Here is a 72089-nt window from a genome sequence, read left to right on the forward strand (position 1 = left end):
ATATAAAAAATATATATTTAAAATATATTTACGCTGTAAATTGTCATTAATTGAGTGTACTTCAAAAACATGAGGAACACGATTTCCTTACATTTCTTAAGGGTGTTTTAATCAAAGTTGTATGTTGCTAGTACAAAGACATAAGAGTGTTGGGACAATGACAGACTTTGCATTTATTTCTATTTATTAAACTGTAAATAGTTTGTGCATGTCTGAAACTTAACTGAATAAAAACATGCAAATCATAAAGCACTGGTTCTTTAAAAGTAAAACAATATCAGAAGTCTTCATAATCCTCCTGTTTAATTTAAATCTTATTACCTTTGGATGGTTGTTGATTGTGTTGTTCAACTTCATTAGTGGACTTCATTGATTTGTCTGGACACATAATAGCTCTCTTTTAGTAAAAGAATATTCAACAAGCACTCCTAAATATCAGTAAGCACACTCAAATTGTTCTTCCAGTAATATTCAAGCCTTTTCTAGCTTTCCCATCATTGCCTTTCAGTAGCTGACTACATCCCTGCTGAATCTGAAGGTGAAGCACCATTTCCAGTCTCATTTTCAGAGTCTGATCCATCACTGTCCATCAGTACTCTCTCTATAAAACACAGTAAACAGACAGATAAAATTAATAAGTAGCGAACAAAATATTTTTTAAACAGCTACATTCAACCAATGTCTATAACCAACAATGGAGTTCCAGCTGATCATAACATGGCATTTGAGAATTTTTAATCTGCTAGTTTATTTATTTAAATCAATCAATTGAAAATTTCATTGGCATTTGACAAAAAAAAAAAAAAATCTTTGGAGGAATACGTGTAAATTAATTTACTTAGTTATTAACTCAGGCCTGTTTTACCTTGTGGATCAATCTGGATCTCTTCAAGATTTCTTCCTTTGAATTCAGATAGCTGTCCTCGTTCCATGGCCATAAGAACCTTACTTATTTCTGCAAGCTGTAATGTGCCTTCGGGTAACCTATAATACTGCCGATGGACTCGGATGTCATGTCCGAGGAAGTCAGCAAGGTCATCCATTTCATTGCCCTTTAAGTTGAGGACCTTGGACACAGTGGCCATGTGCTTTCTCAGTCTCGTGGAGGATAATGCCTCTGGGTGTTTTGCTCCACAGCTTCGAGCAATCTTACGAATAACATCTGATCCTCTGAAGTGACTGAGTGCTTGTGGTCTTCCAAACATGAACACATTCTCATCAGGCACTTCACAGTTACGGCGAGTCTTGACAAGCAGCTCCATCGATGTCAGCATATCCGGTGTGAGAAGAATGGGGACCTTTCGTCCTCGTTTGCCTCTTATCTCAATTCTTTGGAAGTGCTTACAAAGTTTCTTCTCAGGGTCTGACAAAGCAAGCTCTACATCTGGATGAGTCAACAAGGTACCCTCAGTGTAAAAGCAATAAGGGACATCTTGGATACTTCTTCTCTTCTACGATTAAAAAGTATTACCTGACAAAGTGTCATTTTTGCAAGTTCTGCCCAGTTCTTGTTACTTGGTTCTTCCTCAAGTTTTGTTTGGTACTCCTTACTCGGTCTGTCAAGATACTGGTGCATTTTTCCACATCTTCAGCAAAGGGAAGGAGTTGCGGAGAGTTACATTTCGCCTCACTCAAATGTCGGAGGGCTTGGGATGACACACACTCCCTCCATTTAGTGAACTAGTCGCCCTGTCTCACACATGTTTTGTCTGATATATTCATGTTTTGTGACATCATGGCCATGCTTATTAAAGAGATGTTGCCCTAATTTTAATATGATTTTCTCTTTGCGGACAACATGTGTTATCTTATCCTCATGCATTTCAAGCACCATTTTCCAAAATGGTGCATTCACACTCTCTGGAACTGGTTCAGTATACGAGCAAAGGGCCTGGACTGGAGTTTTTCCTGGCTTCATTCCTTTGACTTTTTTGCTTAGATGGCATCTCTGCATGTGCCTCCATAATGATCTCCTCTTTAGGTAGGCCTCACAGTTTACACAGTGCAAGTAATCACTTGCTGTTACTGGTGCAATGGATTGCTGTCGGGGTATCACCAGTCCTTCTCCTTCTTTAAGCACCCGAGTATTATGACAACGGTTCCCTTTATTTCTCAATAAACTCAGCTGTAATCTCCTCTTTAGACCCTTTCGGAAATGCAACTGCTCTTGCCACCTCTGGCTTATCTTTGTGCTTTAATTCCAAATGGTGAGACATTTTACTGAATGGTTTAGAGCAGAACAAGCAGAAGTACTTTTTGTTGTATAGTCTGCTGCCATCTGTTTTCTTCTTCAGCATCATGACCTTCACTTCAGAACTATCAGGTGAAGAGGATTGGCCGCTGATATGTTCATCCGATGAAGAGGATTCTTTGGTTCCACTGGTAGCCGAGGAACTAGAACGTGTCACACGCTTTCTTTTACGTGGTTTAGATCTTGATGTTTTTGACTGAACCTTTCTTCTCTTTTACTGTTTGACATTTTTTGCTAAACTCTCTTCCTTTGCTGACCTGTCACTCTCTGATTGATCCTCTGTTTCCGGTATATACTCGCCGAACTCTGAACTTGATTCTTCTGTTTCATATCCAAGCATTTTCCTGTTAGGCTGTGAATAAAGCGTATGAGTTAGAAGTCTTGATCAGGAATGCCAAAACAAACAACATACTGCAATTATGAATGCCTGTCCAAAGTGAAACAATCAGTGTGCAGATTTTATAAATAACAATGCAACTATTAATTTCCAGGCTGCAATGGCAATAGTAGTAGTGGTGGCAATATAGCAAAAAATCATAACCATTGAGTCGATTCATTGCTGATAGAGATATATGTCAAGAAATCTGATCAGTCATGAAGATGTGCGCTTAAAGAAAAACAAGATTATAATATGAACATTAGAAAAAAGATAGCAACACAGGTTTCTCATTTGTTCTGCATTCAGATATTATTGGCGCTTTTTTTTTTTTTCGCAGACACTCATAGTACGCATTAATACAGAGGCAGGAAGAAGTACTTTAGAAACCAGCCTTCATTCATTTTTAAGAGATGGGGTTTGGGGCTGGGTCCGTGGGACTGTTTCTGGGGGACGAGTCTGAGGGAAGAACAGGAGACAATGGTAAGGAGAATGCAGAAGACAAAAGGTAGGCAAAATAAAAAGTGAATCCCCAGAAACAGTCCCACGGACCCAGCAATAATACCCATAAGACCCATCTCTGCAATAATAATTAATAAAGGCTGGTTTCTAAAGTACTTCTTCCTGCCTCTATGTATTAATCCTCATGGCCTAAATGGGTTTCATTCAGACCTTATCATTAAGTATTTTACTGTTCTGTGTCAACAAGATTCAACAAGACATTTTCACCTGGCTATACCCAATGTTTAGCTCTGTTGTGGTATTTATGCAAATTAGCACATACGTAATTAGATTATGCACCGTTTGTCCATGTTAACAAACCATTTCAGAAAACTTGTAATACATTTTTTGTTTGTCTTGATGTAAGTAATCAACTCAGTAATTTTCATGGTGATATCTAAAGGTTAAAATGTTTACTCTATTCACGTAAGAAAAATAATGAATAGGCGTATGAATAGGCTATATTTGGGTCTTTTTCTAAACTTTCCCCTAATGGGATTCTTCTGGACTTTTTTTCCCTTACTCAGGACATATTGAGGATACAAAGTCAGTTGAGTTTGCTTCTGTTGCAATTTGTTCATCCTTTTTTCATAAAATGACTGGACTAAAAAGGCAATGTCTTCGGGGAGATTCAGACCAAGCAGGTCATTTTTTGTGCACATACATTCATTAAGAACTAATAATTTTATAATTGTTACAGCTACAAAGTTGTTCAGATATGAAATTTAATAGATTATGTACAAGTACTATATTGGTCACCCAATAGCCATGTTTCTACTGTCACTGTGGAAGTTTGGCTTGATCGTGCCTCTGGGGCTTCCTCGGGGCCGACGGCCAGGGGTTTCTGGTCCACTGAATACCTTGGTACAAAGCGGGGCCAACTAGGGCTTGAGTGGTCATGAGGTTTGTCTGTACAGAGTCTGGACAGAGTGTCCGCGCCATAGATCATTTCATATATAGCTATCAGTTAACATCAGGATTAAAGACATTTAAAAACATTTCAGCTCAACTCACTTTCAGACAGCAGTGAGCCCTTTATACACACTTTTGCTGAGCCCACACTGATACGAGCTCCGCCGCAGACCTTTTCTCCACAGTCAAAGCAGCATTGCGTCGCGAAAGTGCGGAGGAAGGAAGACGTAGGAAGACCGCTACTGCTTAGGGTACCATTTGGGACAAGGCCATTATCAGCGCAGACATCTACATTCGCTGACTAAAAATAAAAAGATGTTTCTGAATGTCACTAATGCAATCCTGGCACAAAATAATTATGATCAATGCATCTCTTATTGTAAAACAACAATGCTTGGGTTTAAAAAAAAACGGTAACACTTTAAAATACGGATCCTTCGTTAATGAATAACTACACAGTAAGAAATGAGTAACACAATGTTAACAATCTAGTAACTACAGTTAACTAACAAGTAACTCTGATTAACGAATTAGTAAGTAATAGCACACAGATTTAAGTGGTAGTTCACTATTAACTAATCAATAACTACTATTTTTTAATACTTCCCAGAGAACTACTGAATTTTTTACAGATTTAAGTGGTAGTTCACTAATAACTAATCAATAACTAAAAAATTTTAATACTTCCCAGAGAAATAATGAAAAAAATTCACAATTCATGCAAAACTTAATAACTAATGCAGGAAAAATTACTAGCACTAGATTAACATTACTGCTAGATACTGTACACTAATTATCAATATGTAGTAGCGTAGCAGACTTATGATTTGGGAAAGCTGTCAATAATTAGCCTATGCACTGCTGTCTTTTAGAGAACTATTCATAAACTAAATCATTTTTAAGAATTGTTTTTATAAATGCACTTGTCTGGAACACTTACCCTGTGGCCGATTTTCCGGCATTCCTCTGGACTGGCTTTGAATAACTAGACTCATCATGGTGAGTACTGGAACATACTGAGTCATCAGCCATCCAAATACCAGTTATTTTATTATTTAACCTACCTCTCAAAATTGTTTTTATGTATGTCTCTTTGTTCATATGTATATATATATATATATATATATATATATATATATAAATATGTGTGTGTATATATATCCTGTGAATGATTAGATGATTCTACCCTTTCGGGTTGGCTCTTCATAACTACAGCATGGAATCATGATAAATAGTAATGACTCAATTGTTAATGCATACTTTTATAGGACTTACAAATTATTTGGATCCGTATTCTAAAGTGAAGATCATGTTAACTAACTAGTAATGACTCAAGTGTCTCAAATGACTCAAGCTATAATAAAATAACTGGTATTTGGATGGCTGATGACTCAGTATGTTCCAGTACTCACCATGATGAGTCTAGTTATTCAAAGCCAGTCCAGAGGAATGCCGGAAAATCGGCCACAGGGTAAGTGTTCCAGACAAGTGCATTTATAAAAACAATTCTTAAAAATTATTTAGTTTATGAATAGTTCTCTAAAAGACAGCAGTGCATAGGCTAATTATTGACAGCTTTCCCAAATCATAAGTCTGCTACGCTATTACATATTTATAATTAGTGTACAGTATCTAGCAGTAATGTTAATCTAGTGCTAGTAATTTGTCCTGCATTAGTTATTAATTAGTTTTGCATGAATTGTGAATTTTTTTCATTATTTCTCTGGGAAGTATTGAAAAATAGTAGTTATTGATTAGTTATTAGTGAACTACCACTTAAATCTGTAAAAAAATTCAGTAGTTCTCTGTGAAGTATTAAAAAATAGTAGTTATTGATTAGTTAATAGTGAACTACCACTTAAATCTGTGTGCTATTACTTACTAATTCGTTAATCAGAGTTACTTGTTAGTTAATTGTAGTTACTAGATTGTTAATATTGTGTTACTCATTTGTTCCTGTGTAGTTATTCATTAACGAAGGATCCGTATTTTAAAGTGTTACCAAAAAAACTGAAATTGCAAACAATCGGCCGCATGTTTGTTTTGCTATCTGACTAGTTTCCAGCAATTTCTTTGATTAGTTTTCTGATAAAACTTCCATGTTGGTGAAAGGATGGAGTTGTGTCGTTGTTCAAGACTGGCGTGTTAAAGGAGGGCTTTAGTAAAGTGCTGCAGAGCTTCTGGAAATGCAGTGGGATCTTGTGCTTGGTGCTCCAGGTCCAAGGCTATTAACTCCGTCCGGCCCATTGAAAGCCCTGGCTCACACTGGCCCCACAGTGCAAAAGCGGCTAATGTGTGTTGGAGCTATATATTGATATTTGTTTTAATATTATCGTTATGAGAGAATATTAATCTATTTATTATTTTATTCAGAGCATGCAGTTATGACAACAGTATATCTGTCACACCACTGTATGAACGAGGACACAGAGATAAGGATAACAAAGGTTTATTTAGACACTGTATGCAGCTCCGGATAGCTTGGAGGCACAAATGGTCAAACTCAGGGAATAGAATGTAGAACTTAGAGTTTCTAGAATGCAGGAACCAGATAGAGTCACTCAGGGCATGGAACTGGGATACATGAAGCTTGGCAGGTTGAGACAAACAGGACTGGTCTTGATCTTGAGGGATTCCAGGAAATCACCGGTTAATGAAGCTGGCAGGGAACACACAGAGAGAGTAATGAGAGACTTGAACTTGAGGTATACTTGCAGAATAACAGAGTCGTGGAGAATAGCGCTGGGGAGTCACGGGTGTCTGAAGACGAGACCGGACAGTGAGCTGTGGTGTGACTGGGGTTTATATCCAGAGTGAAGTGATGAGTTGCAGGTGCAGACAATCAGAATTCGGGTGAGTGAGATCGCGACCAGGTGTGTTGAGTTGACGCTGGCTGAGGTGTGCTGAGTGGATCCGTGACAGTACCCCCTCCTCCACGGCCAGCTCCTGAGGGCCGTATGCCCCGACGACGAGGGCGACCCCTAGGACGAGGGGCTGGACGATCCGGGTGTTCACGGTGAAAGTCCTGGAGGAGCGTGGGGTCTAAGATGTCGTCCCGGTGTACCCAACAGCGCTCCTCTGGTCCGAACCCCTCCCAGTCCACGAGATACTGCAGTTGGCCCCCCCGTCGTCGGGAATCTAGAATGGCGTGGACCTGATACACGGCTTCGTCAATGGGGTCCACTGGAGGAGGAGGGGGTACCTCACCAGCGTCAGCTTCTGTGGAAGGGGAAGAGAGAGGTGCAATGTAAGGTTTCAGCAGTGATACGTGGAAAGTGGGTGCAATCCTGTAGTGACGGGGTAGTGCGAGACGATACGTGACTTCATTGACCTGCCTCAGTATCGCAAACGGACCTATGAACCTGGGACTCAGCTTACGAGAGGGCAGCCGGAGGCGAATGTCCCGGGTGGAGAGCCACACCAGCTGGCCAGACCCTCTCACTCTCGGTGAACCAGTGTTGGACCGCTGGAACGTCCGAGGGTTCACCTGTCCAAGGGAAAAGAGGTGGTTGATACCCTAGAACGCACTGGAACGGTGTCAATCCGGTGGATGTCTGGCGTAGGGAGTTCTGGGCATACTCTGCCCATGGGAGGTACTGGTTCCAGCGGTCCTGAGCTTCATGGCAGTAGGTCCTCAGGTACCTCCCGATCTCCTGGATCTTACGTTCTGCTTGGCCGTTAGACTGTGGATGGTACCCCGACGTCAAGCTGACCGATACCCCCAGAAGTTTGAAGAAGGATTTCCAGACTCTTGATATGAACTGTGGTCCCCGATCCGAGACAATATCCTCTGGTATACCGAAATGACGGAAGATTTCGGAAAACAACATTTCTGCTGTCTTGAAGGCTGTGGGAAGACCAGATAGGGGAATCAATTTGCAGGACTTGGAAAATCTGTCCACAACCACTAGAATGCAGGTCTTGGAGTCGGATGATGGTAGATCGGTGACGAAATCCACGGCCAGATGGGACCAGGGTCGATTTGGAAGAGGCAGTGGCAGGAGTTTTCCTTCGGGTAGACGTCGGGGTACTTTGGCCATAGCACAAGCGGTGCATCCCTGCACGTATCGGGAGGTATCCTGAGCCATGCTGGGCCACCAGTACCGTTGTTGAAGGAGTGAGAGGGTCTGCTGGCTGCCTGGGTGTCCAGAGCCCGGAGAGGTGTGGACAGAGTCCATGAGAGGAAGACGGAGATTGGTGGGTACGAAAACCTTCCCCTCAGGACCTCCCGGCGGAGCAGGTTCGGCAAGGGTGGCGTTGGCTATGAGTTCGTCGATGTTCCACTGGATGGGGCTGACAAGCATAGTTGGAGGGAGGATGGTTTCGTTGCTCTCTGTGGAGGATTCAGGCTGATATAAACGTGACAGGGCGTCTGCTTTGAGATTCTTGGAACCAGGGCGGTAAGTAACCGTGAAGTTAAAGCGTGTGAAGAAGAGAGCCCACCTAGCCTGGCGAGGATTTAATCTCTTGGCCTCCCGGAGATACTCAAGGTTGCGGTGATCTGTGATCACTTGGAACGGATGATTGGCTCCCTCCAACCAGTGTCTCCATTCCTCTAGCACCAACTTAATTGCCAGGAGTTCTCGGTTACCGACATCGTAATTCTGCTCCGCCGGGGACATTTTACGTGAAAAGAAGGCGCATGGATGAAGCCGTGGAGGGGTCCCCTGCCGCTGGGATAGAACTGCTCCAACTCCGTTGGTGGAGGCGTCCACTTCCACTAGAAATGGTAGTTCTGGATCTGGATGACATAGCATAGGAGCAGAACAGAAGGCTTCTTTGAGGTTTACAAAGGCTTGACTCGCCTCTGTAGACCAGGTTAGCTGCTTGGTGCCCTTCTTTACCATGGATGTCACTGGAGCGCAGATTTTACTGTAGTCGCGGATGAACCGGCGATAGAAATTGGCAAAGCCGAGAAAGCGTTGCAGCTCTTTCAGGGTTTGAGGCTTAGGCCAGTTGATTACCGCCTCCACTTTACTTTGATCCATTGAGATGCCGTCTGGACGGATTACATACCCGAGGAAGTGCATGGATTCTCGATGGAATTCGCATTTTTCTAACTTCAGGTATAACTGGTACTCACGGAGGCGTCTTAGCACTTTTTTCACCTGAAGGATGTGTTCGTCGTGGTTGGAGGAGTAGATTAGGATGTCATCAATGTAGATGATCACAAACCGGTGGAGCATATCTCGGAAGATCTCATTCATGAAGCCTTGGAAGATCGCTGGACTGTTGGACAGGCCAAAGGGCATAACCCGATATTCGTAGTGCCCCGCGGGAGTGATGAAGGCCGTTTTCCACTCGTCTCCTTCACGGATACGAACCAGGTTATAAGCACTTCTCAAGTCGAGTTTGGTGAAGATTTTCGCTGAACGGAGTTGCTCCAGGGCAGAGGGCACCAAAGGTAACGGATATCTGTACTTGACTGTGGCTGCGTTAAGAATGCGATAATCAATACATGGACGGAGTCCTCCGTCTTTTTTCCCAACGAAGAAGAAGCTTGAAGCGGCAGGGGACGTGGATGATCGGATGTATCCTTGGCGTAGAGCTTCCTCCACGTACTCCTCCATGGCCTTCTGCTCCGGGATGGACAATGGATAAATTTTCCCATGCGGTAGTGTGGCCCCAGGCAGCAGGTCGATTGCGCAGTCCCATGGCCGGTGAGGTGGAAGAATGGTGGCGAGTTGCTTACTAAACACGTCCTGGAACGCCTGGTATTCTGGAGGAATCTGAGGAGTTGTATCTGTGGCTGGACTCTCGATGGAGGTTGAACCCAGGATCGCAGGAGAAGTGACCAAGGACGGGGCGGTTGAGTTCTTCTTGATGGGACGTAAACAATGCGATTTGCAGTAATCACTCCATTGGCGTACCTCTCCAGATGTCCAGCAGATGTCAGGCGAGTGCTGGTTAAGCCAAGGGCGTCCCAGGACGATATCAGATGTGGAGCCCTCCAGTACCAGTAATGAACATCTTTCCTGATGTAAGCATCCGATGGTAAGTTGTAACTCGGGGCTGCAGTGAAGAATATTTCTGTTACTGAGGGGTTTTCCCAGAATGGAGTGAATACTCAGTGGGCGACTCAGGCGACGACGGCGGGCTTGTAACCGGCTGAGCAGAGAGGCTGATATGAAATTCCCCGCAGCACCAGAGTCGATCAGAGCTTTCGCTGAAACAGAATGGTTTCGGTAGGTAAGTGATACTGGAGTTTGCTTCAGGTTTGATACAGGAAATGGTAGTTCAACTGTACTCACCGCCGAACGACTGGGACGAACGGGACATTCAGCTCGGTAATGTTCAGAATCCCCACAGTAGAAACACAGATTATTGGCACGACGTCGATTACGTTCTGTTGTGGTTAGACGTCCTGAGTCGATCTCCATTGGCTCTGGTACTGGAGGGTTTACGGGCTCGGAGAGGCGAGGAGTTCGTGCAGAGAAATTTTGAAAGCAAGCATTGCGGTGTTGAGCGATGAGTATGGAGCGTTGAATAAGTTTTTCTATCCCGATGGTGTCGTCATAAATGGCCAGTTGTAAACAGATGTCAGAGTTGAGACCTTGTCGATAGGCTGTCATCAAAGCGATTTCATTCCATCCACTGCTTGCAGCGATAGTTCGGAACTTCAGGGCGTAATCTGAAACAGAGGATTTGCCTTGCCGTAGGCGATACAACTGATCATGAATTGATGTGGTATTGGATGCTTGAGAAAATACTATATTGAAATGATCAAGGAACTCGTTGAAAGACTGTAATGCCGGTGCATTGGAATCCCAGAGAGCTTGAGCCCAATTCAACGCTCGACCTGTGAGCAGGGAAATCATGAAAGCAATTTTGGCTTTTTCTGAAATGAACTGAACAGCATTTACCTCCATATAAAGCTTGCACTGTAGCAGAAACCCTTTGCACTCTCCGTCGCCCGAATAAATAGCAGGTTTGGCCATGGGACTTACTGAGGCAGGTCGATAGTTCTGAAGAGTATGACTAAATTCCCTTAGCGATTCTTGTAGTGTTGGTTGCGGGGTGACGGCTGCATGCGCAGGGGTCCTCTGAGAGGGTTCGGGGGGTGAAGCGGAGATTCCGGAAGCCGTGGGAGCCTGCATTGTGTGTGGTCCGGTCTTCTGTCACACCACTGTATGAACGAGGACACAGAGATAAGGATAACAAAGGTTTATTTAGACACTGTATGCAGCTCCGGATAGCTTGGAGGCACAAATGGTCAAACTCAGGGAATAGAATGTAGAACTTAGAGTTTCTAGAATGCAGGAACCAGATAGAGTCACTCAGGGCATGGAACTGGGATACATGAAGCTTGGCAGGTTGAGACAAACAGGACTGGTCTTGATCTTGAGGGATTCCAGGAAATCACCGGTTAATGAAGCTGGCAGGGAACACACAGAGAGAGTAATGAGAGACTTGAACTTGAGGTATACTTGCAGAATAACAGAGTCGTGGAGAATAGCGCTGGGGAGTCACGGGTGTCTGAAGACGAGACCGGACAGTGAGCTGTGGTGTGACTGGGGTTTATATCCAGAGTGAAGTGATGAGTTGCAGGTGCAGACAATCAGAATTCGGGTGAGTGAGATCGCGACCAGGTGTGTTGAGTTGACGCTGGCTGAGGTGTGCTGAGTGGATCCGTGACAATATCAGGTTTGTCTGAACCAAGGTTTATATATTTTTTCAACAACATTTATATACTAGTATAAATAAAAATGTTTTTTGTTTCAACAGCTTCCCCATGAAATAATGTACGAGATCCTCAAGGAAGTTGTTGTAGCAACTGGTGATTCTGCACAGTTGACCCTTTCACTGGTATGCAGGTGGTTTAGGGATGTGGTCACGAATGACATTTTTCGGAAAGCAGCACACTTTGCCTGGCGGGATAGTAAGATTTTTTTCCCTGTTCAATGCACATTTCTTGGATTGAAATTTGTGGTATGAGACCTTTAAACTTGAATCTCAACACTTCTATCTTTTCTGTATTTTGTCTTTACATTTTAAGCTGTGGTCAACTGGAAGATTTTCTCTCAGGAGTACTGTGAAGAGTTCAGATAGATGTCCAGCATCAGGGAATGCTGGGAATGCTGGGAGCTTTTCAAGTCCTATAGGGTACAGGGGAAGAGGAAGACGAGGGGAACTACTGGGCTTTTACTCAGAAGATCTTTGCACAGGGTTTTGCTCCCAGGACTGTTTTTTTGCTGCAGGAAATGAATTTGTGTTAAACTCATAAAACTTGTACAGAAGGGGAAGCGAGAGATTAACTGTTTTTGTAGTAATTAATGTAACTTAAAGTTAAACTTAGCAATGTATAGTTTTCTAATGAAAAGCTATGGCAAACGTGTATGACAAAAACATAGGTTTCACTCATTTACATCTGTTGATAAGGTACCTTTATATCTGTTCTTTATGGTTTGCATAAATATCATCCTGCTGTTCTCATATTAGATGTCAATGTCATTTGCTATAACAGGCATGAACTAATTAGTGAATTTAGTTTGTGAAAATGTGCAATATGTCAATAACCACTTGGACAGAAAATGTTTAAAGGGGCGATGATTAAATGTATTATTTTATATAGAAGGGGTAACTATAAATGCAGTATATAAATGCATAAGTGCAGTTTGGAGTCCATATAATAAAGAAAAAGTGTCAAAAGGTCTGTTTTGGGTTTTTTAATTCTTTAGAGCACGTATAGATGCTCCCTTATAACCTTATTATAGTAAAACCATGGTTATTGATTACCATAATGTGTAACCACACAAATACCATAGTTAAACTGTTTTTATTTATTTTATAGCAAACCCATGGTTAATTTGTGGGTACTATGACTATTTATGTGGAACAATAATCCGTATGACCAGTGAAGTTTAACAGCTGTATATGTAGTTAAAAATAAATACATTTTCGTAGGGGTTAACGGAAAATCATGGCTACTATCAGGTGGCGTAGAGACTGGTGACATGTCCGCTATAGTTATATCGTTTTAAGCTACAGTGTGTACCATACATATACTATCGTGTCATTAACTTACACAAACCAATGAGTAATGCAGAGGTAACGTACTGTCTAATACAGCTGTTGTAATACAACAATGAACGCAAAACTTATAAACAAGTTTATTCGTCTGCTGTGTTCTTAACACATCCTAACTCAATTCCACGCACCAACACATCAGAACCAGAGTAAGTTTCAGCAGAGAACGGCAAAGCATCTGCTAAGATAAATGACTGTGTTGCACCAGTGTCTCTCAGAATGGAGATAGGCTTACCCAGAGATTCAGTACAAAGGGAAATAGAACCATTGAAGAGAAAGGGTTCAAACCCTGTACCATTAGCCGGTACCGAACAGTTTTTAGGGACTGAGACAGCTTGAGCAAAAGCTACACTTTTAGATTTCCCAGCAGCACTTTTCTGTTTCCACACTTTACAATCCATAATCAAGTGGCCTGGATCCAAACAGTAGAAACAAACACGTTTGTTACCAGAGCGTTTTGCATCAGCTTTACGACTTTTCTCTGCCATCTCCCTCAAAACACTGGAAGTTTCCTTCTCTGCCTGCTCAGTATTAAAAACTTGACGTTTGGACTGACGTGAAGATGGAAATACTGTCTTATGGGTGAGCACAAACTCATCTGCTATCACAGCAGCTTCGGAGAGCGTGTTTACCTTTTGTTCATTCAAATGAACAACTACAGGTTCTGGTACACAATTTTTAAATTCCTCCAGTAAGATAAGTTCTTGCAACTGCTCAAAATTGGTGACTTTATTAGAGAGGCACCACTTCTCAAAGAGTGTTTTTTTCTCTCTCGCAAACTCTACATATGTTTGTTTGGCTGTTTTCATTAAGTGTCGGAAGCGCTGACGGTAAGCTTCAGGAACCAATTCATACGCTCTTAATACTGCAGCTTTGACAATCTCATAATCAAGAGATTGCTCAATCGGAAGTGAAGAACAGACCTCTTGTGCTTTACCTACAAAATTGCACTGTAGAAGGAGGCCCCACATGTCTTTTGGCCACCCCAACTTAGCAGCGATGCGTTCAAAAGTGGTGAAGTAACAATCTACTTCAGCTTCTCTAAAAGGTGGTACCAGCTTTACGTACCTCACAACATCAAAGTTTGGCTGGGTATTGCCTACTGGGTCGTAGCCAACCGTGTTGGATCGTGAAGGTGAACTCTCAAACGTTGGTGAGGAGGGAGCTCTCAAGCGTGGAAGGGGAACAGGCTTCCTGCGCAAAGCCTCAGCTTCTAATTCAAGAGTTTTTAGCTTAATGTCACGCTGTGCTTCAACCTCAATAGTACGAAGTTGCACTACTTTAATATCATGTTCTTGTCTTTTTAGCTCTAAGTCAAGCTCTTTTAACTTAACTGCCGTCATCGGATCTAATCGAGATTCAGTGGGAAGGGATAAACCTAAAGCAGAAGCTTCTTCCACTGCTACATTCTCCTCTGACACATCCAGTGGTGATTCAGCAGGTAAAATGCCTGTATTTACCAGCGCACTATACAGCTCCCTTTTAATCACTTGCTTTGCAGCATCTCTGGACACAGTAACATTAAAGAAATCAGCAATTACCAAAAAATCTTTTTTTCTACACTGATTAAAAACTTCTGTAGTTGGTGCAAGTGTAAACGCCAAAAGATCAAATTCCATTTTGACGCATGCAGTCTGCCCTCACCCCAAAAAATGAAAGCAGCCAAAACTTACTACCTATAATACAAAAGTCTCACTGAAAAAAAAAACAATATGATACAATGAGGTCTACCTTAAAAATGGGTATTTTACAAGAGAAAGTCACCAATTATAAAAGTGCCTTAATGGGCAAGTTCAAAAACAAATAACTTGGTAGAGGACAAAGGACAAAGTTCTCTCCGATTCAGAGTTCTGCCGGATTTTATGCTGCTTCCCTCCTGGATGGTAAGCAGGTGCAGCTGGAGACGCAATCAGCTACCTGCCAGAGGAAAGAGTGGGAGGAGCCAAAGGAGAGCAAGAGACACAACAAAAACAACAGAAAGAAAAACATACCACAGTACAATAATAGCTCACAAAAATATACGTCTTTAGACGTAACACTTCCGCATTCCAAGCCTGCCCAAAGCGTCACACTTCTCTGCACCAATAATCTGTAATGGCGTCACACCTCTCTACACCAATAAGCTCATCTTTATTATAAACCAATAAACGTTAAGGTGGGCGGGGCGACACGTGTCGTTAAATATGAGAGTTGCGACACACTTTGATCTCGCCGCCGCGCGGTCACGTGGTTCATGTATCTCTACATAGATCCAAACAAATCCGCGTTGCCAATGATTTTAAGCGGGGCAGACAGCAGCAGCTATTTGCAGCAATTATCGGTAAATACTGACGCATAATGTACATTGATTATTACATTGACACTTAAATGACTTACATACAATATCATTTCTTTTCTGGGGAGTAGCAGAAACACAGCATTAATACGTTTTTGTGTTTAATTTTGGAAGGAAATTGGGTGCTCCCATAACGTAGAATACATTTACACCAACAACCATTTGCAGCAGATTTCTGTAATGATGGAGAGACGGCATTAACGTTAGCAGAGTGGTCAGTTGAAATTAAACTGGAGATATGGTTAATGAGTGGAATAACTAGCCTATGTTCATAACATTAACTTTACTGTTAACGGGATTCATTTCAGTATTCATTTACATGTAAACATACTGTACACAGTACATCGTATGCATGTATTTGTGTGTGTTCTGATGAATGGTTTGAAAGGATGTAGAGGTACATTAGCCATACTAAAATGAATCCTTTAACAGTAACGTTAATGTTATGGATCGTATTTAGGAACATAGTTATTTCATTCAGTAACCATCCCTCCAGTTACATACACACACGTGTATATGTTTGTATATAATAATAATAATAAAATATATATATATATACACACACATACATGCATACATACTCTACCAGCCAAAAGTTTTGTATCAGTAAGATTTGTAATTGTTTTAAAATAAGTCATCTCTTCTGCTCACCAAAGCTGCATTTATTTGATTTAATATATATATATATATATATATATATATATATATTATGACAGTTTAAAATAACTATTTTCTAAATTTATTAAATAATATAATATAGTGTAATTTATTCCTGTGATCAAAGCTGTATTTTCAGCATCATTACTCCAGTCTTCAGTGTCACATGATCCTTCAGAAATCATTATAATATGATGATTCAATGTTGAAAACAGTTGTGTGTTTTTGTTATTTTTTTCAGGATTCTTTGATGACTAGAAAGTTCAAAAGAAAAGTGTTTATTTGAAATATGATCTTTTGTAACATTATAAATGTCTTTACTGTAACTTTTGATCAATTTAATTCATCCTTGATGAATAAAAGTATTGATTTATTTTATTTCTCCCCCCTAAAATAAAATAGAAATTCCTACTGACCCCAAACTCCTGAACGCTAGTGTTTAATGTTACAAAAGCTTTACATTTCAGATAAATGCTGTTCTTTTGAACTTTCTATTCATCAAAGAATCCTGAAATAAATAAAAAAAATTAATAACTTTTCTCAACATTAATAATAATGAGAAATGTTTCTTGATCCTCAAATCATCATATTAGAGTGATTTCTGAAGGATCATGTGACACTGAAGACTGGAGTAATGATGCTGTAATTCAGCTTTGATCACAGGAATAAATTACACTTTACTATATATTCACATAGACATAATATATTTCACAATAGTACTGTTTTTGTTTTTAAAAATACAAAAATAGTAATATTCTGAAATCAAATAAATGCAACTTTGGTGAGCAGAAGAGACTTCTTTCAAAAACATTAAAAATCTTACCGATCCAAAACTTTTGACTGGTAGAGTATATGAAACTTTTATGTCAATAAAGCCCTTTGAATTTACAATTGTATGTTTAATTTTGGAGGGAAGGGGGACTGCTCCAAATAAGGTATTATACATTTACAGTATTTACTGTATATATTTTTCTCGTGCTTCTATGGTCATAATTACTAACATCCTAATGTTATGTTCTGTTCAAATACATTCACATAAACCTGCACAACAAGTGAATATCAATTAAAAACCCCTTACCAGTCACCTCCAATTTTGGCAAGTGCTGCATACATGAAATGCCCAAAATAAAAAGGTTACTGCTCATAAGTAATTCTGAATAGAAACATAACACACATACATTTAGAAAGCCAACACTTGAGAGTTTATAGTTCAAGACTCAAAATTAACCAGACTGTTATTAATATTGAGATATATAAGCTCAAACATATTTTGAACTAAAATAATCTGGGATCACCAGTGATCCCTGACTGGTAAGGGGTTTTAAAGCTGCTCAGTTTAAGTCAAGAAAGAAGTTTGGTCAACAGTAAAAAAAATATACAAGACAACCAACTGCATTCAACAAAACATTTAATTATATATTATATCTAGGGAGAGGGCAAGTTTTCCTTGAATGGTCTGTCCTCAAAGAAACTCGTTCGACTTCCTACGGGGAGAGAAAGATGGCAGAAAGCAGGCCAGAAGAGGAATATCTTACATCTTGATCTTACATTCTGCCACCGACGCTGTAGGATGATCTGGAGACCTGGTGGTGAATCGAGAATCAGTCAAATGCTTAGCCATACATTGATAACATTCAAACTCCACATTATGAGTAATTCTATAGTTACTGAGATGTTTGGATGAGTGCATTCCCCTGCCAGAAGCAGAGCGTTTCATAGGCCCATACACATTGAAAGCCTGTGTTTCCTAAACATTTTCATGAGGTTGAGATTACAGAAGTGAGAGTACACACCTACAGTTAGGTTCATATCTATTTGGACATTTGTCATGGTTTCTATAATTATGACTCTGTACTCTTGTACATCATTTGAAATTAAATGAGAACAAAAATGATATATATACAAACCACTATTGTTATTCATATGGTTATTCTTACACAACAACAACACTATGGAAGAAGCTGGATGATTATTTTGCTCATCCAACAAATTATATTTTTATTTCATTATGATACCATATACAAAGCTCAGCCATAAATTCTGCTTTTCTATAATGTTCAGGAGTTTTTTATACTGTCATAGAGGTGTACATTAATTTACACGTTTTAGCATTGAGGTCTTAATTGTGAGTTTTAAGATGTTACTGGTCCATTCTATTATAACTGCGTCATCTTCAGAAGTATGGAGCTATTCTTGTGCCAATAAAAATGAACGTAGCTTTTCAAGAAACTAATGAAAATATAAATTGAAACTAAATAAATTATCTCTAAAACTGAAAAAGAATAAATCGCGGGCAAATTTTTTGAATTCGTTTTTAATACACTGCATGTTTTGCTAACTATTTCTCATATTTCAATCGCTGATCTGAACTTACAAATGCGCTTCCAGAGTTTTCATTTGCGCTTCTGAAGTTTTCGTTTACACTCCCAGAGTTTTCGTTCGCCGTTCTGACACATTTCTCTCGTGGGGGCGGGGCTAGTAGCAGTGTGTTCTCATTGGTTACTGAGCTTTTGATTGATAGCTTCGTGGAGAATGAGGTCTCTGCAGAGCAACAAAGGGCGTTCCTCAATTTTGGGGCGTTTTCCAACTGGGTAGGCGTTTTACAACCTCTGTGCGTGGTTTGCTAAAACTTGAGTGGGCGATTCTACTTGAATATGCTTTTCCCATCAGATATGAGTGATAAAGCGAGAAAGCGGTGAAATGAGGAGAGAGATCACCTGTCCTGTATATGGATGTAAGTGGATTTTTATAAATTCTCATTTTGTCTAAGTTAACGTTTTAATTAGTTTGTGTAAATTTGCTTGCAACATGATTAGACAGAAAAAGCTCCAAGAGGTCTGCCACTTACAATCTATCGCTAACCTTTAGCAAACATTCGCTAACTTTTTGGTGCATAAGTTTGTTACTTTAGTGTTGATAGTGGTAGTTTGCTTAATTTTTTTTCCTGTCGGCGTATTCTAATATATATAAAAAAAATAGTTAGCTTGTCAGACTAGAAAACAATAGTTGTAAACTAATGTTAATGGGCTATTCCACCGAATAGGTGCCATTTATGTCCCCAGGACATTATGGCCCGGTTTCACAGACAGGGTTTAGCCTAAACCAGGATTAGTCCATAGTTCAATTAGGACATTTAAATAATTTTCATAAACATGCTTAGAAAAAAAAGAGACAAAACAAAGGCACTGATATATTTTAAGATCAGTCAGTGCAAGTTTATTTCAGTTGGAACAGCTCAGACTTACATTTTAGTCTAGGACTAGGCTTTAAAATTGTTTGTGAAACCGGGGGGTATAGGTACTAATATGTACAAAAAATAACTATAAATACATTTTAAGGAAAGTGTTGTGCACATTAATCTAACTGCAAATTTGATCTAATTAAAAAAATATTAAAAACTATAATAATTTTGGATAAATTACGTTTTCATTCAGTCCAGAACACACTCCCTTTATATATGAAATGGTGTTTGAGTGTGAGGTGCACTGTAAGAAAACAAGAAAAGCTCCACAGAAAAGCTGAAAAAGCATGGCTTGTTAAGTTTATTATTTTTAATATCAATTTTAATGTAATATTTATAATTTTTCTGTTATTTATATTATATCTCATAACCCATTATGTACACCTAAACATAACCCTAACAAAAACCTCTGCAGACCACTAGATTTAAATAGAAACATGATTTGACCTTTTTTAGCAGTGAGATCAGCTCACTAGTCAATGTTCAACACTCTTCATTATATCAGTGCAGGCATTAATACCTCACATGTGTAGTCAAACCTATAGACTAACATAATGGATGAATGTTAAAATGTAAAATGATTTACAGAGAAGGAAACTTTTTTTAAATTAAAATGGATGAATTTGTTGTCTATTCAGCACATCACAATTCAGCGGAGAGGACAAGAGCCTCAACCACAGCACTGTCTTGCAGCGGTGGAGTCTTCATTCTAATGGTAGGATCAATGGCTATTGGTTCTGCAGGTGCCATGTCAGAATTAAACCCATGTGCAGTTATTAATACATAATTCATGTTGCAGTATGCTCTCTATGTCATCTTGGGGGGAACATTTGACTTTTCACAGGTGGGTTTTCCAAGCTCATTAAAAAACATTCTGTAAGTTTAAGAATTGTTTTGATAAACTATAGTCAGACATACCAAGCATAAGAAGATGGTGGTCTGCCCTTTTGCTGGAGAAATTCCCACCAAGGTGTTTGACTCTTTCTTTCTTTCTTTCATTTTTATTGTTATTAGTCCTTTTCTAACAAATAATGACAAGGATTGCAAAATGCCTTTACAGTTAGTGTGACTTTTAGTTGTCATATCTTCATGCAATGAAACTTGATATACTGTATTAATGTGTTTTTATGTCATAAATTTATCAAGATCGGTCATGGAAATCCAGCAAAGAAAGAGAAGGCGGATTGACAAGCCACACAAAACTGGTATGATTTATTTTGTTTGAGGTGCTCTATTATTTATAGTAAATGTTGACTGTCATTTACTGATGTTCTTCATTTGTCCCTTCATAGTGGCAACCGTTGACCAACCCCTGCACATACAGGAGGCATGTATTTGTTATTACTCAATTTATAAAATGCAAGGGAATCATTATAACCACAAGAAGTTCAGATTGTTATGTTTTGTTCATGTATAGCTTCCTCCGCTGGTCCTTCGTGAAATCTTACTGGAGGTTGTGCTTCAAGATGGTGATGTTGCAGTTGGCTCCCTTGCCCTCACCTGCAGGTGCTTCAACAGCATTGTGAGCATGGATAGTTTCTGCCGAGAGGCTCACTTTCAGTGGTTGGACTGTAAGTTTTATTAGTGTCACTGTTTGGTTAATCACAGCTCTCTCTCTGTTTTTTTTTTTCAGTTATGTATGGTTGAATATTAAGACAATGATGATGTCAGCTGACAACTTTTTTTTTTTTTTTTCAAGTGCCGTGAACTGGAAGGCATTCAGTCAAAATTTCAGAAACCTGTACAGGGTTCCACACAGTCTATCCAGATGTCTCCATTGTGAAACTACATACAAAGACTGGTGAAGGCTACAGAGGAAGAGGGCAAAGAGGTGTGATGCAGGGGTTCTTTGGCTCTGATGACTTCCAAGGATACTGTGGAGACGACTGTTTCTATGAGGCTGGAGGAAGCATCTAATGTTTCATCCAGTGGTTCAATGTGTTCCTCATGTTTGAACTTGTCACATTTATTGCTTATTTTATTTTATTGGATTCTCTCTTTTTTACTATTACATTAAGTAGAGAATGCTGCATTTATCAATACAGTTTTTCATCATATTGGTTACAGTATCTGTACGCTCAATAAAGTGATGCTAATGTTTAAAGTTTTCAGAGTCATTATTCTAAGTTAACATATTTTACCTTAATTTAAAGGTCAATACGTTTTACATTATATATCATTTAATGTAAGCTACAAATATCACTTAAATATCAGTCATTACATATAAATATCATATTTAAAAAAAAAAAAAAAAAAACAGGTGAGAAAGACCAATACAATCCTTTTCACCATTACTTTACAGTAGGATTTGGTAACTTTGGTAACAAAATTGCTATTAATTTTCCTTGTTAATCACCATTACAACTTGATTTATGTTGTGTTGTTAACACACACACAAAACGAAAATAAAACTAATGTAATTATAAATAGTTGAGTAATAAAGTAATTTTTAATACTTTTAGCTGTATAGCTACAGCTATAGCTTAGCTGTAGGTTTACATTTAGAGAAAAATTGCATGTAGGTAGGAGAGAATATTATAAAATATAATACACACTCACAGGCTATTATATACAAGATCTGTATCTTATAACATAAGAACGGGAAATTTGGTTTATGAAAGAATTCCATATTAAAGATCTCTCAGTAGTTTAATGTAACACTTTTTTTTTAATTTTATTTTTAAGATAATAGGTACTGTAGCCTGTATTTTATACACATATTTTATTTTGACATAAATGTTGTCGCGATATCGACATAATGGTACAAATCAGGGGGGGGGGGGGGGGGGGGGGGACATGGAAAAAACGAGAAATTATAATAACGCATTTCCGCTTCTGAAAGGGCTTCCGTACGAGAAATAATAATAACGCATTTCCGCTTCTGATAGGGCTTCCGTACGGTTTTGATTGGATGGTTGGAAAATGCCTAGACCGGTTTGAAAACATAGACAGTAAAAGTTTGAAAACGCCCAATAATTGGGAAACACCTTCTTGTTGTTCCGCAGAGACCTATACTTGGCTTCGTGACCTGGAAGTGAAGACGTCAGTGGTGTGTTTATGTGTGGATGTGAGCGTCTGCAATCGCAGCTTTCTATTTCATTTTAGTGATAAGTTATGTTTGTTTTTTAATTTTATCTGTATTTACCTGCTGCTACTACTTAGTTGGCAGAAGCTTTTTAGGAGCACAAGAGATCTATTCAGTCTATTCAGGTGTAATTGCACATTAAAGTACTGTCTGTAGGCTATATAATACTTAAAATATTGTGGTGTCCAATGTTTTCGGAGAACATTTGTTTCTTCCTGATGATTATTTTGCATGTTAGGCTCTGATTAGGTTCAGCTGTTACAATTTAAAGAGAATATTAGCAAACGTGTGTGATATATTCAGCCGTCAAGAAAGTCAAACTTCAACCAGGTAATCAAGGTTGGCAGCCATGGCCATCACACTACTCATTGTTAGCATGATATACATTTACACCATCAAAATTAATGATCACTTAAATAAGAGGAATTTAAACAAAATGAAAATTACAGCCGTGGCCTGCTGTCAGATACAGACCTCAAAGGGCATTTCATTACATATGTCACACAAAGAATGTTCTTACTGCCATTTTTTTTTAATTGATAATTATATTTAGTTATTTCATTTAATTAACATTTTCATTTAATTTAAATATATTTGAACAATCATCAACCGTTTCAATCATGACTTCATTCAACAACCAGTTAAATTAATGTAATTGAAAATATGAATTCAAATAAATGTACATTCTTTATTGTCACTAAAGCATATAGGTCTTGGATGCAATTATGTTGTGACAGGAAAGACCAGAATCCACAAAACATTAACTGCATAATATACATGTAATGCACAGTATTCTCATGATATACATTACTATACAAAATGCACAATTACAAATACAGAATACATTTTAAAAATTCATATACATTTTAAATGTTGCAATGATTCTTTGAGCAGTTCCTGTTGCAGTACAATAGCAAAGCAGTGACTGGACACAAGCAGTGCAAGGATAGCCCACCCAAACAATGAGGATTCTCTCATCATTTACTCTCCTTCATGCCATCCCAGATGTATATGACTTTCTTCTTCATATAAACATAGACAAAGAGTTTTAAGGAAATAATCCATCTCTGTGAGTCCATAATACGAGTGGATTGTAACCCATGTACGTAAGATTTTTAATAGTTAAAACAGTTTAGATTATTATTATTTTATCTAGCCTATTGTTTGACTTCAGAAGGCATTGATTCATCCACTAAGGTCGCATGGATTACCGTCACGCTCACTGTGTGTGGTTTTTAAAGCGTCTTTAGGACTCGCAGAGATGGATTACAACAAATGTCCTTACAATCTTAATTCGTGTTTATCTGTAGAAAGAAAGTAAAATGCATCTGGGACAGCATGAGGGTGAGTAAAATAAGAGAGAATTGTATTTTTGGGTGAACTATCCCCTCAACATTCATATGCTATTGGTATGCTAATCCAAGATCATCATAGATTAATAAGAATAAAGTGAAACCTCTTGTGTACTTGCAAACTATGTTTGTTTTAATCTAGACTAGAGGAAATTGAAATATTTGCTAGTTTATATTAAAATAAATCAGGTGTCTGAAGATCAAGATCCCAGTCATTCAAAGGTGATGTGTCTGAACAAAGTAAGATTATTGTCTGACAGGGACAGTGGATCTCTGGTACTATCACTCCATCAGCATCACTCTGTGTCAGCATCAGAATTTTGTTTATGGAAAAGTTGCTTCACTCCCTGGAAAATGAGAGAAGAAATGTATTATATAATCTAACAATACAAACTGCTTTGAACTCCCCTAGTAACAAGTTGCAGACTTAAAATATTTATTATATATATATTTAAGGGATTTTACAGTACTAAATATTTACCTCGGAGTCAAACAGCATTTATCATCTGTAATACTGTTGTGTAACCAGTAGATGGCTGTATAGCCCTATATATAAACATATATCCATGGCTGTGCATTCCCTAGTTGCTGGATGTTTTCAGTCATAATTACTTGCATGTATTAAGTGGACATATATTTATTATTAAAGACTATTAAAGATTTAACATTTGTCAAAGAAATGTTCATTTGAAGTGCACTTTTTTTCATTATTATTAGTCAAATGTGGACACAGAAAAAGCAATTTCTTACTCATACTAGATATAATAGCTTTATCAGTAATCTTTATCACACAAAAGTAAACAGAATAAATATTGCAATCAGGGCGATACTTCAAAATAATTGAGTGTTTACATATTACGAACAGAGACGTGTTCTGTGGTAAAGTCGTGTCTCTCCTCTTGCAAAAACTTTGCATCGCAAATTAATCAGCAATTGAGAAATTCAGGTTTAAATAGCTTTATTGGCATGGTAGAAAAGGCTTTACATTGCCAAAGTTGAATCAGGCAGTGATTGACAGCACTCTGGTCCTATGGCATCAGTCATTGACTGATACAGTACAGATAGGCTACTGTACAGTACTCTCAATGTTGTTTGGGGTGGCTGGGGGGGAAATATGATCTAATCGAAGCAAATATGATCTAATCGAAGACTGTAACCGAATGTAGATAAACAAGTCATGTAATGATTGGGCTAACACAGTTAAATCAAGACAACACAGCTCAGCTGTATAAAGTTATGGGCTCTTACTGAGCTCTAAAATGCCTCTCCACCTGAAAAAAGCCAGTACTGTATTATAAATAGTATTAGTATAGTATTAAAAAAAAACAAAAATCAGACTTACCACGAGTAGGCTAACGTTATCCAGTATCCTCCTGATATAGCGACGATGACTAACGTTAATGATAAATATCATTCGTCTGTACTATTCCTTCTATAAGAGATCATCTCAACAATATAGTGTGGCAGCAACTAAATACAGATATAAACTTAATATCACTAAAATGAAATAGAAAGCTGCGATTACAGACGCTCACATCCACACATAAACACACCACTGACGTCTTCACTTCCAGGTCACGAAGCTATCAATCAAAAGCTCAGTAACCAATGAGAACACACTGCTACTAGCCCCGCCCCCACGAGAGAAATGTGTCAGAACGGCGAACGAAAACTCTGGGAGTGTAAACGAAAACTTCAGAAGCGCAAATGAAAACTCTGGAAGTGCATTTGTAAGTTCAGATCAGCGATTGAAATATGAGAAATAGTTAGCAAAACATGCAGTGTATTAAAAACGAAGTCAAAAAATTTGCCTGCGATTTATTCTTTTTCAGTTTTAGAGATAATTTATTTAGTTCCAATTTATATTTTCATTAGTTTCTTGAAAAGCTAAGTTCATTTTTATTGGCTCAAGAATAGCTCCATACAGAAGTGCGTCTGGAGCGAAAACGAAAGTAACAACACATCAACAGAATTACCAACCTCTGACACCTAAACCTGTTTCTCAGTGGATTTGATCTGATCTATGATCCAGAAAACATTTCCACAGATGTCAATTTAGCACAATGCCTCCAAATCTAATAACACTCGCGGCCATTTCTGTGTTTAATCCACAATCCATCGAGACCAGCAAGAGATTCTGAGAGCGACGCGCGCGGACTGACAACAAGCGTTACTGAGTTTAAAATACTGATAAACTCTCTTCTTAGTGGACAAGACTGCAAGTAAGTTTAATACATTCTCCATTACAGTCATTTGTAATTATTAGGAACTTTATATTGTATATTAAGCGAGATTTAAATGTGAAGTTACAGAAGGCTGTTCTTCTGCTACCCCGAGAACAGGCCTTCTGTAACTTCACATTTAAATCTCACTTAATATACAATATGAAGTTCCTAATAATTACAAATGATTACAGACGAAGAATCTGCCAGAAATTACAATCTTTTGAAGTTAAAACATGAAGTTTTATTGAGAAAGGGTTATTTAAAACAAACATGTTTTTCAAAGTTTTCTCCCATTTCCTCTTCAGTTTTAGGCTGTTGTTTTTGTGAAATCGAAAGTATTTTTGAAGCAGACATTTACAGTAGACAGACAGATGAAGCCTGACGGCAATGAACAACAATCTGCTGTTATTAAACTGAACATTTCAGTTCATATATAGCAATTATGATTAGTAGTTATACAGTATGACTATTATAATTCTGGTTACTTTTACTCAGTCAGTTATTTTAGGATCATTTGAAAGTAATGAAATCAATCATCACTGTGAACTTGAAGTAATGATTAAATGACAAACGATTCAACAATTAATAAAGATTGGGTAAATATGATTGTAAAATTATATAAACTGTAATAGAGAATATTACAAATCAGCTTCAGTTTTCCCACTCAAAGTTTTAAACACAATTGCTTTTCCCCAATGAATTAATATTTAGAGTCAGTTAAACTCATTAAACAATCAGAAATGATTAAGACCATTCGGTTATTTTACATGGCAATATATTTGTCTGTAACTCACTTTATTTTATAGATAGTTTTTGCTGTTGCTGTTGTTGATGATAACTCAGCATTCTTCATTATTGTCTTAAATAAGATGTTCTTCATCTGTGTAAAATGGTGTCATTTCCAGGTGATGCTGAAGGATTGAGTGTTTTCAGAAAGCAGTGCTGATCAGTTTTCAGTGTCAGTTTAGCTGCAGTATGTCAGAGGAAAGAGGAAAGGACTCTCTCTCTCAGATGAGTCTCTCAGAGAAACACAGGTAAGACTGCGTCTGTTTTCATCAGTTTAAACTCCACTGGACTTTGTGTTTCCCTGTCAATAACACAACTTTAAGCATTGTTTTATATTTGCAAATGCTTTAATCCAAATAGTTAGTTTTTAGATCATAAAATTATTGACAGACATTAGGAAACAACTATACACTTAATTTAATTAAAGTATGCTAACACAACTGTGTCACACAGGCATTTCTGCTCTCTATTTCTGTTAATAATCAAAAACTTGACATGTTCTCATAAATTAGAGTGAAGTATTTTTTAACATGTTTAATCCCTCTCATGTATATTAAAGAAATTGTTAAACCAATATATGAATGAAATAAAACAATCATTAACTATAAAACTGTAAATTGTGTGTGTATTTCTGTGGAGGGTTAGATAAAGACACAGATGTGTTTCACACACAGTTGATCCTCCTTTACTAAAGTGTTTTCTCTCTCTCTCTGTTCTTTGTGTCATCAGTGTAAGATCAGGAAGATGTCTCTGAAGAGTGATCGGTCTAAAGATAGAGAATTACCAGACTTCAGTGAGAAAACACCATCATCTAATAAAAGGTATTTTGTGTGTTTACATTACATTATATTGTTGTATTATTTGTCCACAGTGGTGTATATGATTGATCTTGACTGAATAAAACAATAAGTCACAATAAAACTCAATTCCAGGGAACCTTATGAAACTCATTCAGTAACACAATTACACAGGCAGCCACAAGGAGACACAAATTCACTATGGAAAATAGATCATGAAACTAAACATGTATATATTTATCCATCAAACTGTAGTCATAAATGGACAAATGCACAGCTATACTGCATTTAATTAAGTTGGCTTGAGAAAGCCAACTTACTGAAATCCTATTTAAACTTATTCTTCTTCTTCTTCTTCTTCTTATTCTTCTGACCCAAAATTTATCAACTCTAACTCCTCCTAGAGCTTTAACTCTACAAACTCCAAACTCGGGTCAGACTTTCAGACTGTTCTGACTTGGTGTGCTATATCTTTTCAGACTGATTTGACTTTCAGTTTTCTTAAAAATTAATATTAAAAACCATAAAAATCCCATAGACTTACATGGCAGACTGCTCAAATTGAGCCAAGACTACGGTGGCCCATTAGTGTACAAGCCAAAAACTCAAATCTAAACTCCCTGAAGCCCTAGACTCAATTAAACTACCATTCAATGACCTAATAAACTTCTATCTATCTATCTATCTATCTATCTATCTATCTATCTATCTATCTATCTATCTATCTATCGATCGATCGATCGATCGATCGATCTATCTATATTTCTAACTAACTTATCTTTCTATCTATCTTTCTAACTAACTTATCTATCTTTCTTTCTTACTAATCTATCTATCTTTCTAACTAACTTATCTATCTATCTTTCTTTCTAACTAATCTATCTTTCTTTCTAACTAACTAATCTATCTTTCTTTCTTTCTTACTAATCTATCTATCTTTTTAACTAACTTATCTATCTTTCTTTATAACTTATCTATCTATCTTTCTAACTAACTTATCTATCTATCTATCTATCTATCTATCTATCTATCTATCTATCTAACTAACTTATCTATCTTTCTTTCTTTTTAACTAATCTATCTTTCTAACTTATCTATCTTTCTTTCTTTTTAACTAATCTATCTTTCTAACTTATCTAACTTTCTTTCTTTTTAACTAATCTATCTATCTTTCTAACTAACTTATCTATCTTTCTTTCTTTCTTACTAATCTATCTATCTTTCTAACTAACTTATCTATCTTTCTTTCTTTTTAACTAATCTATCTTTTTCTAACTAACTTATCTATCTTTCTTTCTTTCTTTCTTACTAATCTATCTATCTTTCTAACTAACTAATCGATCTTTCTTTCTTACTAATCTATCTTTTTAACTAACTTATCTATATTTCTTTCTAACTTATCTATCTTTTTTTCTAACTAACTTATCTTTCTATCTATCGATCTTTCTATCTTTCTTTCTAACTAATCTATCTTTCTTTCTAACTAACTAATCTATCTTTCTTTCTTTCTTACTAATCTATCTATCTTTTTAACTAACTTATCTATCTTTCTTTCTTACTAATCTATCTATCTTTCTAACTAACTTATCTATCTATCTATCTATCTATCTATCTATCTATCTATCTATCTATCTATCTATCTATCTATCTATCTATCTATCTATCTATCTATCTTTCTAACTAACGTATCTATCTATCTATCTATCTATCTATCTATCTATCTATCTATCTATCTATCTATCTAACTTATCTATCTTTCTTTCTTTTTAACTAATCTATCTTTCTAACTTATCTATCTTTCTTTCTTTTTAACTAATCTATCTTTCTAACTTATCTATCTTTCTTTCTTTTTAACTAATCTATCTATCTTTCTAACTAACTTATCTTTCTTTCTTTTTAACTTATCTATCTTTCTTTCTTTTTAACTAATCATCTATCTTTCTAACTAACTTATCTTTCTTTCTTTCTTTTTAACTAATCTATCTATCTTTCTAACTAACTTATCTATCTTTCTTTCTTTCTTACTAATATATCTATCTTTCTAACTACCTTATCTATCTTTCTTTCTTTCTTTCTTTCTTTTTAACTAATCTATCTATCTTTCTAACTAACTTATTTATCTTTCTAACTAACTTATTTATCTTTCTTTCGTTCGTTTTAACTAGTCTATCTTTCTAACTAACTTATCTATCTTTCTTTCTTTCTTTCTTACTAATCTATCCATCTTTCTAACTAACATATCTATCTTTCTTTCTTTCTTACTTACTAATCTATCCATATTTCTAACTAACATATCTATCTTTCTTTCTTACTAATTTATCCATCTTTCTAACTAACATATCTATCTTTCTTTCTTTCTTACTAATCTATCCATCTTTCTAACTAACATATCTATCTTTCTTTCTTTCTTACTTACTAATCTATCTATCTTTCTAACTAACTTATCTATCTTTCTTTCTTTCTTACTAATCTATCCATCCAACTAATTAATCTTTTTTCTTTCTAACTAATCTTTTTACTTTCTTTCTTTCTTTCTTTCTTTCTTTCTTTCTTTCTTACTAATCTTTCTTTTTTTCTTACTTTCTTTCTTTCTAACTAATCTTTCTTTTTTCTTTTTCTTACTTTTCTTTCTTTCTTTCTAACTAATCTTTTTTCTTTCTTTCTTTCTTTCTTTCTTTCTTTCTAACTAATCTTTTTTCTTTCTTTCTTTCTTTCTTTCTTTCTTTCTTTCTTTCTTTCTTTCTTTCTAACTAATCTTTCGTTCTTTCTTTTTCTTACTTTTCTTTCTTTCTTTCTAACTAATCTTTTTTCTTTCTTTCTTTCTTTCTTACTAATCTTTCTTTTTCTTTTTCTTACTTTTCTTTCTTTCTTTCTTTCTAACTAATCTTTTTTCTTTCTTTCTTTCTTTCTTTCTTTCTTTCTAACTAATCTTTCTTTCTTTCTTTTTCTTACTTTTCTTTCTTTCTTTCTAACTAATCTTTTTTCTTTCTTTCTTTCTTTCTTTCTTTCTTTCTTTCTTTCTTTCTTTCTAACAAATCTTTTTCTTTCTAACTAATCTTTTTTCTTTCTTTCTTTCTTTCTTTCTTTCTTTCTTTCTAACTAATCTTTCTTTTTTCTTTCTTTCTTTCTTTCTTTCTTTCTTTCTAACTAATTAATCTTTTTTCTTTCTTTCTTTCTAACTAATCTTTTTACTTTCTTTCTTTCTTTCTTTCTTTCTAACTAATCTTTCTTTCTCTTACTTTTCTTTCTTTCTTTCTAACTAATCTTTTTTCTTTCTTTCTTTTTTTCTTTCTTTCTTTCTAACTAATCTTTCGTTCTTTCTTTTTCTTACTTTTCTTTCTTTCTTTCTAACTAATCTTTTTTCTTTCTTTCTTTCTTTCTTTCTTTCTTTCTTTCTTTCTAACTAATCTTTCTTTCTTTCTTTTTCTTACTTTTCTTTCTTTCTTTCTAACTAATCTTTTTTCTTTCTTTCTTTCTTTCTTTCAAACTAATTAATCTTCTTTCTTTCTTTCTTTCTTTCTTTTTAACTAATTAATCTTTTTTCTTTCTTTCTTTCTAACTAATCATTTTTCTTTCTTTCTTTCTAACTAATCTTTCTTTTTTCTTTTTCTTGCTTTTCTTTCTTTCTTTCTTTCTTTCTTTCTTTCTTTCTTTCTTTCTTTCTAACTAATCTTACTTTCTTTCTTTCTTTCTTTCTTTCTTTCTAACTAATCTTTTTACTTTCTTTCTTTCTAACTAATCTTTCTTTCTCTTACTTTTCTTTCTTTCTTTCTAACTAATCTTTTTTCTTTCTTTCTTTCTTTCTTTCTTTCTTTCTTTCTTTCTTTCTTTCTTTCTTTCTTTCTAACTAATCTTTCTTTCTTTCTTTCTCTTTCTTTCTTTCTCTTACTTTTCTTTCTTTCTAACTAATCTTTCTTTCTCTTACTTTCTTTCTTTCTTTCTTTCTTTCTAACTAATCTTTTTTCTTTCTTTCTTTCTTTCTTTCTTTCTTTCTTTCTTTCTTTCTTTCTAACTAATCTTTCTTTCTTTCTTTCTTTTTCTTACTTTTCTTTCTTTCTTTCTTTTTCTTACTTTTCTTTCTTTCTTTCTAACTAATCTTTTTTCTTTCTTTCTTTCTTTCTTACTAATCTTTCTTTTTCTTTTTCTTACTTTTCTTTCTTTCTTTCTAACTAATCTTTTTTCTTTCTTTCTTTATTTCTTTCTTTCTTTCTTTCTAACTAATCTTTCTTTCTTTCTTTTTCTTACTTTTCTTTCTTTCTTTCTAACTAATCTTTTTTCTTTCTTTCTTTCTTTCTTTCTTTCTTTCTTTCTTTCTAACAAATCTTTTTCTTTCTAACTAATCTTTTTTCTTTCTTTCTTTCTTTCTTTCTTTCTTTCTTTCTTTCTTTCTTTCTTTCTAACTAATCTTTCTTTCTTTCTTTCTTTCTTTCTTTCTTTCTTTCTTTCTAACTAATTAATCTTTTTTCTTTCTTTCTTTCTAACTAATCTTTTTACTTTCTTTCTTTCTTTCTTTCTAACTAATCTTTCTTTCTCTTACTTTTCTTTCTTTCTTTCTAACTAATCTTTTTTCTTTCTTTCTTTCTTTCTTTCTTTCTTTCTTTCTTTCTTTCTTTCTAACTAATCTTTCGTTCTTTCTTTTTCTTACTTTTCTTTCTTTCTTTCTAACTAATCTTTTTTCTTTCTTTCTTTCTTTCTTTCTTTCTTTCTTTCTTTCTTTCTTTCTTTCTTTCTTTCTTTCTAACTAATCTTTCTTTCTTTCTTTTTCTTACTTTTCTTTCTTTCTTTCTAACTAATCTTTTTTCTTTCTTTCTTTCTTTCTTTCTTTCAAACTAATTAATCTTCTTTCTTTCTTTCTTTCTTTCTTTTTAACTAATTAATCTTTTTTCTTTCTTTCTTTCTAACTAATCATTTTTCTTTCTTTCTTTCTAACTAATCTTTCTTTTTTCTTTTTCTTGCTTTTCTTTCTTTCTTTCTTTCTTTCTAACTAATCTTTTTACTTTCTTTCTTTCTTTCTTTCTAACTAATCTTTTTACTTTCTTTCTTTCTTTCTTTCTAACTAATCTTTCTTTCTCTTACTTTTCTTTCTTTCTAACTAATCTTTTTTCTTTCTTTCTTTCTTTCTTTCTTTCTTTCTTTCTTTCTAACTAATCTTTCTTTCTTTCTCTTTCTTTCTTTCTCTTACTTTTCTTTCTTTCTTTCTAACTAATCTTTCTTTCTCTTACTTTCTTTCTTTCTTTCTTTCTAACTAATCTTTTTTCTTTCTTTCTTTCTTTCTTTCTTTCTTTCTTTCTTTCTTTCTTTCTTTCTTTCTTTCTAACTAATCTTTCTTTCTTTCTCTTACTTTTCTTTCTTTCTTTCTAACTAATCTTTTTTCTTTCTAACTAATCTTTTTTCTTTCTTTCTTTCTTTCTTTCTTTCTAACTAATCTTTTTACTTTCTTTCTTTCTAACTAATCTTTCTTTTTTCTTTTTCTTACTTTTCTTTCTTTCTTTCTTTCTAACTAATCTTTTCTTTCTCTTTCTAACTAATCTTTTTCTTTCTTTCTTTCTTTCTTTCTTTCTTTCTTTCTTTCTTTCTTTCTTTCTTTCTTTCTAACTAATCTTTCTTTCTTTCTTTCTAACTAATCTTTTTACTTTCTTTCTTTCTTTCTTTCTTTCTTTCTTTCTTTCTTTCTTTCTTTCTTTCTAACTAATCTTTTTACTTTCTTTCTTTCTTTCTTTCTTTCTTTCTAACTAATCTTTTTTCTTTCTTTCTTTCTTTCTTTCTTTCTAACTAATCTTTTTACTTTCTTTCTTTCTTTCTTTCTTTCTTTCTTTCTTTCTTTCTTTCTAACTAATCTTTTTTCTTTCTTTCTTTCTTTCTTTCTTTCTTTCTTTCTTTCTTTCTTCCCAACTATTATTTCTTTCTAACTAATCTATCAATCTAACTTTAACCTACTTTAAACTTCTAACTTCTTTAAACTTCTTCAAACTCTCTGGTCAGGCTTTCTCAAGCCAACTTAAAGTTTGTCTCAACAAACTTTTTTTTCTAGTTACTATTTGCAATATTAAACCTTTTCAAATGAGCCTAAAGTATCTCCTGTAGTAAAGTGTTTTCTCTCTCTCTCTGTTCTTTGTGTCTTCAGTGTAAGATCAGGCTCACATGTGTCCAGCTCTGTGTCTCTGAAAAGTGATCAGTCTAAAGATGGAGATTTACCAGACTTCAGTGAGAAAACACCATCATCTAATAAAAGGTATTTCATGATTTTCTAATTGTTTGTCACTCATTGACTGTGTTTAAAAGTTGTATCGGTGAATACCAACCATGAAACATTTTTAGATCCAATATTTATCATAAATCTGATCAAATATTTATAAGAGTATTCACAGCAAATGCTTATTTCTCTTTCTGTGATATTTGCCCGGAAAATCAGTATTTATATTATTTATTTGATAACAGGCTTCAATATGAGACATTAGACTCAGATGTTCAGACTCACAGGAACCAAGAGAATTTCAGAGACAATCTTCTAGGAATCTTCCAGGTAGGAAAACACATTTTTATAAATGTATAATATTTACAACAAACAAATATGTTATTTAAATAACAAATTTAATGTAATTCCTCTAGATCACTATTTTTCCTTTGAAGCACTTATATATTTTTTATTTTTGTTTATTTGTTAAAAATAACAGCTGGTTAACATGTTAGTCTTTTAACTTGATTTTTTAAATATATATAATAGTTGTATATAGATATTATACTAAATGTAGATGTAAATTTGGTTTAAATTGTGTCTTTTCTCTTACTTTTGTTTGTAGGATCTTGAGAGCAAAATAATCACATTTCTGAAGAATGAACTGGAGAAGTTTAAGAAAATATTACAAAAAGAGAAAACACAACACTTTGTGAAGGACTTTATTGAGAACAGATCCAGTATCAAAGAATCAGCTCTTGATCTCACACTACATTACCTGAGAGAGATGAAGCAAGATGAAGCTGCTGATGCTCTAGAAGGTAAGAGACTCATGATCATCTGTCTGATTGTCTCTTATAAATGTAGGAGAGAAAATGAAGACTAAAACTATCTATTTTCTGTTCCTGTGTTTAGAAGAGCTGTTCTTCATTCCTCAGCTGAAATGTGGCCTAAAGAAGAAGTATCAATGTGTGTTTGAAGGAATCGCGAAGCAAGGTGACTCCACACTTCTGAATAACATCTACACAGATCTCTATATCACTCAGGGTGGCAGTGAACAGGTCAATACTGAACATGAGGTGAGACAGATTGAAGTTGCTTCCAGGCGTCATGAAGCACAAGAGATACAGGTTGATTGCACACATTTGTTTGAAGCTCCTGAACAAGACGAGGAGATCCGAACTGTACTGACAAAAGGAGTCGCTGGCATCGGGAAATCAGTCTCTGTGCAGAAGTTTGTTCTGGACTGGGCTGAAGGAAAAGAAAATCAAGATATCAGCTTCATATTACCTCTTCCATTCAGAGAGATGAACTTAAAGGAGAAAGAAAAACTAAGTTTGATGGACCTTATAACTCAATTTTTCCCAGAGACAAAAGGACTAAACCTTACAAGAAGGAATCAATTCAAAGTGCTGTTCATCCTTGATGGACTGGACGAATGTCGCCTTCCTCTGAAGTTTGATTGTAATGAGACGTGGAGTGATGTATCGTCACCAGCCTCTCTGGATGTTCTCCTAACGAACCTCATGAAGGGAAATCTGCTTCCTTCTGCTCTCATCTGGATCACCACCAGACCAGCAGCTGCCAGTAAGATTCCTCCTGACTGCATCGACCGGCTGACAGAGATACGAGGATTCAGTGACGCACAAAAGCAAGAGTACTTCAAAAAAAGATTCACTGATGAGAATCAGGCCAACACAATCATAGATCACATTAAACAATCAAAGAGTCTCTTTATCATGTGCCACATCCCAGTCTTCTGCTGGATTTCAGCCACGGTTCTCCAGAACATTCTGGAGGAGAAAAGAAATAATGATGTGAAAAACACTCAGGCTGATGAGATCTCTAAAACACAGCAGGAATCAAACACTGAAGACACTCCCAAGACTCTGACACAAATGTACACACACTTTCTCCGCTTTCAGATACAGCAGAGCCGCCGAAAGTATGATGGAGAATACACACCAGATGTTTCCTGGGATAAAGACGCCATCCTTGCACTGGGGAAACTGGCATTTCATCAGCTGGAAAGAAACAACCTGATCTTCTATGACACAGACCTGGAAGCCTGTGGTATTGACGTCTATAAGGCATCAGTGTACTCAGGCATGTGTACCCAGATCTTTAAGGAGGAAACAGGGATAGTTCTTGGTACCATGTACTGCTTTGTTCACTTGAGCATTCAAGAGTTTATTGCAGCCCTTTATGCACATCTGTTTCTAGACATCAACAAGACAAGTGTGTTTGATCATGAGTCTACAGAACAGGAAAACAGAAATGAAACCATGACTGATTTTCTCAAGACTGCAGTGGACAAGGCGCTCGAGAGTGACAATGGACACCTGGACCTTTTCCTTCGCTTCCTCCTCGGTCTGTCGCTCCAGTCCAATCGACGACTCTTACGAGGTCTGTTGACACAGCAAGACGACAAGGCGCTCCAGAGGGACAATGGACACCTGGACATTTTCCGTCGTTTCCGCCTCGGTCTGTCACTCCAGTCCAATCGACGACCCTTACGAGGTTTGTTGACACAGCAAGACGGCAATGACCAGAGCAACAAGGAAATAGTTCAGTACATCAAGCAGAAACTAGAAGATGATCTTCCTGCAGAGAGATCCATCAATCTGTTCTACTGTCTGAATGAACTGAACGACCAAACTCTGGTGAAAGAGATTCAAACCCACCTTAGCAAAGGAAGTCTCTCATCTGGTGACCTTTCACCTGCCCAGTGGTCTGCTTTAGCCTTTGTGTTGTTGACATCAGAGGAAGAGCTGGAGGAGTTTGAGCTTCAGAAATTCAAGAAATCAGACGAGTGTCTCATTAGATTATCGGCAGTCATCAAAACCTCCAGAAGAGCTCTGTGAGTCTTTTAATATATTTTGTCATGTTTTGCTCTCATCTGAAAATGTCTACATTACTCTATAGTGATTCCTCATCATGAACATGAACTTATCCCTGTAAAGCCTGAGATATATGAAATAATAGTCTGATTTTTTTTTTTTTTTTTTTTTTTTTAGTGGAGACAGTTTATCTGGGGGAAAGAATGCTATTTGGTACATATGTTATTTATATTGCCAAAATGAAAGATGAAATCTTTCTGAAATTCTGAAAGGTTATAATATAAAACATTGATATTTTTATAAAACAGGCTATGCATACATTATACATTACTAATACATTATCGGTTGTTACTGTATCTCCCAATAATTTGATATTTTAAATGCTTAGTTTATGTAAAAAGTGTTTATGTAAAAATATTATAATGGAAAATATATTTAATATTTATTTTTTGAAAAAAAGTATTGAATGTGCTCCATCTAATTCTGTGATGTGATTTATTTCCCTTGTAGGTTAAATGATTGTAACTTAACAGACAAAAGCTGTTCAGCTCTGGCTGCAATTCTTGGATCGGACACCAATCTGAAAGAGCTGAACATGAACAATAATAATCTGCAGGATTCAGGAGTGAAGCTGCTCTGCACTGGGCTGAAGAAGTGTAAATTAGAGATACTGAGGTAAGTTGAGCCACAGGAGTCACATGACGAGAGTGAGGCTCGATGACTAACAGAGCGATGCTTGAGACAACAGCGCAAGAGAAATTCTTGGTTACTAATGTACGCCTCATTCCCTAATAGAGGAAACAGAGACATTATGTTAAAGACTGACAAATGGGGTCAGTTCCAATCACCTCTGAGTTCTAGAAAAATGGCCAGTGGAATTTGCATGCCCAGCAACTCCCCCGTACATACGGCTGTATAAGATGGCGGCACACATCCACTCATTCAGGTTTATGCTGAGGAGCCGAGACAGGGTCCCGGCCATTCAGTGGGATAGTTCAGGGTTGTGGCAGGAGAAAAAAATATTGGAAACTAGCGAACATAACATAGGGAAACTGCTATTTATGCTGAAGCGCCACGTGGGGAATCGCTGCACTTATCCATGCAATACGCCAGTGAAACACCACTGAATGTGCCATAGACCACCAGAAAGAGGGGCTTCCTTATTGTAGAGGCGACTGGAAGAGCGATCATTCAGATTTATATTGTTCAGGTTTAACTGATTAATCAGCTGAATGTTTTCCTCTCTGTTCTAGACTCTCTAACTGCAGAGTGACAGAAGAAGGTTATAAAGCTCTGGCTTCAGCTCTGAGATCAAACCCTTCACACCTGATAGAGCTGGATCTCACAGGAAATGATCCTGGACAATCAGGAGTGAAGGAGCTCAGTGATTTACTGCAGGATCCAGACTGTCAACTGAAGACACTGAGGTGACACAGGATGAAATAATTAACTAAATTAGCTCTATGCAGGCTAAATATTCATAAATAATATATTATTTTAGTTATACAATAAGCTGGACAATTTGTTGCATCAAGATCAGATCAAATGCTATGGGCTCTGTCATGATGATGATAACCGTCAACACAGTTTAGTTGTGATACGAGCTACAGGTCAAGTAGACATTATGGGTCAGTATATGTGCTGATATTCTGGAGTATGTTATACCTTGAAAATTAACATGGACAATTTTGTTTTTGTGCACACTTGTCATAAAAAATTCTAGATAACCTTTTCACTAGTTTGCCTGCCCATTCAGCCTTAAAGATTAATAGTAAACTAACTTGGCTTGCCGTCCTTGGAGGAGGCTCGAAAAAGTATTGCTAAGACAGCAAGCTGGGCAATAAACCGTGAATGGTTTGGCAATATAGGTAGAAAAGACTTAAGACATTAAGCCCTCTCCCCTCAAAGATGAGTAGAATATTTCGCTGAAGTCACTGGAGAAATATACGGTGGCTCATGGGGTGAATCTCTTGTGGAAGCTAAGAAAAAACGAAGGGGCTCCTGCGGGGAGCAGGGGTAGAAATCACTGATGCGGCAGTGAAAAGAATGGAGGTTATTGCGAGCGGAGTGAGAAATCATTGTTGTGCCAGTTAGAAATATAATTTTCTTTGAAAGTTGGTGCGAAATTGCTGTTGCGGCAGCAAGATACATTTTTATTATGAAAGCTGGTGTGGGAGCTGTGGCTGAAATCACTGCTGCGGCAGTGAGAAACAAAGTTCAATCTGAAAGCTGGTGTGAGACCACTTGCTGAAATCACTACTGTGGTATTGAGAGAAATGTAGTCTGAAAGCTAGCGGGAGACCAGTGGCCAACATCACTACTGTGGTAATGAGAGAAAAATGCTTTGAAAGCTGGTGTGAGACCAGTTGCTGAAATCACTACTGTGGTAATGAGAAAAAAGTACTCTGAAAGCTGGTGTGAGAGCTGTGGCTGAAATCACTGTTGTGGCAGTGATAAATGAAGTTTACTCTGAAAGCTGGCATGAGACCAGTTGCCAACATCACTACTGCGGTAATGAGAGAGATGTACTCGGGGCCATCGCCAGAACATATAGAATGGGGGGCATTTAATTTTCATGGGGGAGGGCACACTTTTTTATGATCACCAGAACAGACATTCACCAAAACAATAACATCCTGTATTTAGCCTAATAAAACAGAAATAGACCTAGTTCTATATTATAACAACACCAGAACACAAAGTAAGATGTAACATTTTTTTTTACTTTAAAAATACATTTTCTAATCATAGGCGGAGGGTGAACCAACACCATGAAGATATGCGATTTCCCTTTAAAAACATTTACCATTTACAGGATTTGGCATGGCAGAAAACTTGCATAGAGCGCTCATTTTATAATAATAAAGCGGTTATACAATTTCATTGCGATTTCACAAAGTTCCATTATTATCAGTTAAGCTGATGCACAACGAATGTCTTACTGCTTATTATAACGAGAGGATTGCCAATATTCTTTATTACGGAGAGAACTGATCCTAGACCAGCATTTATGGACAGCTTTTCCTTCTAAAAGCAATCAGAATCATATGAAAGCTTGTTTCCACCACAGAATAAAAATAAATAAAAGATAATTGCGACTTTTTATCTCACAATTCTGAAAAAAAAAAATGCACTCATTTGCGAGTTTATCTCACAATTCTATTACACATGCAATTACGACTGTATATCACACAACTCTAACTTTATTAGGGATGGGCATTTCAAGCAAAAATAATATTCGATGATCGCTGGGAATTATTCGATTATTACTCAAAAATCGCACCCCTGCCCCACATGCTCACTGGTAAAACGTGTTCGCTCAAATACCGGTCCGACATTAAATTTCTCTGTACTTTAATAGGCTATACGTGTTGTCTAGTTTCTAGTTTCAAATTTATGTTTAAATATATAATGTTATTTTTAAATTTCATCTATGTTGATTATATGAAAAAGGAACAGTATGAGTAAGATAGGATCATAAGATGCGCAATATATCGGGAGACATATTGAGTGAGTCAGACATGATTTTGACCACTTCATTAAGTTTTGTTTTGTAGAAAGCCTTTCTTTAAAGTAAATTTCGTTTTGTATAAATTGTATCTTAATTTTAATCAGTGTTTCATCAACAAATTGCCTGGATTTAAAAAATAAAAATCAAATATTGCCGACATCAGGACATGGAAGCGCCAGAGCGATCACTAGAGTTGCCCGTGAACTGGAGCTCGTATTATAAATGAATCGAAACTCAGAGTAGTATAGGCTACTTGCCTCACAGACATGATGAGAAATATATATATATAGAAAGCTTGAAATGTTTAAATCAAACAAAACAATTCAAAATGAAAAGAAACAGTTGGCTATACTCTCTGCTTATGTAATCCGTATCATATGAAATGTGCATTTCTCTCTAGAGGCGCGTTCACTACTGCGAACATGGCAAGTCAGCATCGTCAACCGACACTGACACAGAAAACACTAGTTTATTAATAAACTATTAAAATGTCTCCTTGCTATATTTGTCACATTCATAATCATTACTTTTGCCGGTTCTTTGTGACAGTTTTTTAGTGTGTAATTGGCAGCGACGTCACCCACTGGTTACATGAACGCGTCACCACCTCATCATTAAGTCCGTGGCCAGGGGTTAGCCTTGCCTGTTGCAGCTCCGACTGATTTCCGATTCATAACACTGGAGACAATTTAAACTTACCATTGTCGATATTAGTGCTCCTGTGAGCTTAATAACCTACTGCTGAAGACATCATGGCCAAATCCACTGAATTAAGGTTATTTGCTCTCAATAGTAAATTCACTGAATGACCATGATGATTAGGGGGGCACTTTGTGTCATCACAATGCCCCCCCTTGGCGACGGGCCTGGATGTACCCTGAAAGCTGGCGTGAGAGCGGTGGCTGAAATCACTGCTGCGGCAGTGAGAAACGAAGTTTACTCTGAAAGCTGGTGTTAGACCAGTAGGTGAAATCACTACTGCGGTAATGAGAGAAATATATTTTGATGAAGGGAGAAAGCACTGCTGCGGCAGTGAGAAATGAAAGTTTAACTGGAGAACCTGAAGGGAAACCCATGCTAGGTGGGCTCGCAGCACTTGAACAGAGATAGGCTGACGGAGCTATAGGGTCGAGGGGGAAAATAAATTCTGCAATTGCATAGGTAAGGAGGAGTGCAGGTGGAATTGATTGATTAATGAACACGTGTGCAGCAGCTACATTGCTGAATGGGTAATTGGTGAGCTTGTCTGTGTCATTAGTTTGAAATTGTCTGTCTGGAGAGCGTCTTGAAAGAATGTTTTTTAAAGAGATGGGAGTATTATTGTCGTCAACGAAGAGGGGATCAGCAGGAAATAAAATTCTGGAACTTTTGTGAGCTGAAAATAAGGAAACAGAATGTTAGGTTGGAGGGGTTTGGGTAAATTAACAATATTGAATGGTTGCTCATTAACTGATCCGTTTTGCAATGCTTGAAATTAAAGTGGATAGTGTCTCTGTATAGTACTTAAAGATTGGAGAAAGACTAAATGGATCTGCGGATCAAATTTTAGAACTGCAAGTAGATTCTGCGCATCTGAGAAATCAGAAGAATGTGAGGATGAATAGAGTGTTGATTGTTCTGGTGGTGTTTTCTTAGTGACTACCTGAACAGAGGAGAAATAATCAGTTTGCTTAACACTGTACTATCTTACACCTGGCGCACTGCAGCGGCAAGCGCGATGCAAGTGTTTTTTGGTAGTTTCAGTCCGACGCAGTTGTCATTTTTCACGTCCTGCACCACATTGTTTAAATAGCAAATGCATTTGCGCCCATTTGTTTGCCCATGGGCGTGCTGGTCTGAAAACAAGGTGTGTTCTGGCGCATTGTTGGCGCGTTGCTATTTTGAGGCAACAGAAATAGACTCATCATTGACCAACTGAAACCTGGAAAGTCAATGGCACAATATTATTATGTTTTATTTAAAGAGCGCGTTAGTAATGTGTGCGCCTATAGGCGGGTCCACAACGTGTGTACATTCTGCTTATAAAAACACACAGGGGTGCACAGCAGCACACAAATATGCCAAATATTAAAATGAAAAGGATTACAATGTAAAAGATTATTATTGTGTACATAAAGATATGGTGGAATCCGTTTTTTTCCGTAGATCATAGGTCTTCAACCCTGCTCCTGGAGGCCCACTGTCCTGTAGAGTTTCGCTCCAACCCTAATCAAACACCTGAACCAGGCTCAACCAGCTAATCAAGGACCTCTGCCGTAGATGGTCTGCTTGCACACTTTTAACTCGCACACGAGCAGTTCCGTTTGCGCTCTGGAGACGGCTTTGGTCTTTCCACTATCAAATTCCATCATGTAAATAGCGAATCTGCCATGGCACGAGCGCAACTGGCATTTAAGGGGAATGGGAGATGAGACTCTGATTGGTTTAATGCACGCAAATCCCAAAACACACCCATTACTCATTAAGAGAATAGGGACAACCCTTTTAGAACATGTGCCTGGCGCGCCGACCATTGTTCCCGTCGTTAAACTAACAAAAGTGGATTCGGACACGCCCTAAGGGACTGTTCGTTTTTTATTTAAGGGGCCACCGGAGGAGTTTTGAGATCTGTTGTCAAAAAATACATGACCCTCCCTTCGCCAGCAATACATTTTTCCATGACCCTCCAAAATGATTGTGAAAAAAGGCATGACCCTCCCCGATAATTTATTGATTAGCCTACTTCTGTACTGGTTTGAGCTTGGCAAAGATGTTCAGATAGCCATTGTGTAAACTGTTGCTTTCTCATCTTACTAGGGCTGTAACGACAGACCAAACCTACGATTCGGTCCGTATCATGATTTTTGATTTTAGATTTGAAAGAAATCATGTTTTCGGTGCTGATGCGTGACTCGTTCAACATGTGGGTGGCGCTGCCAACAAAGCATCTAAAAGCTGTCACAAAGAACCGGCAAAAGTAATGATTATTAATATGTCAAATATAGCAAGGAGACATTTTTATTGTTTAAGTGTTTTCTGTGTCGACTGCAAAGATGAAGTTGACGATGTGTCGCAATCTTCTCAGAACGCGCCAGAGAGAAATGCACATTTCATAAGCAGAAAGCAGTCTGTTTTCCTTCGTTTTGAATTGTTCTGTTTAAAAGTAGACATTTCAAGCTTTCTATATATTTCTCAGGTCTGTGAGGCAAGTAGCATATCTTACGCTGAGTTTTGGTTCATTTATGAGACAAGAGTCCAGTTCACTCGCCCGCGCCTCCGTGTCATGATTATCTATTTTCTACTATATTTACTTCTTATTTATTAAATCCAGATGAAACATTGATTAAAATTAAGATACAATTAATAAAAAACGAAATTCACTTTAAAGAAAGTCTTTGTGCTTTCTGTTTGAGGTATCTGTGAATTTTTTAAAGTCGCTTTCAGAGCAGTCATGTCCGTAATGGAGAACTGTCACGCCCGTAAAATTTTTTTTTTTTTTTTTTTTTCTTCACATAGGCTAAATGCGAACACGAAAAATAAAATAAAAATAATATTTTATGTTCTGTGGAGGCCGATCTTTATTCATCCGGTGGGTATATATCTTTTGGTTTGCACAGTGTAATTTATAGAATTACTAAAAAATATTTTGCCACCTAAAAGTTAAAGATTTTTTGTGTCACGTCACATGTGTATTACATATAAAATATTAAATATAAAACGCATGTGTAGACTGATATTTCTCTAATGTCTTGACTCCTTTCAGACGTTTCAAAATATTGGTATTAAATGCATTTTCTGAGAATTTATATTTCAAGTTTTGACTGCAAATGTCATGTCCATAACACTGGAATCGCCCAATTTTAACGAATTTATCCTCAACTAGTTTTTGTGGTGTAGGTCTACGTATTTTATTATGTTAACTTAAATAATACTAATAGTAATTTAAAGATGTGGTAGCCCTACATCTTACACATCGTGGAAACAAAATAAGAATGGAAACTAAAATATGGTAGTATCGCGCTACAGCGCACATTCTATCAGCAGTTCTGGCGCCTCAGTCCCAATACTATAAAACTCGACGTACGTTCACATCACATGTTAATGCAGCGGTAGAGTTACACTCACAGGACACTGCACTTATTCGCAATCACAAAAGTTCATTATTTGCTCGTGCTTTAAAGCTTTGCCGAGTAAACATTTCATTGGCATTCTGTTCTGACATGATGCACTTTTTCTAAGCGCGAACTGAAGTGCGCGCACACTGTCAAACAGCGCCAAACTGGATTTTTGTTGGGTCAGACCCATCTGATATTGAAGGGGGGCTGATAACGCGAGATCAACATGGAGCTAAATGGGAAAAAATAGCACCAAACAAGCCACTTTGAAATGTTGCTGTTTTCATGATTATAAAAGTTGGGTGACCCTCCCCCTAGACTAAAAAAAGTTGGATGACCCTCCCCTCAACAAAGAATAAAAAGACATGACCCTCCCCTATTTTCCTCCGGTGGCCCCTTCCATAAATACCGAACGGTCCCTAAGTGAACTTGCGCCCTACGCTTTAGACCATGCGCTTAGATAGTTAAAATAGGGCCCTACGAGTGACGAAAATCTAAAGGGATGGGTTTAGATATTTGGATGCTTTTGATAAGGAGGGAATTTGTCGGCTCTTAATAGCTGGGCACTGTTGACAAAAATTAGTTTGTGGATAAATGGGTATGATTGAGAGGAAGATTTACTCGGATGTCAGGTCCACGTAGAGGCACTGGGGTGCGTGACGGGCCTGTATATGGAGCTAATTTCCTAAATCTCTGAAAGGCAGAATTTGAAAGAGAGCAATTTGGATTTTATATCCTGCTATATGTTCTGCTTTATTTATGAAATAATTGCAAGCATAAGACCAGATTAGCCGTCTGAGGAGTTGCATTAGTTCGGAGGAACTTGTTCTGCATTTGTTGATGCAATAGACTGCAGTGGAGTTATTGCAATAGAAGAGAATGCTTTTGAAGGCCCATTCTTTATCCCACAGAGTAGCGGCCATGATAAGCGGAGGGAGACATCTCTGCTGCGGCAGTGAAGTAACACGGTTTAATCGAAAAGACTGCACGTTTCAGTAATGCAACAGTTAAGATTTGACGATTTTGACGAAGGCCATTTATGAACCTTTCAAAGCATTAGATGTTGTACTGTTGCTGTCTGTCTTGTTAAATTTGTTTTATTATGACCGCCGCTAAAAAAGCGGTCATATAGGGATTGTCAAAGTTTTTTTTTTTTTTTTATCTACTGAATTTTTCGTCAACGATACCAGGGACACCGAAACTTTTAGTATGAAACTTTTAGTATGAAACTTTTACGGAAAAATTTCGTTTGGTCCCCGGGGGCCACTCCACCCCCCCCCCCCCCCCCCATTTAACTTGACATCCTCTGGGGGTATGCTAAGTTTCGTAGAATTTCATCCATGGGGGGGTATAAAATAAATTAATTTATGTGCACATTTAGTGACTGTACACTCATCGGCCTGTAGATGGTGGTGTTGAGCGAAGGGTTGCTGGTTTAGGATGATACTGTCACTAAGGTTGCCAACTGTCCCGAATTAGGCGGGACGTCCCGTATTTTGGGCCTAATTTATTTGTCCCGTGCGTGACCTCCCGTGTCCCGTTTTTTGACAAGCTGATAAACCACTGACTGATACAACAGCAACAGCAGCAGTGCTGACCACGACACTTGAGAATGATCACCGACACCTGTCATCATCCAATCACAGCTTTTTTTAATCACTGTTTTGAGACAAATCATTGTTTGATTTGCGAACATCCTCTGCCGTCTGGTCGCTTCCGCTTCAAGCCGGACTCGTCTCGCGCTAACGGTAATTTCCTTTCACTGTCCACGTTTTGATTTCGGCTAATCAATTTTGGCGAATGCAAACAACGTGATTATTGTTCATGAGTCTAACATCCAGCCACGCAAGAAAACATGTAATCTACCTGAGGGAATAATATGCTCAAAAAACATTTCTGATTATTATTAATGTTTTAAAGCTTTTAGAAAGTACATAGAAAGCTTTTGTAACATTATCTTAACTGTCACTTTTGATTAATGTAATGCATCCTTGCTGAATAAAAGTAGGCAATTACTTTCTTTATTTTTTTTCCCAAAAAATAATCTTACTAACCCCAAACTTTTGAACTGTAAGCCTAGTGTATAATGTTAAAAAAGCTTTCTATTTTAGATAAATGCTGTTATTTTAAACTATGGTTTGTTTGTAATGTGACTTTTTTCATGTATGACATTAAAATTATTTTTAGAATTAAATACATAAATAGGTTAAGCAATACAAATGTGTTTATGTCTGATAACCTTTTAAACACAAACTTAACTGCAGACACTGAAATGACGTACACTGTGTGATACAGTACAAATATTTTGAGTGTCCCTCATTTTCCTATAAATAACCACGATTGTCCCGCATTTTCCTTTTCTGAAGTTGGCAACCCTAACTGTCACACACACACATGCAGGAATACAAACAAACGCAAGCATGCACAAACACTGACATCCACACGCACAGACACACACCCATACACACACATACAAATCCACATGCACAGACACACACACACAAACACACGCGCGCACACACATGTACGCACGCATACATACACGCACAGACACACACACACACAGACACACACATACACACAGACAGACATGCACATACTACTACTTTTTTTAGGTATATACATAAACACACAATACAGCCAAATTGCTCCACGTCATTTATTTTTGTGGAAAGCCAGTGCAGGCCTGAGCGGCGGTCATATTTTGTACCGCCATGCGGTACATCTAGTTATAAATGAGCATGCTAGCGGTGTAGGTACGGCATAATGAAGAAATCTTTTTTAGATTCTTATCATGAGGCGAAGTTTGTAGCATCGCATCATGTGGCCAGCTTGTATGGCAGATGCCGTTTACTTAGCCCAAACTGAGCAGTTCATCTTCAGAAATAGGAAGATGTGGTAGCAATGACTTGCTTTTGCTGTTTTTGTATTAACATTTCAAAAGGAGAAATCACGAATTAGTATTATTAGTCACATTTGTTTTGGAGTTAATAAATAGGTGGATACACTCGGAACAAAGCATGTAAATGAAGTATACAGGTTTAGGAACCCGCCCTAGACTCTAGAGTGTTACCAATCCTAATCCAATCAGCATAACTATTCAAATGCATAGATGATAATCCAATCAGCATAACTATTCAAATGCATAGATGATAATCCAATCAGCCTAACTGTGCAACAACCAGGGCTGGGGCTCGGGCTCCAAGAGCCATTAAAGACAAAAAGAGAGTCTCAGTGATCTGACTCATTTAACTTACAATAGAGAAAAACAGGTCAGGCAGGAATCTCTTGCTGGAAACTCTGTTTAACAGCTGATATAATCATCAGTTATACCTCAAATGCTAAATTCAAGGCAGGGCAAGGCAAGGCAAGGCAAGTTTATTTATATAGCACATTTCATACACAATGGCAATTCAAAGTGCTTTACATAGAAGAAATTAAAATAATAAAAAATTAAAACAGTTTAAAAAAAACAAAAAAAACAAAAAACAGTACAGTACAGTACAAACAGTCGGACGAACAGCGGCACAGTGCTCATTCAGTAAATGCATAGCTAAACATGTGTTTTGAGTCTGAATTTGAAAGTGACTACAGTAGGAGCACATCTGATCTCTTCTGGAAGCTGGTTCCAGCATAATAGCTAAAAGCGGACTCGCCATGCTTAGAGTGAACCCTTGGTATTTCTAGCTGATATGATCCTAATGATCTGAGTGATCTGTTGGGCTTATATTCAGTGAGCATATCTGCAATGTATTGAGGTCCTAGGCCATTGAAAGATTTATATACCAGTAATAATACTTTAAAATCAATCCTAAATCTAACTGGGAGCCAGTGTAAAGACCTGAGGACTGGTGTGATATGTTCATATTTTCTGGTTCTGCTCAGAATCCTGGCGGCAGCGTTCTGTATGAGCTGACACTGTCTTATGGTCTTTTTGGGAAGGCCAGTGAGGAGTCCATTACAATAATCCACCCTGCTGGTGATGAAAGCCTGCACAAGTTTCTCTAAGTCTTGTCTGGATACAAAGCATCTAATTCTTGCAATATTTTTCAGATGATAGTATGCTGATTTAGTTATTGCTTTGACATGACTACTGAAACTGAGGTCTGACTCTAGTGTCACACCAAGATTCCTGACTTGATGTTTAGTTGTTTGACCCCTAGAGTGAAGGTATGCGTTCACCTTGAGAACTTCATCTTTGTTTCCAAACGCAATGACTTCAGTTTTGTCTTTGTTTAACCCTCTGGGGTCTGAGCTGTTTTCTGGGCCCTGGAGGTGTTCTGACATGCTCTGACATTTGTGCTTATTTCTGTTACTTGTGACATTTTCATGGCTAAAGTCTTATTACACTGTATTTAGCACAAACTCTGCTACAATAATATATCAACAGCATGTGTGTAAAAGTTTGTAGTTTTGAGATAATGACATTTATGCGTGGTTTGTGAAAATACAAAAAAAAATTCTCACTGAAATAAGGTCATGAAACCCATACTTATTATTTCTTCACAAGACTTTTGAAAATTGTATGACGTAGCCTAGAATATTTGCTCTAAAACTATGTGAAAATCACCCTGACTGCTCATTCAGAGAAGACAATATATTGATTTAAAATTTTGACGACGTGTTTTGTGTGAAAAAGCAATATGTGAAGGGGCGGATCATCTCATTAATATGTAAGGCTTTTTACACCTGAGAAAGACAAAGACACTCCCTAATGGCCCTATTAGGAGTTTATCAGGGCCCATCATTCTGACCAACCTTCCACAAAGAATGAGGAGATTAAAAAAAGAATGGCTTTTAAAATTGTTTGGATTTATTTACAACATAATCCAAAGATACACAACAAAAAAAAAACACTTATTGATAACAATGATCCAAAGAAAGAGACCTTTGTGCCATTCCTAAAAACATTGTACATACCTTTCATTTCCAAGGTGTTTGATTTTCACTTTACCATGTTCATGTACAGAGACATGTACTGTGAATGTTGAAGTCAGCAGGACTCAGTGGCATCTGGGCCCTGAAAAAAAAAAAAAAAGTGACCATACTGATATCAAGAGAAAGGCCTGCACGATTTTGGGAATACATTTGAGATTTTTCTGGTTAAAATTGCTTTTTAAAATTCACAGAATACACACACACACTCACACAAATGTTTCCAACAATATATTATATAATGAACACAGGTTTGTTGTGCCTTGTAGGTATAGGCTATGCACAGTGCTGCATAAAATAATAACAATATAGCAGCCTATATACATTTTCAAAAAGATTTCAGTAACAACTAAGCTAGAGAAAAATATATTGATTATCATGTTACTTCAAATGTTTCCATTCGTTATGATGATATGAAATGAGATAATAGTAAAACATGAAGCCGTTTGGAGCGTTTTGCTTTTCCAAAATATGATGCATTCAAACGCGATCGCGATCAAAAATATGATACATTCAAACGCGATCGCGCTCAAATATAAAACATTATGGTTAGGCCTACCATATACATATCTACGTTTGAGCAGATATCCACAAACACAGTAACAGTAAACACGGGTCTAAATATTACAATATTCACCATATATCTATCAACAGTTCAACTGCAATGTGAAATTTATGCAACAATAACAAACTAATATGTAAGAATTTCTTACCTTATCTTTCTTGTCTTGAAATCGCATTCTTCTTCTGGGGTTAAGCCAATGTAAACTCACGTCTTTCAAACTCGACGAAAAGCAGAGACTGATGAAGTGTTTTGTTTTTGAGGTAACGAGCGCGTTCGCGTTCCATGTGGAGATTTGCATGTGAATATCTTTTGCGCGAGTAGGCGTGGCCAAATTAACTGTAATGAGCAAGCGTTTGAGAAGCTGGAGATCTTGTTGGTTTTATACAAATTACTTAAACAGAAAATATTTGTTTTCAGTTTGAATCCGATCATTTAAAAGTACACACTTAAATGTTTATAAAGGTATATAAATGTATTCTCATAAATGTGTGACAAGTATTCGCTGAGTTTTGTTTTAGTTTATAGACGTGCTCAAGAAAAAAAAGTTCACCGCGACGGAGAGGCAGAACGCACACCCTGTTTATTTTCTTTATTTTTCAAAAGCACAATGTTTTGACTTGATTGTAAGTGGACACATACAAAAGGAGAAATATCACAGATTCTTTTTTTATATTATGAAGAAAGTTTTGACACATCCAACTGTTGACTTCATCGATGCATTGGGACAGGGAGTTAATGGGGCTGTAGTCGTTAGGTGATAGGGCTAAGTAGAGCTGTGTGTCGTCTGCATAGCTGTGGTAAGAGATTTGGTTCTCTCTCATTATTTGTCTCATTGGGAGCATGTACAGGTTGAACAGGAGTGGCGCAAGAATTGAGCCTTGAGGGACTCCGCATGTCATGGATGTCCACTCAGACTTATGGTCTCCTATACTCACATAATAACCTCTCCCATCTAAGTATGACCTGAACCATTTTAGGACTATCCCAGAAATCCCCACCCAGTTTTCCAGCCTGTCAAGAAGTATGTTATGATCAACAGTGTCAAATGCAGCACTGAGGTCGAGTAGCACCAGCACTGATAATTTGCCTGAGTCAGTATTTAAGCGAATATCGTTTATTATCTTTATGAGCGCTGTCTCTGTGCTGTGGTGCGGTCGGAAACCAGATTGAAAATTGTCAAAGTATCCATTCGAGCATAAGAATTTGTTCAGCTGATTGAAGACAACTTTTTCAATGATCTTGCCTATGAAAGGAAGATTTGAGATCGGTCTATAGCTGCTTAATATGGTCTTATCCAGATTGCTCTTTTTCAGGAGGGGCTTGACAACTGCAGTTTTCAGGGAGTTTGGAAAACTGCTTCTAGATCTGCTTCTAAACTGTTTAACACACTTTTGAATAAAGATGTGGGAAGTGTGTCAAGAGCGCAGGTTGATGTTTTAAGGTGCTGTACGGTTTCTTCCAAAATTTTGCCATCAATTTCTTTGAAATCAGACATAGTAACTACTTTCTCAGGTGGTTTGATCTGTCTGACCTCAGTGCAACTCAAGGATGTGCTGATCACTTTTCTGATATTATTGATTTTCTCAGAGAAGAAAGAAGCAAACTCACTGCACTTGCTGTCTGAGAGCATTTCACTGGGAATCTGGCTTGGGGGGTTTGTTACTCTACAGTAGCAAAAAGAGTGCGTGTGTTGTTTAAATTGCTGTTTATAATATTTGAGAAGAAAGTCTGTCTAGCTTTGCCTAGCTCCATATTGAAAGCATGAAGGCTGTCTTTGTAGATGTTATAATAGACTACAAGTTTTGTCTTCCGCCACATGCGCTCTGCTTTTCTGCATTGTCTTTTCATATTTTGCACTGCTGTTGAGTTTCTCCAAGGTGCTTTTTGTCTGCCACTCTTCTTCCTGACTTTCACAGGAGCAATATCATCAATTACACCTTTAACTTTTGAGTTAAAAGAATCAAAATCAACAGAGTCTGCAGATATACTTGGTGTTAAGGATATAGCCTTCATAAATAGTACACTAGTGTTCTCATTTAAGCATCTCTTCTTGACACACACAGATCTAGCTTCAGTGGCAGGAGAGATCAATATATCAAAGAAAATACAGAAATGATCAGACAGTGCTACATCCTTAATAACAATCGATGAAATGTTTAGACCCTTACTGATAAGTAAATCTAGAGTGTGTCCACGATTGTGTGTGGGTCCATGTACATGCTGAGTCAGATCAAAAGTTTTTAAAACAGTTTTGATTTCTTTTGCCATATTGTTTTCTGCACTATCTATGTGAATGTTAAAATCTCCAGCAATGGCAAAACAGTCAAACTCTGAGGTAATTGTTGATAACAGTTCTGTAAAGTCCTCAGCAAAGGCTGGAGAGTATTTTGGAGGCCTGTAAATAATGATAAGTAAAATGCGTGGAGCACCTTTTAACACAATACCCAGATATTCGAAAGACGGGTAATTCCCAAATGATGTTTGCTTACATTGATAAATATCTTTAAAAAGAGCAGCTAGACCCCCACCTCTCTTAACAGCTCTGCAGACACTCATAAAAGTAAAGTTAGGAGGGGCTGTTTCATTGAGGATTGTTGCACTGCAGCTGTCTTCTAGCCAGGTTTCATTTAGAAGCATAAAATCTAGGTTGTTTGTGGTTATTAAGTCGTTGACTAGAAGTGATTTATTTTTAAGTGAACGAATGTTTAACAGTGCTAACTTGACAGTCTTACTTTTTGTTACAGCAATCTTAGTTTGACGTGTAATAGGCACCAGATTAGTTGGGTTTGCTGTACGGCTATTGAAGGCCTTAGACTTTCTATCATGTAATAGAACAGCAATAGAGAAAGATACAGGCACACTGGGTTCCCGCTTGTTCTGTAAACATTTGAGAAAGTTACTGTTATCAGAGCGGGGACCCGACACATATCACTGAGAGCTGGTATCAGTTGTTTTTAGTTCACCTCGAGCAGATGGAGGAGGGTGTGGGCCCTGGCGTTGTGGCAGAGGCCGAAGAGCTCTCACAGGAGGGGGAGGGCGAGCTGGGCCCGCAGGCTTTGGTGGTAGTGGTGCCTGTCGTTTTTTGGTTGGTATCTGGGGGCTTGCAGCAAAAGAGTGGGATAGTTTGGTTTCAGCATGCACCAGTTCTTCCATTTTCTGTGAGAAGCACAGAAGTGGCGATGCTGGAGAGAGGGAAAAAGTGTCTGGTGAAAGGGGCTGTTCCTCTGGTGTTAAAGGAGGCTGTGATATGCTGTCCTGGCTTCCCTGGCTGTTTTCCAGGAAGTCGTCCTTGGGTGCTGAATCTTGGAGCAGTTCTAATATGTGTGTCTGTGGTGAGCTCTGTGGGCAGGGCTCAGCTGAGATTGAGTCCGTGGGCAGAGGTTGTTGTGGCGGAGTGGTGTTATCATTGTCCTTGTGTGATATGTCAACCGCATGTCCATTTTGCTGCTGAAGTGAGGTCCTGTGGTCTTTCATACTGTTTCCAGGTGTGTGTGTCGTTCAGATTGACACACACTGCAGAAGGATGATTGAGGGAGAAGTAGATATTGTCCTTTAACACTCTTGAACCAAGTTTGTTTGGGTGACGGCCATCTCGATGAAACCGTTGTCGTTGACTCCAGAAAAGATTGAAATTGTCAATGAAGTTTACTCCTTTTATATTGCAGGTTTTTTGCAGCCATGTATTAAGGCCAATCAACCGTGAAAACCTGTTTGTTCCTCTTGCTGGGAGTGGTCCACTGATGAATGTTTGAACTTTCAGTCTTTTAAGTGTTTCAAAAAGTTCATTGAAATCCTTCTTAAGGAGTTCTGACTGCTCTTTATGAATATCATTCTTCCCCACATGAATGATGAGTCGATTTGCAGTCTTATGTTTCATCAGAATGTTCTGAAGTTCCCTGTTTACACCAGAAGTTGTTGCTTGTGGAAGGCAGCACGTAGTTGTGTCCCTGCTGCTAATGTTTCTGATTATGGAGTCCCCCACTATCAGAGTCCTGGGCTCGGCTGAGCTCTGAGCTGAGTGCCGCTGTCTGCTCGACCTTGAGCGCCAGTTAGCATCAGTGTTAGCTACTGGCCCATTCAGTCTGTGTTCGATCACATTCATCACATTTGTGGATTCCTCATTTACATTCATTAGTACTTCAAATCTGTTCTCAAGATGTATAGGCGGTGGTAGGAGACCAGTGTTTGCAATCCTTGTCAGAGCTGTATATGGGGTAGAGGATGCTACTGCGGTAATATGTGAGGCTCGAGACAATCTGATGTCTCGAGTGCTTTTGGGTTTCGCTCACTGTTTGTGCCATCGATTAGTAAGTCGATCGGCTTGTTTCTCTACCTGTCGAGGAGCACTAGTTTCATGGGACTCACCGGCTATATGCTGAGAGTGTCCATGACGAAGCTCTGTTGTGTGCTCTGTCTGGTTTGGTGGTCCTGTAAGTAACTTTGTTTCAAGAACTGCAATCCTTTGTAAAAGTCTGTGGCAGTTAGTGCAGCAAGTATATTCTTGAACCAGAAGAGACATTTTCTCTCTTTTTCTCTCTTTACTTTTTTTGTAGTAATCCAAACTTTGTCGTCTGAGCACTGTGCTGTTTGCTGAAGATAAAATTAGGTGATAAAAGGAAATAAAATATAAAAATATAGGATATAAAATGTAAAAGCGATATAGAGCAAAGCGCGGAGCAGTAAGCAAGAGCGTCCGAACAGTAGATGAGCAGGAAGCAACCAGTCTCCTAAACTTTCTCAGTTTATATACTATTGTATTGGAACCTAAATTAAACATTTAATCAATTTGTAATACAACAGTTACGAAGGACAAATGGACTTGCAATGGTCTGTCATGTCCAGTGTAGAGCTGGTCTCGTCCAGTGTAAACACAGTGTAACAGCGTCAGGAGTTCAGATTCTGGTGTGCTGATATTTGTGTGCAGCCCAACTCACCCGTCCTTCACACACATTCACCGACATTACATTCACTGCATGTGCAAACTCTCAAAACCCATAAATGGCATATTACTTAACAATTAGTTAATAGTCATGTGCCTCAACAAGTAAAGTCATAACATAATGATACATTTGCAAATTATTAGTTAATGATTAATTAAAGCAGACAACTGGAAGTTGAAGTACATTGCTTTGACCAATTGTGGTCATTAACGCATTCATTTACACTTTTAGTTAATAAAATATGTTATTAAGAAATTAATACATTGACACATTTAATTAATAACAATTCATATATTACTTAATATATTAACTATAAAGAATCTTTATTAGTTGCTGATGCAGTAATCATTAATTAATGGTTAAGTTATTTATGAGTCATACATTAACTCATGATTATCTGTACATTAGTTAAGCATGAATAAATGCATATTAGTGCACCCGTATTGTAAAGTGGTACCGCATTATTTAATGATATAACTTTAGAAATTAGAACTAAACCTTGATAATCATGCATGAATGCATATTTGTCATTTTAACTGAACTTAGGACTGGTGGTGGTGCTTAAGATATTGTTGGTCATTCAGTTTTTTGGTAAAAAAAAAAAAAAAAAAGATAATAATTAAAAGATACTACTACTAATAATGACAACATACAACACATGAGCTGCTGGATCTAAAAGACATCATGGCCATCTGTTTGACAAGCCAGAAAGGGGGTGTCATTTAAGGCTTAGAATCTTTTACAGTGAATATAAGGAATATAACCAATTAGGGCTGAAACGATTAGTTGTCATTGTCGATAACGTCGACAATAAAAGAATTGTCGACAAAATATATTGTTGTCGAGTAGTCGTTTGATCTCACGTGACCTAATGTGAAGGGCCAGCAATATCGCGATTTGACCGTTATGGCGCTGTAGCGCTAGAGTGTAATGCAGCCGTTACAAACATAGATATTATATAGAGACTAGATGCCCTATTGGCCGCTGGGCACTGAGAAATGCGGCTGCCATCTTAAACCGGTCGTACTCCTAGTTTCGTTGCGTGGCAGCAGTTAAAGATGCCAGAGCACTGTGGACTATTTTCCTGTTTTAATCGGCGGACCATCGCAAATAGTGCCCGGGGGATTACTTTTAACATTACCGTACTATTGGTTGTATTTTGTGAATAGAATATTACCAGATAATTGAGAAGGAGCAAGGATCTTTGATATTACTGTACTGAAATCGTAGCTAGCTAACGTTAGCTAGGCTATGTTTACTGCACCAGCTGGTGTTCACCCGGCATGGAGAGGTGGGGTAAAGTAATAATTACAAGAGCTTCTCGGTTATTTTAGTCCCGTCCGAATGTGCTATCAGTAATCATTACGGACAAAGTCAGTAAAGATTACGGCGACTTTTACCTTCTGTAAAAAGGTCCTGGAAAATTACCTCAGGTAATGTTTTAATAGAGGTGCGAATAGACAATCAAGTAAATCAAGTAATTTTGTGTTTAAAAGTAGTTTCCTGTGGTTTTTCAAGTAACTTATTGAGACGCTTGAAAAGGCATTCAGTTGCGTTTTAGACACTGGGAGAAGTGCGTTAGGTTAGGTAATTTAAGTGCCGATTACTAACACAATCCAATCATCTGAAGTTAATTCATACATTGTTCTACCGGACATAACTGTTTTACACAAATATCCTATATATAGCCTATATATATATGTATATGTATGTGTGTATATATATATATATGTGTGTGTGTGTGTATGTGACACGTGGTATCAGGAAGCAATGTAATACACACATGTTTCCTCAACTTATTAAAATATCTTACTTTACTGCAACTATCTGTTTCTGCTTCTTTATCATATTTATAGTGTGTGATTTATAAAATACCTTATATCCTACATCACATATTTGATTTTGGACGTCTGGCCACTTTATATCTTATATCTGAATATTATGTTACTGTTAAGCCTACTATGAATATTAAAATACACCGAACCATGTGTCCTGTATCATAGCTACATGAATGACTTTTGCAGCAAAAAAACCCGCGTGAAAATCAGTTCGGTATTCAGTGAGGTATGATTAATTAAATGCGCTGACAGCTCATTGCACCTGCCATTCAGATTACACTGAGTGGAGCGGGTGACCGGTCTAAGATGGCGGCCCCACGGCTCGACCGCGCCAGTAGGCAGTAGCGGTCGATAGGGCGATGTCTATGGTTACAAATGCTATAGCAGGAGAAGAAAACACAGTGCGAAATCAGACACACAACACGAGGACGAAACGACAAGACAGTACAGTATAAGTGGGTGAAATGACCGGGAAATGGATATGGAAGGGAGAGTGGAGAGATGGATGAATGTCCATGTGCGATCAGCATCATGATAAATAGGTAAATAAGATCTGTATTGCACTTTCTTTGTGCTCTCGTGTATCATTAGGAGTGTCTAAAAGATGTAAACAGTGAGAGATCTTGTGGCTGGTAGTGGCCGTAAACAGCGAGAGATCGTGTGGCTGGTGCGACGCTTCGCTTAGCCACGAGCGCGCTCCCATACGGGTAAAAAGAGCACATAAAAAAACAGATAAGATGAGAAATAGGTAAATAAGATATGTATTGCACTGTATGTGTGCTTTTGTGTATCAATAGGAGTGTCTGATAGATGTAAACAGTGAGAGATCGTGTGGCTGGTAGTGGCCGGCGCGATGCTAATAGAGCCACGAGACGCGCGCTGCATTTTATTTTTATTTTTTTAAACCTTACATATTGTGTAAGTTCGAGTGGCCGGCGCATATATCCGTGACTGGTCGAGTGGCCGGCGCATATAATGCAGTGGCAGGCGCATATATCCGTGACTGGTCGAGTGGCAGGCGCATATTTCCGTGACTGGTCGAGTGGCCGGCGCATATAACGCAGTGGCAGGCGCATATATCCGTGACTGGTCGAGTGGCAGGCGCATATAACGCAGTGGCAGGCGCATATATCCGTGACTGGTCGAGTGGCAGGCGCATATTTCCGTGACTGGTCGAGTGGCCGGCGCATATAACGCAGTGGCAGGCGCATATATCCGTGACTGGTCGAGTGGCAGCTCCCCCTGTCACGCAAAGATTTGACCCCTACAGTTACTTTGCATATATTACATGAGCAACTTGTAAGAAGATAGAAGATAAGCATGTTTAGTGAATAACATTAATACTTAAAATTAGATCTATGAAACGACAAAATGATATTACATATATTTATTTGTTTAAATAATTTATATTTCATATATCTTAAAAGTAATATATATATTTTAAAAAAATTGCATCACAATAAGTGTATTGTGATTGTTACTAACTTTTTAGTAACTAAACTGAATTTTATTCACAACATGTTACAATATTTACATGGTACAATTTCTGGTAAGATACGCTTTTTTATTATTTCAATTCAATTATTGTAATTTAATTTAATATTGACTATACATTTCGGTAAGTTGTAGCCTACTGTATCTTTCAACAGTGTTCGTGATGTTTTACTATTAGCTAGTAGAGATGATCGATTCATGTGCGCTAGGAATCTGTCACGTCACATTTACATGCGCCAAAACTGTATTTATTGTTTGAATTTCGTAATAAAATTGACAGAACCTGAGAGCTGAGATTTTTTAATATCATAAAGTAACCTGCTCTGTCTAGTCTGTCGGTCTCCGTGTCCTCTTTGCTTCGCGATTCTTCAGTGCGTGAGAAAATGTTTGTGTGGTGTGAAAAGTGTCAATCGCGTGTGTCTCACGGTGAATGCGTGAGAGTTGGCAGCTCTGCTTTAGTTTCAGACGTTCAGAAAGCCCAGCTCTGTACTAACCCAAGTTGACGAAACAGTCCTCGGTGAAATGTTTGCCGCAGACATGCAAAACTTTGGGAAGTTGAGTCGGCGCATTTCCAGAGAAAATGAATCCACTGGTTCTTCTGGGGCTTGGATGAAGGAACTAAAAAAGGCTTCGGTGTTCATTTGTACATGATATCCAATTATTCAGCAATTGAGCAGAAATATGTTGCTGGAACACAATTAGTGCTGCTGCGATGCTTCACTTCTAATGTACGACACTTGAGAGATCGCAAGCCATAGGCTACTATATGCTGACATGGAGTTTGGTGTTTTATATATTATTTCTATAGACTCAAGAGCAGCCTATGATTTTTTTTTTTTTTTTGCACTGTAGGTCCTGTGTGTCCCTTCGATAAATGAAAATAGTTCAGTATCTCTAAACTTAAAATGTAGGTTTTTTTTTTTTTTTTTTTTTTTACTCTAGGCTATAATTACTGTATGAATGAGCATCAAAAATAACATAATATACATGACCATGATAACATGTCTAACCTTTGTGTGTGTGTGTGTGTGTGTGTGTGTGTGTGTGTGTGTGTGTGTGTGTGTGTGTGTGTGTGTGTGTGTGTGAGACACCTGAATAAATAATTGTGAAAATAGATAGAAATGTAACAGCATGACTGTAAGTGTCGAGGACTCAGTTCACACAAATAGAATGAGATAAAAAAGATAATTGAATCAGCTGAACTTGTAGGATACTGAATACCTGACAGCATTATCAGGGTTGGAGAGTAACAGTTGGACTGCATTTCTAATCTAAAGTAAACTATTAACAAAAAAGTTTTTATAACCAGTAATTTACAGTGTATTCTAGCCTTTAACGTTAACAGTTCCTATTCATATTTCAGTTTAAGGCCTATAATACAAAATTCACTGGATCATGATGCTTTAAGTAATTAACCGAATACATTAATCTACAAATTACATTTAACAGAGTTTATCATATGTGTGATACAATTTAAAAACAAGCCTCTAAATACTGTAAATTATAAGAGCACTTTTTAAGTTATTATTGTTACATGCTTAATTGGTTGATGTTTCTCTGAGATTTGCTCATTTCTTTCAAGGTATTATTTATTCCCACTGCTTTATGCATATAATGTTTGTCCATCAAAGCTCTGGTAGTATTTTCTAACAACTAAAATACTTTCTTTATGTTGTTTTCATTTGTCATGAGCTCTATATTTTAAGATGTACTAGGTGTTGATAAATCACATTCAGTTAATGTGAAGGGCCTATGTCAGGGGTGTCCTGATCCTGGAGGGTCAATGTCCTGCAAAGTTCAGCTTCAACCCAATAAACACTCCTGAACCAGCTGAGCAAGTCTTCAGGGTTACTAGAAATATCCAGGCTACACTCTCAGAAGAAAATGGTACAAAAACGTCACTGGGATGTTACCCTTTTAAAAGTACCTTTTTATTATTAGTTTATATACATATATATAAGGCTACCACCCCAGTTACAGCTTTTGTACCTGATGAACTGTGTTGGGATAGGCTGGAGCTAAACTGCAGGACACTGGTCCTCCAGAAGCTGGATTGGTCTCCACTGGCTTGGGTTAAATGTTGTTAAATCTATAAATGAATCTGCACAGCTGGGTGTCTGCAGGCAGATGTGTGAGTCAGTCAATACAATGGAAAATGTAATGTGCAAAATGTGATTTATCTTCACAACAATGCATGCAACCAAACCTGAACATGATTTGAGAGCGACAACACGTTATCACTTCAATAAGATGATCATCATAGATGGTGTTTTAATCTTAAATGTGTTTGATCTCCAGTAGATGGCAGCAATCTTCCACTAAAACACGGCACATTGTCCGCGCTCTCCATGAGCGAAATTAAGAAATTAAATCAGATATAAATTATAACAAATGTAAATACATTTTGCATACAAGAATTACATTACGTATGTTTAAAAAAATTACACTTGTTATTAATCAGTCCTATGAGTTATGAGCTCAGTTTGTAGAAATAATACTTGCATTCAATTAGGAAGAGCACACAGCAGCTTCTGTTGTCACACACACACACACACACACAGCTCATTAAAAGGCGAGTGGGAAATGTTATGTACATGTTATCATGGTCATGTTTATCATTGTTTTTAAGTCCAATCCTTGTTGCCCATACAATAATAGGCTACAGTAAAACATTTTACTTTATCCATATCATATAAAATATTTTCATTGCATTTTTCAATGGGACAATGACACACAGGAAGGACCTACTTCCAAAATCATTGCTCTTAAATAGGCTATACATATATAAAACACCAAACTCCATGTCAGCATATTGTAGCCTATGGCTTGCGATCTCTCACATGTGCGAACGAAATATCAAAGCCATAAACCGATTTGTAAACCACAAACGAAAAATTAGAAATCAGGCCGGAATCTCATTTTCTGTTTATTAAACTAAACGAAAAAACGTATAAACGATCCGTCTTTTTTCATTTCTCGTTATTCCAGTCCAAATAGGGGTTCCTCTCAGTGAGGCACCATAATATGAGAGTACGCTGTGCGCGAAATGGCTGCCGCTTCTCATCGCAAATCGTTGTTTTGTTTTGTTTTGTTTTGTTTTGTAAATCTCTGTTTGCTACGTTTCCCCCACTAATACTGTGTTGCTTGCCTCTGGGCCACACTGCTGGAACGGAGAATCTGGACTTTTTCTGTTTGCTACGTTTCATCCTCAACATCGCGCTGTTTGCTTCTGGGCAGCACTGCTGAACTGCTGAACGGAGAATCTGGATGTTTTCTTTTCCCTGGACACGAAATCTGGATATATAATCGGAATAAACCTGCTGTTGGTTTCTGGATGTGCTTTTTTGGGCAGTGTTGGATGTTTGAGTTAAGCATCTGTTGCATGGATGTTACATTTCCTGAAGTCCCTGACATTAATGTTACCTGGACAATTTGGACAATCTCTGCTAACTTCTGTTCAGCGTCTCACTTTGTGAAATCCCTGCGAGCCCTCTGCCCACTGTTTCGGCTTTACCACTCTGCACTCTCGGTGGGTAAGTCTCCCCTTATTCATTGCATAGTGTTTTATTGTGGTTCTGCCCTCTTTGGTCTGGCTAACGTGGCGGCCTCGCATTACTCTCCCCGCGAGCCCTCTACCGCTGCATATATGTGAGTCCCATTACATCTGATGCAGCGGGTAGGCAAGTTTTAACTTGTTTAGCGAGCTGTTTAGTTTAGTTTTGTGGATTACACTTAAAATCAGCTGGGTTTGGCTAACGTGGTGTTGTAGTTAAGTGTGTGGCCATTCGGCTTTCTGTGAGTGCTGCCTTAAACTGCAAAGAGATGTACTTTCCCATTAATTACTCCCCGGCATTGAGACTGCTGGCCCTGGGCTTTGCTGGCCTTGCTCTGCTTCTCATTCACGGTATGGATTTAAATTACACTTCATTGCAACTGCATAACCTAAATCGTCCACTCCGTCTGGAATCATCCACGTTTAATTTGTGTACTACTCTCGGAATTGCACGCCGCACACGTTATATCCATCGGTCTGCTAAACGTAGATGGTCTTATAACTACGACTCCTGTCTCTCAATACCTGTGATCCTGTCGCCGAGATCGGAGCGTTACCATAGTAACGATGTGACTATCCACCGCGCCAGAACTCTCATACCGCTAACCAAAGATGTGACCTACTCGTCGCATGTTCCCCATCGACACAACTGCGCACTCTTGAACACCCGTTCCCTGACTGGCAAGGGCACACTACTGAATGAAGTTACATCTGAGAGAGACCTGGATTTACTCTTTCTGACTGAAACCTGGCAAACACCTGACGATTTCATTGAGCTGAACCTATTAACCCCTGCTGGATATAGTTATCTGACAAAACCTCGACTTAGTGGTAGAGGTGGTGGTCTGGCAGTGATCTTTAAGAACAATTACAAAGTGACTAAGTATGACATTCTTGATGTTCCAAGTTTTGAATGCCTTTCACTTCAACTTGCTGGCCCCGCTCCGCTTCTGATTCTATTGATTTATAGACCCCCTAGAAACAACCCAAACTTCTGCTCTGATCTGACTGAACTTCTCACTCTCGCTTTTGCCCGGCATGATAGAATAATGATGCTTCGTGACTTTAATATTCATGTTGATTCTGATTGTACTGCTGCAAAAGACTTTTTGTCAGTTCTGGATTATTTTGAAATATCTCAGCATATCGATTTCCCAACACATTCTCACTCTCATACTCTTGATCTGCTCTGTACTGTTGGTTTTGACAATGTGCATGTTCAGGGTCATAATCTTGGCATCTCTGATCATAAACTAATTCTCTTTGATTTTTCACTTCCCATTGTTAAACCTATAACTAACACAATTATATCCTACCGAAATCTGAAAAATATAACTGTTGAAAATTTCTCTGCTGCCATTGCTGTTTCTGCTCTTCCTTCCTCACTCAATCTGCTGTGTCCTGATGAGATAGTTTCTACGTATGATAAATCGATTGGTGATGTATTGGATAAGCTTGCTCCTCTAATAACTAGAACTGTTCCGTCTACTCATTCCTCTCCTTGGTTTACCCCTGAGCTCAGAGTTCTGAAAACTCAATGTAGGCGCCTTGAAAGACTCCACAACAAATCCTCCCTTCTTGTCCACGCCATAGCCTATTCTGACTCAGTAGTGAAATACAAAGAAGCACTAAACATCGCACGCTCTAACTATCTCTCTACTGTTATTAACAAAGCTAAATGCAAACCTAAAGCTCTATTCACAGAAATAAATAAACTGGTCAAACCGTCCACCGTAGCTCTTACTGGTTCTGCCGATCTTTGTGAAAGTTTTCAGTCTTTTTTCCTACAAAAAATTGACAACATTTATCAGTCGTTTTCTTCTACTGCCACTACTCCTTCAACTCCATATTTGATTGGTTGTCCGCTAGACACTTTTTCACTCACTACTACATCTGTGGTTGAAAAGATGATTAACAAATCAAATTCTACCTCCTGTACACTTGATCCTATTCCTACATACCTTCTAAAAACTCATTTGTCTTTACTCATTCAACCTATTACCCACCTTATTAACAGGTCTCTTGCCACTGCCACTGTTCCGCTTAATCTGAAAGTAGCGGCCATTACTCCCATCCTCAAGAAGCCCGGCCTCGACAACGCCACTCATAGCAATTATAGACCAATATCAAACCTTGCATTCGTTGGCAAGCTACTTGAGAAGGTAGTTGTGGCACAACTGCAATCACACTTAGAGAGACATAATCTCTTTGAACCCCTTCAATCTGGTTTTCGTACATACCACAGCACAGAAACAGCTCTATTAAAAGTACTAAATGATCTCCTTCTGGCTTCTGATTCTGGTGCATGTAGTATTCTGGTTCTCCTTGACCTCAGTGCAGCATTTGACACTGTGTGCCACCCTACACTTATCTCACGATTGTCTGAAATAGGCATCACGGGTGCGGCACTTCAGTGGTTGACCTCGTATCTATGTGATAGACAGCAATTTGTTAAGATAGGTAAGAATCGCTCACGCTCTGTGTCTGTTTCTCACGGTGTGCCCCAAGGCTCTGTTCTTGGTCCGCTTCTATTTCTGATCTACTTGCTACCGTTAGGCCAGATCATCAGACGGCATGGTCTCAACTTTCATAGCTACGCTGATGATATTCAAATCTACTTCACGTTCAATCCCAACTCATCTTTTCCACCCTCTTCAGTTACCTCCTGCCTCCACGAACTTAAAACATGGATGTCCTCTAACTTTTTACAGCTTAATGCTGGTAAAACGGAAATCCTGTTGATTAACCCTAGATCACAGAGTTCACCCGGACATGACATTTTTATTGATATAGATGGTATTGAGATTAGGCCTTCAAAAACTGTTCGGAATCTGGGAATTTTGTTCGACCCCACGCTCAGCTTTCACTCACACATTAGTCAGACTGTCAAATCTTGCTTCTTTCACCTGCGGAATATTGTTCGTATTCGCCCCTCTCTTACCTTTATAGATGCGGAAATTGTTATTCATGCTTTCATCACTTCCAGACTGGACTTCTGTAACTCATTATACAGCGGACTACCCACCAAAGCAATACACCGCCTTCAAATGGTGCAAAACTCTGCTGCACGAGCCCTCACATATAATAAAAAATCTACCCACATCACTCCTATCCTTCACCAACTGCACTGGCTTTCCGTAATAAACCGCATCCAATTCAAACTGTTAATCCTAGTGTATAAAGCCTTACATGGCCCGGCACCCAAATACCTTGTTGATTTGGTACAGCCATACGTTCCAACTCGGGCCCTTAGGTCCAGCACTGAAAACCTACTTGTGGTACCCCGGGTCAGACTCTCTACGGTGGGCGGTAGGGCTTTTAGTGTTGTTGGCCCTAAGCTTTGGAATAAGCTGCCCCTGAATCTTCGTGCGACCGACAACATCCGGACCTTCAAAAAACTACTCAAAACTCATTTTTTCAAGCTTGCCCAATAAATAAGTATCCTCAACACCGTTTTCTTTTGTTCTCCACTTTCTTAGTTCTATTTGCTACATACTCTGTCGTAATTGTATACTTTGGGTAAATAGTACAATGTGTTTTTCTTTGATTCTTGTCAATTAGTTTCATGCTTGTTTCCATCTGTTTGTCTGTAATAAGCAGATGGCCTTTGTATCTGTTTGCTTGCTGTTTGTTTGCTATTTGTATTGCATTGTGAAGCGACCTTGGGTTCTTGAAAGGCGCTATATAAAATAAACATATTATTATTATTATTATTAAATGAAAGGAAATGTTCATTCGTTTTTTTATTTAATATTGAAAGTAGAAAAACGAGGAAACGGTTCCTTTTTTGTTTACATTTTTTCAAAAGTATTCAGCTTGATTTTTCGCTTTTCGTTCTCAGGTAGAAACATTTATGAACAGCTTGAATATTCAATTTCTACACGTGGGCGGGAATGAAACGCTCCTTTCCTCTGATTTGTCAGCCGAAGATCAAACTGTCCCGTCATCAGTTCTTCCTCAGATCCGCTCAGCAGAATAAAAGTCCTCCGCTGCTGCAGTTGTGCAGATTCATAACGCGTTTATTGCAACTACTACATTTCATCTTTTCCTCATCAAACACCCAGACTAATGGCTCGACACGACCCGTACCGGGGAAGAGCCTCGACAGGGCTTTCTTCTGAGGCTTTCAGTCCTCGAGTGCCAGGGGGTCTGTGAAATAATTTACTATAACCTGCTGTATTTACCGGACTGTAAACTAAAGTCACGGTTTTTATCATGAAACACGTTGTGATTTATTCCAAAGTGACCCAGGCCTTTATAATGCATTTAACTTTGTTCACATAATCTAAATGTTGACTTTCAAAAGTAGGCGCGCCAAGAAGGCTATTCGCTGTATTTTGGTTTATATATATATATATATATATATATATATATATATATATAGTTTTTAACCACAAATGCTTGTCTTGTACCATCTCTGAGATGTGCCACGTATTACATCATCACGTTGTAAAGGTCACGTGTCACATCATCAAAAAATGTGTTTCGGGGTTTCATGACCCTTTAAAAATTATATGACATGAATGTGTAAACATAAATACATCAACGCTTTCAACCTTTGTATTGTTACAATGTTGGTAGTATATTTAAATGAACAATGTGTAGTCTTTCTCCATGTGACCTTTACCTTGATATCCCTGTTTATTTGTCAGCAAAAGTCTGCTGGATGAAGATGAACACGTTAGTTGATCATCATAGATCTGAGTCATTTTCTCTTTCTGTCTTCAGTCTGAATAGATGCAGTATTACAGAGAAACAGAGTCTCATCCTGACTTCAGCTCTGAGATCAAACCCGTCACACCTGAGAGAGCTGGACCTGAGCTGGAATACACTAGGAGACTCTGGAGTGAAGCACTTATGTGCCGTACTGAAGGATTCACACTGTAAACTGGAGAGATTGAGGTCAGTCACATTCACATACAAGAATCAAAATGCTTGAAATCACTTCAACAGTTTAAACTAAAACACTTTAACATTGTATTTGTGCAAACTTAGTATTTTGTGATCTGGTGAAATAAAGATGAAGATCTCTCTTCCTCTGTTTTATTTGCTTATGAAGAAGATGTGACTTTACAGAATAACGAGTTTTCTTTTCTTCTGTCTTATTTTCTTCTCTCTCTGCTAATGTAGTTTAAGCTGCTGTGATATGACAGATGAAGGTTGTTCTGATGTGACTTCAGCTCTGAGATCAAACCCGTCACACCTGAGAGAGCTGGACCTGAGCGGGAATAAACTAGGAGACTCTGGAGTGAAAAACCTCAGTGATCTACTGATGAACCCACAATTCAAGCTGGAGAAACTAGAGTTAGTATCATTATACTGTACAGCAATTACAGTGTGACTTAAGTTTGTTTATTTGAAGACAGCAGGGCTTATGTTTCAGTGTTTATAGCAGTGCACTTTCTGGGGGGGGGGTTTCTTCATTTTTATGTGTTTTTTATCTAGTTAGTAATTGTTTAATTTCCAGCATTTGATACAATGTACTGATTGTGTTCATGCAGAAATCTGCCTTTTCAACCGAGAATAAAGAAGAGAGACTCAAATAAATAGTTAAAATGAAAGAGAAGAAACAGTGTCTTCCAGCACACAGAACTAGTGTGACTGGGTTTCAGAACAGACTATTGGAAACTAAATGCTGCTGTAGCTCTTCAATAAGATGATCATCATATATGGTGTTTTAATCTTAAATGTGTTTGATCTCCAGTAGATGGCAGCAATCTTCCACTAAAACACGGCACATTGTCCGCGCTATCTCCATGAGCGAAATTAAGAAATTAAATCAGATATAAATTATAACAAATGTAAATACATTTTGCATACAAGAATTACATTACGTATGTTTAAAAAAATGACACTTGTTATTAATCAGTCCTATGAGTTATGAGCTCAGTTTGTAGAAATAATACTTGCATTCAATTAGGAAGAGCACACAGCAGCTTCTGTTGTCACACACACACACACACACACACCTCATTAAAAGGCGAGTGGGAAATGTTATGTACATGTTATCATGGTCATGTTTATCATTGTTTTTAAGTCCAATCCTTGTTGCCCATACAATAATAGGCTACAGTAAAACATTTTACTTTATCCATATCATATAAAATATTTTCATTGCATTTTTCAATGGGACAATGACACACAGGAAGGACCTACTTCCCAAATCAGTGCTCTTAAATAGGCTATACATATATAAAACACCAAACTCCATGTCAGCATATTGTAGCCTATGGCTTGCGATCTCTCACATGTGCGAACGAAATATCAAAGCCATAAACCGATTTGTAAACCACAAACGAAAAATTAGAAATCAGGCCGGAATCTCATTTTCTGTTTATTAAACTAAACGAAAAAACGTATAAACGATCCGTCTTTTTTCATTTCTCGTTATTCCAGTCCAAATAGGAAATGAAATGAAAGGAAATGTTCATTCGTTTTTTTATTTAATATTGAAAGTAGAAAAACGAGAAAACGGTTCCTTTTTTGTTTTAATTTTTTCAAAAGTATAAAGCTTGATTCCCTTTCAAGGGAACTCGAGCTGCGTCGAGACGCGGTGGGAACGCCCTGCGTGATTGCGTCGTGAAGCACGTGTATAATCAGTCCAATGGAAAGACGAGACGTCATAGGCGGGTGACGTCATCGACCAGGAAGCTATAAAGCACCCCTGAAAACAGACCGCGACAGCTTCTGTGCCTTCAGCAAGCGATCTGTGTATTCTGTCCTTGTCATATTTATTGTTGTCTGTCAAGTTGCAATATTTATATATTATGGCAAAAGAGAGCAAGCAAGCATTGTGTTGTTCCCTTCCCGCGTTATATCACGGGTGGGAACACACACTCCAGAGTAAAAGCTTTGTGTTGCTTGTTTGGGAGTGGAGCATGCCAACAGTCAGTTCTCGAGGGGGCTGACTGTGAGCATTGCGAGAAGCTGTCCGTGAGGACGCTCCGCTCCCGCCGGCAGTTCTTCAAGGAGGACGGTTCGGTGCGCGCGCCCCGAGGCGCGGGTCCCGCTGCTGCCGAGGCACGGCGTCGACGCGCATCTTGGGGATCGCAAATGGTTCTTACAAACACCTGTTAGATCCAGTGTTTTATCTCGGGGAGAAGCACGCTCTGCGGTTTCTCCTCCCCGGGATGAGGCATTCATCCTGCGATTTCCAGTTCCGAGGAATTGGTATCGTTAGTGTGTTTTAAAAAATAATAATAATAAAAGAAAATAAGGCAGATGTTTTTGAGTTTTCATAATAAATAAATAAATAAGTGAGCTCATAACTCTGTTGAATAAAGAGGAGCTTATAAAGGAGGTTTTATCCTGTGCTGTTGCTAAGTTAAATATTTCTGGCCAGCCAAACATATATGAGAGTGAAAATATAAGGAAAACTCTATATCTCAGCCTCCTCGTCGGGGAGTGCCGTTTTTTCCCTATCTCCACACTGAGGTGTCGAGATCGTGGAATAAACCGGTTTCTATTTGTGTTTATCCCTAAACTTCTACTATAGTAATGTTATGGGTATAAAGTATCATGGTATGACAGTGCCTCGGGTTAAAGAGACGCTTGCGAGCTATCTCTCTCCCGGGTCGTCATCATAACCCCGATGGTACCCACCAGCCATCATAAATATTAGATAAATATTATTAGGTAGCACTGGTAGGTAAAGTATATAAGGACATGGATGAATGCGAGGATGTAACAGCACTGACGCTATTCGAGAATTGCGTCGTGCAACAGATAAACTATACCGGGGAGGGACGGTTTTGAGAAATCGTTTCTTCTCGGCGTCCTCTGGGTGGCGACTCTCTGAGGAGGGTTGCAGCGCTGTCAGTTCGGTTGTTTCCTGCTGGTGGCCACGGAGTGATATATATTTATATGTATGTATATATATATATATATATATATATATATGTATAGTTTTTTCTGATGTAAAGAGAAATTAAAATATGTCTGTTCTTCTGGACGCTCCGCTTTCAAAAAAACGAAGAAATAACTCTTCAGCGGCGTTCCAGAGGTTTCTTCCTCACCGATCTAATGTTCCTGAGACTGCTGGGCGGGAGCAGTCTCAGCCTACTAAGCTCCTCGCAGCATAGAGTGCGGCAAAACAGAGATTCGCCATTCGGGTTCATCCACAATCGAAGGTGACTTGGGTGGCGGCCGCAGTCTAGCCAGTTAGAGATATGCAAGATCTGAGGACTGTTTTATCTCTAAAATATCTTGGAAGAAGAAGCCCTGACGCCGAGGCTGCAGGCTTCTGAGGGTGGTCCCCTCCGGGGTAGGGACGGTTTTGAGAAATCGTTTCTCCTCGGCGCCCTCTGGGGTGCGACTCTCTGAGGAGGGTCGCAATGTTGCCAGTTCGGTTTTCCTGCCGGTTCGCCGTTTCAGGATACCGAGGTGTCAGCGTCCCCAAACGATCCTCCGAGGAGGGTCGTAGAGCAGTCAGTTCGGTTTCCCTGTCGGTTCGCCGTTTCAGGGCACTGAGGTGCCTGCTTTTTCCAACGATCCTCCGAGGAGGGTCGTAGGAACAAAGCTAGTTAGAGGTAGGCAAGATCTGAGGACTGTCGTTATCTCTAATAAAACTTAGACAAGAAGTCGTGACGCTGAGGCTATCAGGCTTCTGAAGGTTCCTCCGGGGCAGGGACGGTTTTGAGAAATCGTTTCTCCTCGGCACCCTCTGGGGTGCGACTCTCTGAGGAGGGTCGCAGCGCTGCCAGTTCGGTTGTTCCCTGCCGGTTCTCCGTTCAGGGCACCGAGGTGTCAGCGTCCCCATACGATCCTCCGAGGAGGGGCGTAGAGCGGTCAGTTCGGTTGTTCCCTGCCGGTTCGCCGCTTCAGGGCACCAAAGTGACTGTTCAACCAAATCCAGAGGCCAGTCTCAAGAGACTGGTTCCCCTATTAGAATTTCTGGCAGCGTGGAAACTACTGCCACATATTTCTCAGTGGGTCCTGCACACTATAGAAAAGGGCTTCAGAATTCAGTTTGGTTCTCGTCCGCCCAGATTTCTAGAGGTCCTCCCCACAGTGGTGGACCCCGAGCAGGCTCTGGTTATGGAGCAGGAAGTACTGACACTTCTGCAAAAGGAGCTATAGAAGGGGTTCCTCCTCCCATCAGACAGTCAGGGTTTTACAGCCATTACTTCATTGTTCCGAAAGAGGATGAGGGGTTGCGTCCTATTCTAGACCTGCGTCAATTAAACAACAGGCTTCAGAATCTCAAGTTCAAAGTATGCTTACGCTATATATGATTGTGTCACAGTCTCAGTCCGAGGACTTGTTTGTCACAATAGACTTGAAGGACGTGTACTTCCATGTATCTATCCATCCTCATCACAGGAGGTTCCTGAGGTTTGCTTTCGGGGGCGAAGCATACCAGTATCAGGTTCTTCCCTTCGGCCTAGGTTTATCACCCCGCACCTTTACAAAATGCGTGGATGCAGCTCTGGCTCCTCTGAGACTCCAGGGCATTCACGTATTGAATTATCTCGACAATTGGTTGATTTTAGCTCAGTCCGAGCAGATGGCAGTTCGGCATCGAGATGTCGTTCTGTCTCACTTAAAGAGGTTGGGGTTGTGGCTCAACGCCAAGAAGAGTGTGCTCCTCCCAGCTCAGAGGACCACTTTTCCGGGTGTTTTATCTCACAGCCATAAAGGGGGTAAAACTAGGCCAGTCACTCACTGTGAAACAGTTTCAGAGACTGTTGGGACTCATGGCAGCTGCGTCCAACGTATCTCTTTTGGCCTTCTGTACATGAGACCTCTGCAGTGGTGGCTCAGGACCAAGGGGTTTTCTCCGAGGGGAAATCCGTTTCGCATGATCAAGGTCACGCGGCGATGCCTTCGTGCCTTGGTCATGTGGAAGAAACCTTGGTTCCTCACCCAGGGCCCAGTGCTGGGGGCTTCTTATCGACGCGTATGCTTTCGACGGATGCTTCCCTCACGGGATGGGGGGCGGTCATGAGTGGCCGCTCGGCGAAAGGTCTTTGGGACCATCAACGTTCTTGGCACATAAATCGGCTAGAAATGATGGCAGTATTTCGAGCTCTCAAATACTTCCTGCCAGACCTGAGAGGTCACCATGTGCTTGTCCTTCTGGACAACGCACTGATGGTCTCGTATATCAGAGCAGATATCCTGTTGAGGCAGGGGCTGAGGCCCGGGGAATGGAGACTTCACCCCGAGGTGGTGGAGCTCCTTTGGGAGAACTTCGGTCAAGACTCAAGTCTACCTTTCGCATCGTTTTATACAACGCATTGCTCTATGTGGTTCTCCCTGACGCGTCCAGCTCTGCTTGAACTGGATGCAACGTATTAGGTGTGGTTGAGGCTTCACCTGTACGCATTTCCCGATATCTTTGCTCCCGGGAGTTACACTCATCTGGAGTTATGGATACTGTGGGCTCGGTCTCTGAGGGGGCCCAGCTCATAGATTCCGGTCTCTCGACTGAGGTCGTGGAGACCATACTCCAGTCTAGAGCTCCCTCCACGAGAAGACTGAATATGCATTGAAATGGAAACTGTTCTCTGCCTGGTGCGGAGAACGCCTTCTGAATCTTGCTATCTGCCCTATGGTACAGTACTTGATTTCTGCAATGAATATTTCTTTGCTGGGTTA

General features: G+C 38.2%; 3 protein-coding genes and 1 long non-coding RNA gene across 5 annotated transcripts in view; all 4 read left to right on the forward strand.

Annotated features, from left to right (window-relative positions):
• Positions 1–18683: 18683 nt before the first annotated feature.
• Positions 18684–22077, forward strand: LOC311292577. 2 transcript variants are annotated; one of them, XR_014627752.1, is made up of 6 exons: positions 18684–18793; positions 19939–20015; positions 20100–20144; positions 20209–20270; positions 20447–20871; positions 21000–22077. It is a non-coding gene; the product is annotated as an uncharacterized lncRNA (long non-coding RNA). The 2 variants fall into 2 exon arrangements; XR_014627751.1 differs by having other exon boundaries at positions 20447–22077.
• A 3293-nt stretch (positions 22078–25370) lies between these two features.
• On the forward strand, positions 25371–36584 carry LOC311292536 (protein NLRC3-like; the record flags this gene model as incomplete). The annotated part of the gene is made up of 7 exons (XM_084412256.1): positions 25371–25959; positions 26868–26996; positions 27478–27569; positions 33670–33777; positions 33984–34068; positions 34346–34541; positions 34636–36584. Exons 3-7 carry the CDS (start codon positions 27493–27495, stop codon positions 36582–36584), a joined length of 2415 nt encoding a protein of 804 aa, XP_084268382.1. The 5' UTR covers positions 25371–25959; positions 26868–26996; positions 27478–27492.
• A 158-nt stretch (positions 36585–36742) lies between these two features.
• Positions 36743–41083, forward strand: LOC311292566 (ribonuclease inhibitor-like). The gene is made up of 2 exons (XM_084412291.1): positions 36743–37235; positions 37814–41083. The coding sequence occupies exons 1-2, from the start codon at positions 37156–37158 to the stop codon at positions 37989–37991; spliced, it is 258 nt and encodes an 85-aa protein (XP_084268417.1). The 5' UTR covers positions 36743–37155; the 3' UTR covers positions 37992–41083.
• A 25028-nt stretch (positions 41084–66111) lies between these two features.
• Positions 66112–72089, forward strand: part of LOC311292547 (uncharacterized protein) — a 10963-nt gene continuing 4985 nt past the window's right edge. Inside the window, exons 1-2 of the mRNA XM_084412271.1 lie at positions 66112–66392; positions 66621–66794. Coding sequence (XP_084268397.1) covers positions 66157–66392; positions 66621–66794 — 410 coding nt within the window. The 5' untranslated portion in view covers positions 66112–66156. The remainder of the gene's footprint in view (positions 66393–66620; positions 66795–72089) is intronic.

This window comes from Rutilus rutilus (genome assembly GCF_951802725.1).
Source record: "Rutilus rutilus genome assembly, chromosome: 6".
Classification (NCBI taxonomy): Eukaryota; Metazoa; Chordata; class Actinopteri; order Cypriniformes; family Leuciscidae; genus Rutilus; species Rutilus rutilus.

Bases quoted from the DNA above. Each gene is read 5' to 3' on its own strand.
- LOC311292566 (XM_084412291.1), top strand. From the start codon at position 37,156: ATGAACAATAATAATCTGCAGGATTCAGGAGTGAAGCTGCTCTGCACT. The intron at 37,236-37,813 runs GTAAGTTGAGCC...TCTCTGTTCTAG, and splicing joins TGTAAATTAGAGATACTGAG to ACTCTCTAACTGCAGAGTGA.